Here is a 72089-nt window from a genome sequence, read left to right as displayed (position 1 = left end):
ACTGCTTTATGAATGGACTCTTTATATCTCAAGGTTTACTTTCACTGGTGAATCTAAAAATATTCTTTCAAATTTTCTTTTAAGGGCTCATCTCCTCATTATGAAAACTACAGATTTCGCAACACTCGTTGCATTTATTCTTTAGTGCACTCAAGATCATTTTCTACCGCCACGCAGCATATCTACTACTTAACGAGTACGCATTTAACGCTGAACCCTTTCTTTTGTGCTTTCCTTTGTGCTTGCCAATATTTTTTTTATATTTGAGTGCAGACTGGATAACAATAGGTCTCCCTCTTCGCTTCATGTACTCAGCAATCGTTCTCTGTTAAAAAAATAGGGTAACGTGTGTCTACTATTTTTCGCATGAATGGAATTACCCACATGTCACTGGGTTTACGCAATCTGTCCATAACAAACATTACCAAAGCTACCGAAGTTCATCGCGCTACGTGTCTCATTTCTCATAAGCACTGCTTTGCCTCCAAGCACACGAGCCTTTTACAAGTCGACCATTGGTCTGGGTTAATGAACCAGGATCAAAAGGAACGGGCACAAGGAAAATGGATTTCATAAGAGGAGTGTCTTAGGAGACATTTTTGCAATAAAATCTGCATGCAAATAAAATTATCATAATAAACATAGCCACATATATAAATTTTTAACCTCTTTCATTACAGCATGCTTTGCTACTTCTACGTCTTACTCTGGTTATAGTCAGTATTAAGTTTAAATATCACTGCATTGTTTGTTCTTTAGAGTAGCCTTCAATTAGGGTATTGAATGGTCGCTAAATTACACTACAAAACTTCTGAAGATCTTTACTTCTACTTATTTATGATACAGGGGACTTGCTGTGTGGTTATTTAGTACCTTGGTTCTACTGAAATCAATTCGTCAGCTAACATTCCTCATATACTCTTTACATTGGGCTCAGATCACAGGGAAATAGTTTACTTTCATAGCAATTAATGGCCTCGTGGAGTACGTACGCTACATTATTGATGCTTCATGGTTTGCCTCTATTTGTACTGTATTTCACCTAACTTAGTTTACTACAGCTTATTGTCTCCTTGCGTTAACACATGTGGGTTACTACTTCTTTTCTCAGTTAACAGTACGCTTTAACTGAACTTTAAGCTAAGATATTTCCTCCACTCCTGTTCACTGTCTGGACGTTTTGAATATGTATTTTTTTAGCAGGTAATTTGGGCTTTTACAACAGAACTTCAAGTACTTACATTACTAAAAATAAATCTATAAATCTTCTTGTACCTTGAGAGAAGTGCTTATTTACGCATCCTCCTCCATTTCTCACCTTTACATTTTATATAGCTCCGGCCAATCACCTCGCAAGCACTTCTTTTTTTTTTAACTTAAAGTTAAATTGAAATTCTTGGTGCAACCTCAATTTCCTGCTACAGCTTGTTGAAGAAATATCAGTTCAATGTCCATCACTATGAACAATTTTTCCATACTTAACATTTAATACTTAAAGTTTACATGTAGTAGCCGTTACCATGTAGTCAGTGCGCTGTTCAACACAATACTTATCATTAACAGTTCACACAAGGAAATTTCCAGTACGCAAGAGTTAAGAAACCAAAACAGATTCTATCTGCAGTTGAGGCTGTGTCTGTAAACTAACTCTCTGTTTCAATGGACCAATCGCTCCCGATATGCAGCAACCCTAAATCGGCAATGATAAAACTTTTGAAACAGAAGACACCTGTCTGAAGAGTCATGACATGACATTGATGTTTGCTTCTGTATCAACAATGGCTATGACAGGAATGTTGGCAATAGAAATCTTAATCGAAGCTTGGACCTGTTCATCATAAATGTCATTAATGTCTTGAGCTTCTTTGTTAAGTGCAAGATCATCTCGTAAATCGGTCTCATGGGCGTACCGTATCGCATTAACATACTCAGAATCAGAGTATTCGTTAGTACCCTCACTCGAACCAGCAGCGACCTCTAGAAGGCTGAAAGGCGCTGCCTCTAATTTTCCGCGGGATGTTTTGTCTGTTTGTCATTCATGGCCGTAAGTGTTTGTTCCGTTTCATATTGGTGCTGGTTATGTGGTACAAATGCCGGTGTAAAGGGGTAAAATCCACTGGGTGTATCCACTTTTGAATAGAATACTTGAGACGGATGCTGTCGCCCTATCTTTTGGTAGCCGGCAAAACCATTTCCTTGTGAAGGAAAGTTCGCATTTGATGTCGCTTGAAAATTGTTCCGCGGTCCTCTATCCTGTGAAAAGTTGTTCTGATGTTGTGCTGGGTGGCCTCCGCCTTGCCCATGCCACTTGCTATTTTTCCACCAATAACTTTGATTGTACACTGGCCCATTTGAAAAATTGCCACTCGTTTGTGGAGAATTTCCATACTGCTCAGGCGCAGAATTAAAGGATGGGTTTCCGTACTGATGTTGTACCTGGTGGTTGTAAATTGGGTGGTATCTCTGCTGATTACTGTAATTGGTTTTCTGCTTCCGTTTAAAGTTATTGCCGTTTGCGTTTTCATAAGGGCTGGCAGGTTGCCAACAGCGGTCGCAGTAGCTCGCTCTCTCCTTCGGCGCATTGTTGTCCGCGTGCGATGCATTCTGCTGGCTGCCAGGGAAGAATTTGCCGCTGCCAACCTTGGAGCGCACATCCTTGCTAATTAAATCTAAGGAATCCAGCACAGAAAGGAATACATCCGTGTCTTCTTCGGACACATTTACTAGTTTCTCTCTAATAGACACAGGGAGTTTGCTTATGAGAATCATAATTACGTCCTTGGAAGTAATCGGAGAATCCCAGAATTTAATTTTTGCTACATACTTCTCGAAATATCGCCGGAGACTTCCATACTTCTCATTGAAAATTTCCCCACCATACACCTCCTTCCTTAATCTTTGCTGTACCCCATTACTCCAAAATTTTGCCAAGAACATCCGCTGCTCGTGGTCGTGCTGTAGCGTTCTCGCTTCCCGCGCCCGGGTTCCCGGGTTCTATTCCCGCCGAGGTCAGGGATTTTCTTTGCCTCGTGATGACTGGGTGTTGTGTGATGTCCTTAGGTTAGTTAGGTTTAAGTAGTTCTAAGTTCTAGGGGACTGATGACCATAGATGTTAAGTCCCATAGTGCTCAGAGCCATTTGAACCATTTTTTGCCAAGAACATTTTCTCAGACTCCTTATAATTCCTACACGTGTCTACCATTTCCGTTCCCCATCATGCTGCATCTCCGGAAATAAAGCCAGTGACGAACTGATTACGCTGTCTGTCTGTCCAGCTCCTGGGAAATATGCCGGAAAAATTCATTAGGAATACGATGGGGTGTATATCTCGCTTCTGATGAAGCGGATGAAAAACAGGAAAAGTGCGATGCTTAATCACACTTTCCTCTTGCATTAAACTCACAATTGTGGGCGGATCATTTAGTTTCCCCACTCGAGGCTCAACAGAACTGTTGTTTTGCATGTAATCAGGCGGTGAACCATAAGGAGTTGACTGACGTTCGTCACCGTCTATAGAGTTGTTCCCTATAGTTGACTGACGTTCGTCACCGTCTATAGAGTTGTTCCCTATAGTTTGCGTATGCGTGTGCGGATTTTCTACCCAGTTCCTCAGCATTCTGACCTCGTCCACTACTTGCTGCTTCCACTCAGGAAGATCCCGTGTAAGTGCCCTCCGAATCTGTCCCAATTCAGAAACCACTGTGTCACCCGACATACCAGGAGCAGCTAAGATTTCATATGTTACATCCTTGACAGTCTCCATGAACTCCTCCCTGACCTTCTTTTCGATAAAAATATCTTTACCCTTTATCCATGCACCGTAGTGTTCCGACAATGCCTCCGCGTGTGTTTTCACGGTGCTTTGAACCTGTTCTTCGATATTGATTGAGTCTATCTGCCTCGACAGATCCTCTACTACACCTTCAATGTCAGATACTGTTTTTTTAACTGAGTTTATTTCTTTGGTAGCTGCCTGAATTTTTGTGTTTAATGTTCCAGATACTTCAGCTATTTCACTTTTCACCTGTTTCTGCATTTTCTGAATTTGATCACTGATCTTAGTTTGCACCTCACCCAAATGGGTATTTAATTCAGCCGTAATTTCTTTATGCAGATCTGTTTTGGTTGTGCCTAGCTGTGTTTTTACTGATTCGCTTACAGCATCTAATCGGGCGTTAACAGTCTCATTTTGTGTTTTTATAGTTTCATTTACTGCGTCAAACTGTTGTTTCAGCATTTCCATTAACGCACCGAGGTCATTTGTAGCTGCAGCGGGAAGAGTTTGGACTTTAGGGTCACTTTCCCCAGTTACAGACATAGTTAGTGCAGTTTCCACACGGGAACCTACCGTTCGCGATCGTAAAGGGTATGGAATACTGTTAACGTCTTCACTCCCGTCTCCTGTTATCACCTGTCTCTGTTTACTATCTGCCATTTTCGTCAATAAACAACGTGCTGCCCAAGGCTTTCGTCGTTTGCCAGTGACGTGGTGAGTCCGCTAAGAGCACCGCTCTAGTGTGAGCAACAAATGAAATTCTATCTGCCGAGAAGACAAGATGGAACCTAAACGTTTCAGACAAATGAATGAAAATGCTCTTCACTGCAAATTGCACAAAATATCCACCATGTTGAAAATGTAGTATAGCTATACTAACAATGGAGAGAAATAATTTCTATTATCAGACTACGAAGAATTTTACTTTCAAAGACAAAATAAAGCAGACTTTCTATAGCGGGAAGGAGATAGAAAGGATGTGGATCGACTTGGAAAAGCAACGTCGCTACTGAAGCACTACACTGCGTATGCAAAATTCTGACTTACTTTTTGATGGCTTGGTTACCGCTATGTTGTCTCAGCAAATTCGCGTCTCTTTTCTTTTCTTTTCTCTCGGTAATTAAACTGCGTTATCGACCAGCGAATTTTTCGTCTTTCTCTCAGAGAGATGATGTGTACATGAAACAACAGAACATTTATTAACACAAGCACATAGAAAATTTTCCAAGTATCTGTACTAATATTTGGTCATGTCCCTGTTCGGGCGCCAGTGTGATGTTACAAAATAAAAGTGAGGTTGTTATTCAATGGAAAGTTGGAAATTGAGATTTCGCTTACTGTTTTATCAATCACAATTGGCGTAAGAATCATGGATTGACCATTGTCATAAAATATTGCATTATGAGATGTGAATAGTTTTTACTTGCAGTTTCGCGTGGCTTGAGGCAGTCACAACTAGCGTGCTATTGATTAAGAAATTGCGTTATCGTCTTTCTAATTACTTCATGATCGTAGATACGATCATACCTATTCGCGAAGTTATTGTTATGACAAAACAATTTCCTAAGGGACCAGAAAGTTCTTAAGGGCATAAAAACAACTGTAACATCACACAAAAGGGAAATTCAATATTAAAGCTGATGCAAGATGACGATAAAACTGTTTTCTTTTTGTCAATGTAACACGCACATTGGATTGCTGATCTTGGTGTCTGTAATCTTAGCAAAATGCACAATTACAATGAAAATAATACTGAGGAGATAGGAATGGGCACTGCTAACCGATTCAATATTCCCAGAACAAATATTTATTATAACTAAAGTATATATCGTACCTTAAGCTTAGTACTACAATGACGGTAGATTTTTATGTCCGTATCATGTCCATTGAGCGCTCTTTTATATAGCCATTGTCCTTTTGAGTCACCCGTGCGTCGTCACTATAAGTTATAAATGTTCTTCTTACACTTCACTCAAACTTAGACGGAACACGTTTTTATTTACTCGTATTTAGTAAAAAGATTAGATCAGACCGCCACAAATCTGCGTCCGTCTTACTTGAGAAAAACAGTACAAGTCTTTAGCGCTCAAGGCTTCATTTGTTCTCCAGCGAACAAAATAGTGAAGGGTCGCATATCTATCCGTATTTTTCTGTTTATATTGCTGCCCAAAGACGACGAATTACAGTATTTAGAAAATTCCACCGTCGCTATGCGACGCCTTATTATACATTAATCATTATTTATAAACAAGTATTTGCCTTCTGGCTGAAAGTATTAACTACTCGTATTTGCTGTTTTAATGAAGTCAAAAATAGCAAATATCACAAACACTGCACTAAAAGGTTAGCAAATGTGACATACCACAGCCGAGAGCAGGTGGGGCAAACGAGACAGATGATGGGAAAATAAAAAAAAAGAGGGAAGGAGAGGAAAAGAGAAGGGGGGAGGCGGGAAAGGAGCCGATGGACGATAGGGACCCATAAGACGGGTGGGGGGTGCTGGGCAGACGCGACAGGGAATGGGGAAGGCAGAGGTGGGGAATACAAAAGCACTCTGGTGGGGGGCGGGGGGGGGGGGGCGCTACAATCAAGTGCGAGAGCTGCATGCCTCTGTCCGTTGGCGCCCGGTCATTGGCCGATTGTACTCAGCCGGCAATTGGCCTAGTTGAAATCGATGGCTTTATCCCAAGCGCCGCTCGAGGCGCTGGTGGACCTCGCGCAAGTCGCGAGGTTGCATGGCGCTGACACCATCTCGCATCTTTGCGCGTGTGGTGCTTTTGTCCACGCTCTTTCGTGTTCAGAAGATACATCACAGATAACGTGTGAAGTGTACAACTTTTCAACGACTTTTCGCACTCATCAATAGTGATACCTCATGTACTACAATGCTAAAGCCAAACACTGCAGTTTCAATTTGTATCATTCCATTCAAACAGATGAGTGAAAAATATGAACCACTCACACTTCAAGTCTTTTCGGTTAAGGCGACCAAACAAAACTCACCTCAAAAATGAAACAACCACTGATACTTGAGAGATGTTATGTAGTTATTTTGGGATAATATCTGGAGGAGGTAGGCCACCAACATGATACAACAGGAAAACTGAAAAATGCCACCCTTTTTGCAAAAACATCTCGAAAATGCCTATCACAAAAACAAAAGAAAAAAGAAAAACAGTGAGAGATGATTTAGTGTTGGACCTTGATAGTACCACACACAGTTGGAAACACATTGCTGGCATTAAAATTGCAACACGAGGAACAATAGCTAATAACGAAATGTTACTTCTTGTACGTATATATAGTATAATGGTATTACGCATCAAGACTGTAATGGAAAAATGGTTCAAATGGCTCTGAGCACTATGGGACTTAACTTCTGAGGTCATCAGTCTCCTACAACTTACAACTACTTAAACCTAACTAACCTAAGGACATAAAACACATCCATGCCCGAGGCAGGATTCGAACCTGCGACCGTAGCGGTCTCGCAGTTCCATACTGTAGCACCTAGAACCGCTCGGCCACTCCGTCCGGCGATTGTAACGGAATGGGAGAGAGAAAATTTTTGTAAGAATCAACACAAGCCAACCACTAGATATAAACATTTCTACACGGTTAGGCAGTCACCAAGATTGTAAAACCAACACCTTTGCATGTGAATGTAAGCTCAAAGGAAAAGTGTAAGACAAGTGCATACCATTCTGCCTCCATCACTCCCGTAACATTAAGCAATAACCACTAGGTAGGACGCAACAACACTTGAGAGGAGTCTGATGAAGCACTTAAGATACTGAAACAAACTGATGAGTCAATGCAGCAAAACTGAAGACATCTGATGACTTGTAATGAGGATAACTATTAGGTCATTATAAATGACTTGGTACTGCAAAGCCACTCTTCAGCGCCAGAAATACTCCACTACACTAGCCAAGAGGCAGTCAACCTTAGAATGGATGGTGTTCATGCCATTTGCACTTAATTCTCCGTTTATTATATTGTAACTGCTACTGGAACGGTCGTGGGGTTCACATGACGGAAAGCGCGGTGGGACCCATGGAGCAACCCGTGAACAACAACATAAACGTGAGAAGATGGACATGACCAACAACAACAAGATCGAAACAACAGAGTCACAAGAAAACCTAACTAGACAACCACATCCACTCGTACACAGAACAAGAAAGTAAATACCTAATCGATGGCGAGGCGATATGTCCAGAGACGTACGCAAGATTAGACTTGCTGACTGAGCAAGAGGCAGGTGCTTAAATACATGCTCGGGGGCGCTGCTGTTGGTCGCTGGGACCACGTGTTCCACTGTGGCGCCCTCACTTTAAATGTGGGCCAGGAGGTGCACGCCACCACAGCTTATGGCGCGATGGTGCAGAGGCTTCTACGAGTCTTCAACATCCATGCCGTCTGGCGCGGATTCAAATTCCGTGGCATGGGGTACCAGATCCCTCTGCCCTGAATCTTGCACGTAGTGGAGGAAATGCCCCGGACGGTGCCGAGATGGGCGGCAGTGGGAAGAAGAGCTGGGCTCATCAACCACCGTTGGTGGGGAGGAAGGGACGCCTGAGGTATCCATGATGGCTGACCCAGAGTCCAGGATCGGTGGGGGGGGGGGAGTTGCTGATCCACCTGGGGGTAGGTAGGGGTGGGGGCAGGCCAGAGGGAGATGATAACTGGGGGCAGGGGCGGCGACTCGAGGACCACGTGCTACCCAAAGGAGGTAGGGAAGGAGGCAGTGGGGCGAGTCCCATGGGGGCATACAGGCAGAGCTGACTATGATGGAGGTGCTCCAACTCTTTTGATGTCTGCACCGACGTCACACGCCGCCCATACGACCGTGGCAGGCTTCCAAACCGCCTTGTAGCCGTATTTGCGGGCCCACATGGCCGTGCTGGGGGTATAATGCTGCGAAGACGGGGAGTGGAGGCAGGAGGGGTTTGGCATCAGCAAATGGAGCAGGGTCCGCGGCTGTCGCCCATGAAGGAGCTCCGGCGGACTGCGTCTGTCAATTGGCATAGTGCAATAGGTGCTCAAAAATAGCATGAGGGCTGATGTGGTTGGAGATGAGTCGACCACCTTTGCCAATTGTTATTTAAACAAGTGGACAAGCCTCTCCATCGCGCCATTGGACAAAGGGTGGAAATGGGGGCTACAGATACGTTAGATACCGTTGGCCTGACAGAAGTTGTGGAAGGAGGATGCTGTGAATTGGGGGCCACTCTCAGAGACCAACGTGTGTGGCAGGCCTTCAATGGTGGGAACCTGGGCCAGGGCCGTGAGTGTAGCCTCCATGGTGGTGGATGCCATGTGGACGACATAAGGGTATTTGGAGTAAGTAACAACAAGGGTCTGTAATCGGACTGCATCCAACGAGTAACATAGAAGGGCCACCAATGGACCATGTAGTGGAGAACCTGCCGCAAGATAGGGTCACGGTGGGGAGCTGCTTCAATGTGAGCAGCCATGAGAGGCAGACCGTCCAGTGCATCCTGTAGGGCAGAATCAATGTGAAAGCAGAGGACCTCCCCTTGGTCAAAGGGAGGATCAGGGCCTGCTGGGAGACACGACAAAGCGTCCGTGTTAGCATGGTGGTTGGTGGGCTTATACCAGAAGGTGTAAGTGTAATTTCGTAAAAACAACGTCCAGCGCTGGAGACGTTGAGCCGTATGCTCTGGAAGGTGAGAGTGGGGTCCGAGAAGCGTAACCAAGGGTTTATGGTCCGTCAGGAGGGCTAACTGTGCCCCAAAAATGTAGGTGTGAAATGTTTTGATGGCGAACTCGCCAGGGCCTCCTTTTCAATCTGGGAGTAGATCCATTGTGCTGGGGTCAACGTCTTAGAGGCATAAGCTATGGGCTGTTGGAGCCATCAGCATCCCAGTGGGCGAGGATGGCCCCAATGCCGTACGCCAACGCATCAGCCGCCACAACCAAGGGGCGGTCCAGAGAGAAGGGAGTAAGGCAAGGGGCGGACTTCAGCATCACCTTTAAATGGAGAAAAGCCTGGTCACAGGCAGGAGTCCAATCAAAAGGTATCCCTTTGCAGTGCAAGTGATTCTGGGGTTGAGCAACGGAGGCAGCCTGGGGCAAGAACTTTAAATAATAAGTAACCAAGCCCAAAAACACCTGGAGTTCAGATAAGTCATTGGGACACGAAGGGTCTCAACGGCCGCGACATTACGACCTGAAGGTCTAATGCCATCTTTACTAAGCCAGTGGCCTAAGTATTCCACTTCCGGTTGAAAAAAAACAACACTTCTCCAGCTGACAGTATAAACCCACGCCGGCAGGGGTGACCGAGCGGTTCTAGGCGCTACAGTCTGGAACCGCGCGACTGCTACGGTTGCAGGTTCGAATCCTGCCTCAGGCATGGATGGGTGTGATGTCCTTGGATTAATTAGGTTTAAGTAGTTCTAAGTTCTGTCCGCAGCTCGTGGTCGTGCGGTAGCATTCTCGCTTCCCGCACCCGGGTTCCCAGGTTCGATTCCCGGCGGGGTCAGGGATTTTCTCTGTCTCGTGATGACTGGGTGTTGTGTGATGTCTTTAGGTTAGTTAGGTTTAAGTAGTTCTATGTTCTAGGGGACTGATGACCATAGATGTTAAGTCCCATAGTGCTCAGAGCCATTTGAACCATTTTTCTTAGTTCTACAGGACTGATGACCTCAGCAGTTAAGTCCCATAGTGCTCAGAGCCATCTGAACTATTTTTTCGTAAACCCACTGATTGAAGAGCGTGAAATAAGGCGCTGAAATTTTTCAAATGTTCCTGGCGGGAATTCCCTGTGACCAAGATGTCATCCAGATAATTCACGCAGGTGGGGACAGGCTGTGTAAGCTGTTCCAGGAACTGCTGGAAAATGGCTGGTGCCGAAGTGCCACCAAAGGGAAGGCGCTTGTACTTGTACAATCCAAAAGGTGTGTTATTAACCATGATTTTCTGAAATTCGGCATCCAAGGGTAACTGGTGGTATGCCTCAGCCACGTCGATGTTCGAAAAATACTCTCCCTCGGCAAGCTTGGCGAGAAGGTCTTCCTGTCGGGGAGTGGGGTAAGTGTCGATGAGGGACTGGGCATTGACAGTAGCGCCGAAGTGCCCACACAGCAGAAGGGTCCCATTGAGTTTCCGTATGACCACCAATGGTATCGCCCAGGCACTGTAAGTCACAGGCTCCAGAATGCCAGCAGATTGGAGCCGATCAGGTTCCAACTTCACTGCCGTCCATAAGGCCACCGGAAGGGGCTAGGCCCGGAAAAAGTAAGACTGCACATCTGGCCAAAAGGTGATGCGCACCTGAAAATCGTAAGCACATCCGAGATCTGTTGCAAACAACGACGCAAAAGCGGAGCACAGATCGTCCATGTCCTGAAAAGGAACAGCCGTGAAAATGATCTTAACTTCGTCGGAAATTGAAAAGCCAAACAGTTGAAACGCATCCAGGCCAAAAATATTCGAAGCCGACGGCTGGTCGACGAAAAAGCGGGTAAGGAGCCAGGGAACACCCTTGTACATCGCCTGGGCGATGAACTGCCCATGTAGGGGAATGGAACCGTCTCCATAGGCGACCAAACAGCGGGAGGGAGATTACAACTCAGGAGAGCCAAGGCGGGTAATGGCGACATATTAATCAGGGAGACGGTGGCCCCAGTGTCGATCTGAAAACTGACATGCTCAGTGAAAATGCGAAGCGTGAGGAAAAGCTTCTGCGCCGACGGGTCGTCCTGGGGGACGACCGATTGCAGGGCATGGATGGTATCTTGAGGCCAAGGAGGGGCAGGACTGGAGCGAGTCGAGCGACTACGACAAACCAATTGAATGTGGCCCTCCTTGTTACACAGCGTGCAGGTTTTCCAGCAGTGGGGAAAATCACCTTGGGATCGTGCAGTAAAGCACTGTGGACAAGATGGAAGTGGGTCGCGCGACCGGCGTCGAGGGGCGACCGGAGGCAGTGATGCCATAGAGACGTCGGACAACGAGGAGTCCTGACGGCGCTGGCCTCTGTCGGCCGGGCCATGTCGACGTCGCAAGGGCGGAACCCGCCGTGACCCCCTTTATCACCGCCACCTGCGGTCGTGTCATAAGATGCTTGTAAGCCGCCTGAGCAATTTCATAGGAGTGGGCAATGGGGAGGATCTCTTCCAAGGAGGCGTTATCGAGTTTCATCGCCGCAGTGCGGTCCTCAGGATCGGGAACCAGCTGAGCCACCACATCCTGGATCAGGGGGTCTGCATACGAAGCCTTAAACTGCTGATTGGTGCACGTAAAATCGCGTCGACGGCTGATACCCTGCAAGTCGGTGACCCAGGAACAATACGATTGACCAGGCTGTTTATGGTATTGGTGGAACTCCAGCCAAGAGGTGACCGCATGGTAGTGTTGGGAATAATAGTTTGTAAGCAAAAGGCATATCTTCTGGAAAGCGAAGGCCAAAGGATCGGACAACGGTGCCAACTTGCGGAGAAGAAAGAACGTGTCTGGGGAGGCCCAAGAAAAAAAACGACTGCTGCAAGAAGTCGTCTGGGTCTTGAAAAGCCGTGAAATGTGGTTTCAGTCTTTCTAAGTCCATCTTCCAGTCTTCTGTAGCGTCATTAAATGGTGGGAACGACAGTGGACGTGGGAACGCATCGGACACTCGGAAGATGTTGTGGTAATGAGCCCCAGGCATCAACGTTGTCCGTTAGCAATTGTAGTGACTGCTGTAAGATGTCTAACTGGAGCTGCTGCTGCTATATGAGCTGCTGCTGTTGCTCCAGCAGACAGACCAACTTCGCCTCCATGCCAACAACGACCAACATTTACCTCATCACCAAAATGTTGTAACTGTGACCGGAACGGTCGCGGGGTTGACGTGGCCGAAAGCGCGGCAGGACCTATGGAACGCCTGTGAACAACAACACAAACGGGAGAGGACGAACATGACCAACAAAGGACCTTATGAACAACAACAAGATCGAAACAACAGAGTCACGAGAAAACCTAACTAGACAACCACATCCACTTGTACACAGACCAAGAAAGTAAATACGCTGTCTAAGGCGAGGCGATATGTCCAGAGACGTGAGCAAGATTAGACTCTCTAGCTGAGCTTCTTCTTTATTGAGTTTTGACTCCCGCCGAAGGGGGCGGGCTGGCAGCAGCTTAGTATGCTGCTCTTCAGCCTACAGAATGTGTTGTAAAAAGATAGAAATAATAAATAATAAAAACAGGCGATAAAATCGGAGACTTAAATGGTACCATGGCGGAAGATTGTGGAACATAGAACATAGAACAAAGGGTTGGTAATGCTAATAAATTACATACGAAGGAGACAGAGAAAATAATAGACCAAGCCACAGGAAAAAAACACAGCGACAGTCTGGTTACTGTTCGCAGGAGATATAAAATTTACACCCAGCGACAGCATGGTTTCTGTTCGCAACAGTTTGGGAAGACGAACTACACTGAACAGTCACTTGAATACTGTGCTCAAAAATTGGTACAAATATGATATACCACAGCCTAGGGCGGATGGGGGGGGGGAGGGAACCTGGACAGATGACAGGAATGTGAAGCGGGTGGGGAAGGAGAGGAAAAACTGAAGTGGTGGGAGGGGCGAAATGAGCCAATGGAGGACAAGGACCCATAAGACGGGGGGCGGGTGCTGGCAAACACGACAGGGAGTGGGGAAATGTAGAGAATGGGTATACAAAAGGACTCGAGGTGGGGAGGGGAGGCAGAGAGAGGTGAGGTGGGGAGAAAACGGGAAGGAAGGAGGGGAAGACGGAGCCCAGGGAAAGGACAGGAAAGCAGAGGGGTTGAGGATCAGGGTTGACAGGAGGGATACATGGAGGGAGAGAGGGCACCATCCAGGAGGGGGAGTTGACGGAAGCCACCTTGGGAAGGGAGATGAAGGGTGTAGAGATGGAGGTAGGAGGGACAAGACAGTAAGGGCATGGCAGAGGGTGGGGATTGGAGAGGAGAGGAGCAACCAGGGGGTGAGGGAGTCAAGGCGGCAGGAGGTGTAGTGTATGCAGATATGTTTGAGGAATAGGAGCAGATGGGGGAAAGGAATGAGGTCACAGAGGATCCGCGTGGAGGACGGGATGCATATACGGAAGGCGAGGTGGAGTGCACGGCGCTCGAGGATCTGGAGGGACTTATAGAATTTGGGGGGGGGGCGGATATCCAGGCGGGACTGGCATAACAGAGGATGGGACCGATTAAGTATGTGTAGGTGTGGACGATGGTAGAGGGGTGAGAGGGGTGCAACCCCCATGTCCGGCCAGAGAGGAGATTGAGGAGTTGGAGGTGGTTGTGGGCTTTGGATTGGATGGAACGGAGATGAGGGATCCAGGTGAGGTGACGGTCAATGTTGAGGCCAAGGTAGGTGAAGGTGAGGGAGAGGCGGACAGAACGGGCGCAGATGGTAAGGGAGAAATCCAGGAGCCAGAAGGAGCGAGTGGTATGACCTATGATGATTGACTGGGTCTTGGAAGGATTGATTTTCAGGAGCCACTGGGTAAACCATGTGGAAAAAAGGTCAAGGTGATTCTGAAGGAGAGTTAGGACCGTTGGAGGGTAGGAGCGAGGGCAACAAATGCGGTGTCATTGGCATACTGCAGGAGGTATGCTGGAGGGGGGGGGGTTGGTTGAGCGAGAGGCAGGCGCTTAAATACATAATCGGGGGCGCCGCTATTGGCCGCTGGGACTACGTGTTCCACTGTGGCGCCCTCACACAAAATGTGGGCCAGGAGGCACAAACAGCCTGGGCTTACAGCGCGATGTTGCAGTGACCTCTAGGGGTCTTCGACGTTCAGGCCATCTGGCGCGGTTTCAAATTCTGCGGCGCGTGGTACCAGATATATTGTAACATCTTCTATAAGATTCTCCCAGTATTTGTCATATTCTTGGTGCCTGATGTGATGACCACCAATCTGTAATCATGGATGAACATGAACCAGCATCCAGTACTGACGCCACTAATGGGTAGTCCACACGTATATGAACACTGTACCTGTTTAGGGCACCAATTTCTCTTAATCTTGAGCATCGTTTGGGTCAGACTGCCTACCAGCCGGCAGGCCAGGTCAGCATTCGATACAACATCATAGCATCTTACATCATGGTCCATCTAATAGGACAAAATGGCCGGTGACCCAAGGGGACAAACTATTCTTCACAGAATGTGAGCCAAACACACATGTGTCACAGTGATGGCTTCATCTGTAGCAGACCAGTCCACATGAAGCGCCTTGCAAACCAGTGGGTGGGTAACCCACCATACTCCTAGTCACTGCCTGAGCTCAGGACCTCTGGATATGGCAGAGTCCACTCCAGCTTACGAAGTCACTAGGCACTGCAGAAGACATGAGGACAAGATGTATTTGGGAAATAAAACGAGTCAACAACAAAACACAGTTTTCTCAGCTTCCATCCTCACAAAAATTTAGGGGTTTACAGCTTGGGAATGGGTGATCTCTACATTCAGATGAACATATGATAAAATTTGTAGATGACTAGCGAAGTGTGCACGGCGTGAAATTTATTTCAAAGAGCTGCCGCCTCTGGCTGCAAGAAAGGTGCAGAATCTGTTGGGCAAGAAGTCAAACTCAGTCTTTATGCGCTTGAGGACTGGGTGTTGTATAGTCTACATCACAGTTCTATCATCACTGACATATAATTCACCGAAATGGTGTCAAATAACAATAAATAAACTTGGTGACCAAACAACCTCAGATGAAGTTTCCCAGTTAATAATGCCATACGGTCATTTAATTCTCATTTCAAAGGCAGATGCAGGTACGTTGCTCCATGCTGCTTCAAATCTGGGCCAAGAAGTTCATCAAACGAAGTGACCGGCGTGCAGTGGTCTGCCAGTCTTGCGAGAACCAATGAGCAGATGTTTTCAGTGGCTGAGGTATTCGAAGAACATGCTGGCAATAGTTACATATGAAGTCTGTACGTATCGAGAGAGGCCAGGACAGCACAGGCAACATGCTATCTGGCGTTATCTTGTTGAAAGGTAACATCATGGAGATCTTGAAGATAGCTGCTGTTCGTATTACAGCCTATGTGAACCAGAAAAAATAGGAATGTCTACCAAGTGACAACCTATACCATCGTGCTATGTGCAGGACCGGTATGACGACGACAAATGCGCTCACACAGAGACACGTCCATTTTGAATCTGTACACAGAAGCAGCAGTCATCTGAAAAGAAGACTTACCGCCTCTCCTGTGTCAAGTGTCGAGTACAGCACTGTCAGTGCACCTCCACCAGCTGTGGGTTCAAGGGTCGCTGCAGTACTGGTCACCATGCTTGGTATGTCTGACACGGCAGCACCCACACAGTAACTGATTGGCCAAGGTCATAGTTAACTAGCATTTATTTCCATTAGACACTAAAGCACAAAACACAAGGAAACCTGTTCAGCAGTGATTTAGTACGTCAACTACACTTCACCACAATTATTGATTGTCCATGAAATTGTTTGAAAGTATGTAAGTTCCACATGTGGAATCACGACGATGGTAGTCACTGAACTAGTTTATGAGGGGGATAATGAGTGTTACGCCCAATTAGCAAGGGGCCACTATCAGGAAGTGCGACGAAGTCAAAGTCTATTCGGTAATTTAGTGACGCCAGCTACTGAGCACAGTTGTGAGTCTAAGCTCCACACGAGAATACCAATCTCAGAGCAAGTCAGAGGAGACTAAGATTCCTGGGCGACAGTTGGCTGCCCGTGGTGGCTGTGGTGCAGCATATTTCAAATAACACTCTTCCCAGAGCCTCGTGGTGTATATCCTGGTGGCCGCTATGCTTCGAAATTGCTTGCAGTGGCTCAGCCAACTAAACTGGCAGGGAGGTGGCGCGATATCTATTCGATGCTTGGATGGCACATGACTAGCAGAAACAAAGTAGTGCCTCCGATTTTGACTCTGTTGTAAGTGATGTGTACGCTGCTGGACTCGAGGCTGGCGCCTCTTATTGTAGAGCTAGCGTCACGTGTTCCTGTGGTGTCGGTTTCAGTCCCACTTTAAAACAGACAAGCGTGTTTTGGACACACTCCAACTTTTTATGGTACCTACCGTACTGTTGCCACCTCGTTCCAGCAAGAGAATGTCTCACCCAGAGCGGGAACGTCGGCAACTTGCAAGCTGCGTCTGTAAGGCAGGTAACGGTGGTCGCAGGCGAAGGCTGCTTGTTGCTCCAGGCATCGTTCCTCTGTCCTTATCCATAGCTGTCTTGCTGCAAACGAGGTATGTTACGTGACTGAACTACACTGCTGTACAGCCGAGCGCGGCGCTGTGGCTGTCCTCGACTGAGTGATTCTACATTGGTTTGTCACTCGTGGGATACCACCCAACGGGAGGAACAGTATATCGTGCAACGATAATCTCCAGCATCGGCAGGGCACCGTCCTGGCAGTGTCGGGGTCCAGCACGTGCCGGCAGACGTTTCTCCTTCTTACACCACGTCTCACGTTCGCCTCCGTAGCTGCGAGGCAGTGTGGTTGGATGCCAAAGAAAGACACCCATATTCGATTACTTGCCAGATCGGGGAATTTCTCCGCTCGGGGAATGGGTGTTCTGTTGTCTCATCATCATTTCATCATCACTGACGCGCAGTTCGCCTAAATGTCTTCACCTAAAAGGAATTTCACGCAATGGCGAGCTGCCAAGCGACTTAGAGAGAGAGAGAGAGAGAGAGAGAGAGCAGGTACATCATATTCTGACGAATAAACAACATACAATTTTACCGACAAATACGAGGGGTAGCTTTCTCAGTCCACCCGTTGCCAATTTAGTTATAGAGTTCTTCGAACAGCAGTCGTTGCAGACGGCCAGTAAAAGAATGGTACTGCTATGTGGGCGATACCCTTCTAGTATTGACTCTCAGTGAAGAAGAGCTACGTGTCTTACTGAAGCATGTCAGTTGTATTTGCCCAAAGATACAGTTTACGATGCAGAACGAGAGCAATAATAAACTTATTTTTGTGGATGTATCTGTATTCAAATGGGTGGACGGGACTCTGGGCCATGAGGTATGCTGAAAGAACACACACACTGAACGATACCTCCACAAGAAATCAAACCATAACGCTAAACGAAAAAAGGGTGTCATTAAAACATAGATGGACAGAGCGAAAAATTTGGGAGCCGCTTTGTTTGCAGGTTGAATTAACTCAATTACCATCAGCCTTAAAGAAAAATGAATGTGATAGTAAGGAGACTGATCCAGCACTCCGTCAAAGAAGAGAGGACGCCGGAAGTACTGAGCAATAACGGCCACCGTCTGCAAAGGTTTTCACCCGTTCATTAAAAAAAATTGCGTATCGCATTGTGGAAGGTTTAGTCAGATATGAGGTTGAAACGATCTTTAGACACACCAAAGAATTAATGAATGTTTAAGAGCGACAAAAGGCGAGTGGCTCCCTCCAGCGACATCCAGGCTACGTGAAATTCTGTGCAGTTGCAGACATGTGTAGATTGGTACAATGAAAAGAAATGTCAACGTCCGATAGCCGAACAAAAAAGGAACTGTCGTCTGGGAAATACCGAAGAATCGTGCGGTAGCAGAACATGTTTCGAGATAAGAACCACGAAATAAAATTCAGCGAGACCTGAGTTTTTGGAGGCACACTGCATTATCTTTCATGGTTTTTTTCTTTTTTTTTGAGTCTTCATTCCTCTGACTCGTTTGACGCGGCCTGCCACATATTCCTTTGAGTATTGCTACCTACTCAATTTTTTGCTAAATGTATTCCAATATCTGTCTTCCGCTACAGATTTTATCCTCTACAACAACCTCCAGTATCGTGGAAGTTAATGACTGATGCCCTAACAGATTTGCTATCATCCTGTTCATTCCTCTTGTCACTGTTTTTCATATGTATTCCTTCCCCCTCATATCCTGTGCAGAATCTCCTCATTCCTTACCCTATCAGTCCGCTGGATTTTTAACATTCGCCAGTAGCTCCACCTGTCAAACGCTTCGATTCTTTCTGTTCCGGCTTTTCCACAGTTCACGTTTCACTACAATACAACACATTCTCAGAAATTTCTTCCTCAAATTGATGCCTATGATTGATACTAGATACTTGATACTTGGCCAGGAATGCGCGTTTTTCCACTTCGCGTCTGCTTTTGATGCTCTCCTTACTCGATCCTTCATGCATTATTTTGCTGCCTAGGAGCAGAATCCCGTAACTTCATCTACTTCGTGACCATCAATCCTGGCGTTTCCTCGCTGACGCCATTTCAGCTAATTCTCGCTACTTTCGTCTTTGTTCCATTTATCCTCAGTCCATAATCTGTAATCATTGCCCTGTTATTCTACTTGAGCAAACTCCGTGACTCAGTCAGGTAGAGCATCTGAAATGCAAGCGAGAGGTTCCGGGTTCGAGGCCCAGTCGGAGCACACATTTTCATCTGTCCCCGTTGATACTTATCAACGCCTGTAAGCAGTGAAATGTCTATATTTCATTATAACTTCATTCTTCGAGAGCTGCTAGATTGCCAGTGATATCTGTACAGATACCACCTCTGTAAATCTTCTTCACTCTGACTGAGGGCAACAATGTCATCAGAGAATCTTATCGTTGAGATCCTTTCACCTTGAATTTCGATTACACTCTTGAATCTTTCTTTTATTTCCATCATTGCTTCTTCGACGTGTAGATGGAACAGTAGAAGTGAAAGCCCACACTCCCGCCTTACATCTTTTTAATCCGAGCACTTCGTTCTTGGCCTTCTACTGTTATTATTCTTTCTTGGATCTTGTACATGCTGTATATTAGCTGTCTTTCCCTACAGTTTACCCAATTTTTCCTCAGAATTTTCAATATTTTGCACCTTTTGACGTTGTAGAACTCTTTTACCGGGTCGATAAATTTATGGATGTGTCTTGATTTTTCTTTAGTCTTGCTTCCATTATTAACGGCACCGTCAGAAGTGTGTCTCTCTTGCCTTTACCTTTACTAAATCCACACTGACCGTCATCTGACAGATCCCCAATTTTCTTTTCTACTCTGGTGTGTATTATTGTTTTCAGCAACTTGTATGCATGACGTCTTAAGCTGACTGCGATAATTCTCGCATCTGTCAGCTCTTACCGTCTTTGGCATTGCGTGGATAACGTTTTTCTGAATGTAAGATAGTGTTCAAATGTTCAAATGTGTGTGAATTCCTAAGGGACCAAACGGCTTACGTCATCGGTCAATAGACGTACACACTACTTAGACTAACATAAACTAACTTTCGTTAAAAACAACGCACACCCATGCCCGAGGGAGGACTCGAACCTCCTGCGGGAGTGGCCGCGCAGTCCGTGACATGACGCCCCAAACCGCGCGGCCACTCCGAGCGGCTCAGATAGTGTATCGCCACTCTCAAACATTTTGCATTCGAACGTAAACAACTTTTTTCTTTTTTTGCCACTTCCCATAATGATTCAAGAAATTCTGATGGAATATTATCTGTCTTTCAGCCTTATTTGATCTTAAGTCTTCCAAAGTACTTTTAAATTATGAGTGTAATACTAAGACCCCTATCTCTTCCATGACGACTTCTCTTTCCTCTTCTACCACGTCATCATATAAGATCAAATAAATGGTTCAAATGGCTCTTAGCACTATGGGACTTAACATCTGAAGTCATCAGTCCCCTGGAACGTAGAACTACTGAAACCTAACTAACCTAAGGACATCACACACATCCATGCCCGAGGCAGGATTCGAACCTGCGACCGTAGCGGTCGCGCGGTTCCAGACTGAAGCGTCCAGATCCACTCGGTCACACCGGCCGGCATCATATAAGTCCTCCCCCTTACAGAGGCTCTCAATGCACTCTTTCCACCTATCCGCTCTCACTACTGTATTTATAACAGAGGAATTCCCATTGCACTCTTAATGTTAACGCCCATGCCTTACGGTATATCATTTCTTGTATGTATTTGTGTACGCTGATTTATGTATGTGCGGATATGTAGTAATACTTGATATGTAGTAATACTTGAAGTAATTATAACTTGAAGCTAATATATTTCCAGCAATGTCTCGATCTGTGTCTAGTGCTCTACGCTGAGAATATTTGTATCGCGAATAAGCATAAACTCTCTTAACTAATGCTTAAAGTTACTAGAGCACGTATTACTGTTCGTATTGTACCTCTACAGTCTTACAGAACATGAGCGTATATCATTTAGCATTCGTCAAAAAATGTCCGGCGATATGATTTTAACCTAGAAAGAATATTAAATGTGTAGTGGAGGAAACCGCGTTCATCTCGTAATGAGGAAGCAGCTGCCCATACCCTTCGGTCGCTTACAAGACTTTTACTGTTTATGAGTAGGAACTTGTATACGATCCTCGGATACTGATTCTGTACGACTCAGTCCACATTTGGTTATATGATGCGCAGCCGTTCGCGGATATCTATTAATAACAGTAAGCACTTCTACATTCGCTTGACCATGCTTGCAGATCTGCCAACAAACATCGTCAGTCAAATGTCCCAAGTTCCTATAGAAGCTTAGCACAATTTACTTCCTCAAAATTCACTTCAGAAATTAACTGTGACGGACTGAATTACTGTTATAGAATTTCCATATATTCTCGCATGGGTTAATAATGCTAAAATCACAGATCTCTGTCTCTCTCTCTCTCTTTATACCACTCTGTAACAGTTTATTTTTTACAACATGGTGCTCTAGAATCGACAGTTACGCACATCTCAGTCCAATAGGCCCATAAATAAATGCTTCCCTGTGGCCTGTCTTTTTCCCGATCGCAAAAATGTTTTGCTCTATCTGACCGCGCGCCACGAAGCGACACAATTTCCCGGAGTAAACCCATCCTTCCCGCAGGCGAAACGCGCTAACTCGACGTATTTTGTCAGTTCTAGTTTTAGCAATGGAAGGATATCTACTATACTTCAGTACTGAAAATTTTTCGATCAGCGTAGATGTGGTCGGTAAATTGTAGCCGTAAATGTCATCGGAAGTTGCTACGACTTCTCTATGTATTGAGTCAGGCCTTTCGGCAATCATATTGTTATCGATTCTTTCACATTTGACGTGCAGCCACTTCACCCTTGCGTCCAGTGACGTGCATTCCTCCATTCCCGAATCTCTTAGAACATCGTTTTTCTTCAGTCTTTTACCCGTCAGCTGAACTATTTTTTCTGTTACCCGTGGTTTCTTCGCAGTTAACTCTCTTGTACCTATGTTTTTTTTCCAACTTCTGTGACTGCCCATTGGTTTTCAATTGAACTGCCTACTTAGCTATTAATTATTGCAGTCTATAGCCTCCGCAAACTTGAAGCGTATTTCTTCGTTCCACAGCTTCCGCATCCCACTTCTTAGCGGAATGATTCTTCCAGAAGAGTCACTTGAACTTCAGCCTGCCCTACATAATTACTAAATTGTGATCTGAGTCTATATATACTCCTAGATGCGTCTTACAATCCAATGTCTGATTCTGAAATCTCGTTCTGACCTTGATGAAATCTAACTGATATATTTTCGTATCTCCCGGCCTTTTCGAAGTATACCTCCTCCTTCTGTGATTCTTAAACAGAGCATTCACTGTTAATAGCCTAAATGTATTGCAGGACTCAATTAGACTTTCTCCTCTCTCATTCCTATTGCCAATCCCATCTTCTCCCATAACCCTTTCTTCTACGCCTTCCCTTCCAACAGCGTTCCATTCCTCCATGACTATTAGATTTTTATCTCCCTTGACGTAATAAATTACCCGTTCAGTATCCTCGTATACTTTGTCTCCCCATCTTCTGATTCCAAAGTCGCGATGTACACCTGAATTATCGTTGTCGGTGTTCGTTTGATGTCGATCCTGCTGAGAACAGCCCTATCACGCAACAGTTCACATTAACACACTCTCTGTCCTACCTTCCTATTCTTAACGAATCCTGCTCCCGTTATATCATTTATACGACTTTCTGCTCCTGTTGCTATTACGCTGTGCACATCTCACCAGAAATCCTTGTTTTCTTTCCATGTCACTTCACTGACCCCCACTATATCAAGATTGAGCCTTTTCGTTTCCCTTTTCATGATTTTCTAGCTTTCCTACCACATTCATGCTTCCGACATACCACGCCCCGACTCATAAAACGTCATTCAATATTTTTCTCATGGTCACCACCCTCTTGACAGTCCCCTTCCTGAAATCCGAATGGAGGACTATTCCAGAATCTTTTTCGAATGCAGAGATCGTTACACTTTTTCAATTACAGCCCACAAGTCGTATGGACAGACATTATTCGTCATTAATGCATTGGTTTCCTTTGATTTCAGCAACTACTGATCGTTGCTGTTTCTTCTGACTTTAGTGGCACTTTCCCACCCCAAGGACGAGAGAGTACCCTGTACCTCTGCCAGCTCCTCTGCCCTCTGACAAAGCCTCTGCCAGAATGAGGGCAACTTACGCCGGACGTCCTCAGCCGACACTGGTAATTAGTCTTATTCAAAATTTGAAGGGTGATGGGGTTCGAACCTGAGACCGAGGCCGATTTGATTAGTAATCAAAGACGTTACCCCTAGACCACGAGTACTGTAGAACTGAGACTCACAAACGCCATAATAATGTTCGTAGCAAAGACGGTCTGTTGTTAGACAAAATACGGATGTCGACTTTGCACCATCAGAGTGGCAATCGATTATTTTTAAACAAGAAGTGATGCCATCCAGAAACAGTAACACATGGCATATGGTGGCGCTCTCTATGCGCTCTATAAATGCGAGAGCCCCTCAAGCCCTAGTCGCAGTAGCCGTTTTACCTCGGAAGATGTCTCCCAAAGTTGGAGACGAAACGTCAAGAAGCAGTTTTGTTTATCGACCACGGCCTCTCTTGCTGCAAGTTTTAACAACATAAAAATGCATTTGCGAATGAGGAACCACCCGCGTGATCTTTCCCCACATATGCAGGATATAGCTGGCCCTACTGCCACCTAATTTGTACAGGTGCACTGCAGTGCCAGTCATTTGCATATCGAAGCATGCAGTACACTTCATGCCAGTTTGACGTTTGTTACATGTCACCGTCACGTCGTCGCAGTTTTAACAATCACCACTGTACTGACAAGGCGCACCTTAGAGTATATTACAACGAAGGTTTCTGTGGAAGACGAGATACTAACGATGTAGCTAGTATACTTTGGCCACATAATGAGAATTTTCCAAGAAGAGAACGCCACTCGAATTTAGAAGGGGAAGACCAGTAGGTACGAAAGATCACTTTGAATAGACAGTAGTTAAATAGATATTTACATGGAATTGAAATGGAAGTGAAATAAATCAGTATGTTGATTCGGAAGCTACAGAATGACTGTAAACTGTTTTCTACTGTTCTTTTTATATTTATACGTCCGACGGTTCGTGATATTCTTCTATGAACTGCAAAGCCTGAGACGGTTTAGAAGACCATTACGAAATTGATTTACAGTTGTATTTAAGTAATGCCTAATCTGTTGTTCAACTGCACACTGGAAACAGTGCGTATCGCGTCCGTCCCCGTTAGCTGAGTGATCAGCGCGGCGGAATGTCACGCCAAGGGGACCGGGTTTGATTCCTGGCTGGGGCAGGAGTTTTTCTCCGCTCGGGGACTGGGTTTTGTCTAGTCCTCATTATCATTTCATCCCCATTTCCGATGCGCAAGTCACACAATGTGGCGTCGAATGCAATAAATACTTGTCTTTGGCGGCCGAACTTCCCCGAGTGGGGGACTCCCGGCCCACAGTGCCGTACGCTCCTTTCCATTTCCAGTGCGTATAGCATTACCAGAACGACGGAAAGGTATGAGAGAAATCGGAATACCTTCAAATAATTTGTGGGCTCAGGGAAAGCCTTTGACAACGAGAACTGGAGCACTGAGCAGGGAATTTCAAGAAGAGTTGCGATCAAGGGTGAAGACAAGGAGTACATTAGAATATCAGCGAAAGAAGACAAGGTTACAGGAGCTGAACGCAAAGACAGAATGTTTCCATTGTGTGAGACATTACTACAGTTACTCAAAACTTGTGCACGGAGTGTATCTTAATTAATGTCGTCAACACAAACAGTCGAAAGTACACGATTCTAATAACAAAAAATGTGTCACCAAACATGTGGTGTAAAACAAATACCTTAAGAACTATGAAAACTTGTTCATCTTCGATACTGTGAAACAGACTTCTTCTACGGCAAAAATCCCTTATTTCCACAATTTTATTGGTGGTAGTATGGACCAAAAGAAGAACAAAAGTCCAGCAAACATTGGCTCTAAAGTGAATACCTTAACGGTCATGAGCACTTCATCTTTGCTCTTTGACCCACGTCTCTTCTCCCACGCAAGTGCTCACAGCTCTTAAGCTGTGCACACTAGAGCCCATGTTCATTGGAAATATTTTTCTTGTTTTGATCCACTGTACTTCCTTCCCACTAATGGGGAGCAAAGATATTACAGTTAAAGAGACTTTTTGTTTTACAGTAGAGGAGATGAACAAGTGCTATATCTGCATCTACATCTACATGATTACTCTGCATTTCACATTTAAGTGCTTGGCAGAGGGTTCATCGAACCACAAACGAACACCTAAACCTTTCTGTTCGAGCTCTGATTTCTCTTATTTTATTTTGATGATCATTCCTACCTATGTAGGTTGGGCCTAACAAAATATTTTCGCATTCGGAAGAGAAAGTTGGTGACTTGAAATTTCGTAAATAGATCTCGCCGCGACGAAAAACGTCTTTGCTTAAATGACTTCCATCCCAACTCGCGTATCATATCTGCCACACTCTCTCACCTATTGCGTGATAATACAAAACGAGCTGCCCTTTTTTGCACCCTTTCGATGTCCTCTGTCAATCGCCGGCCGCGGTGGTCTAGCGGTTCTAGGCGCGCAGTCCGGAACCGCGCGACTGCTACGGTCGCAGGTTCGAATCCTGCCTCGGGCATGGATGTGTGTGATGTCCGTAGGTTAGTTAGGTTTAAGTAGTCCTAAGTTCTAGGGGACTGATGACCACAGATGTTAAGTCCCATAGTGCTCAGAGCCATTTGAACCATTTTTTTCCTCTGTCAATCCCACCTGGTAAGGATCCCACACCGCGCAGCAACATTCTAACAGAGGACGAACGAGTGTAGTGTAAGCTGTCTCTTTAGTGGACTTGTTGCATCTTCTAAGTGTCCTGCCAATGAAACGCAACCTTTGGCTCGCCTTCCTCACAATATTATCTATGTGGACTTTCCAAATTTTAACACCCAGGTACTTAGTTGAATTGACAGCCTTGAAAATTGTACTATTTATCGAGTAATCTAATTCCAACTGATTCCTTTTGTAACCCATGTGGATCACCTCACACTTTTCGTTATTTAGCGTCAACTGCCACTTGCCACACCATACAGGAATCTTTTCTAAATTCGCTTTGCAACTGATACTGGTCTTCGGATGAGCTTACTAGACGGGAAATTACAACATCAACTGGGAACAACCTAAGAGAACTGCTCAGATTGTCTCCCAGGTCATTTATATAGATCAGGAACAGCAGAGGTCCCAGGACGCTTCCCTGTGGAACACCTGATATCACTTCAATTTTACTCCATGATTTGCCGTCTATTACTACGAATTGTGACCTTCCTGACAGGAAATCACGAATCCAGTCGCACAACTGAGACGATACCCCATAGGCCCGCAGCTTGATTAGAAGTCGCCTGTGAGGAACGGTGTCAAAAGCTTTCCGGAAATCTAGAAATACGGAATCAACTTGAAATCCCCTGTCGATAGCGGCCATTACTTCGTGCGAATAAAGAGCTAGCTGCGTTGCACAAGAGCAATGTTCTCTGAAACCATGCTGATTACGTATCAATCGATCGTTCCCTTCGATGCGTTTTAGATTCAATCTTTACTGAAACTTTTTTGCTGCTGGGACCATGTACTTTCTACTTAAGGCGTTTACTATCCATTCCTTTTAAACTTAACCTTGGCGTGAAAACAGTATGGAAGAAATCAATAACGCACTAAGATGTACACTGAGGTGAAAAATGTCATGGGACACCCCCTAACACAGTGTCTGACCTCCTTCTGTCCGGCGAAGGGCAGTAACACAGTGTGGCATGGGCTCAACACGTCGTTGGAGGTCCGCTGCAGAAATACTGCCTCTGCAGCCGTCCATAACTGCGAAAGTGTTGTCAGTGCAGAATTTTGTGCACGAGCTGATCTCTCGACTATGTCACATCAATGTTGGATGGCATTCATGTCTCGCGTCGTGGGTGGCCGAATCATTCGCTAGAATTGTCCATAATGTTTCTCAAACCAAGCGCGAACAATTGTGGCCCAGTGAAATGGCGCATTGTCATCCATTAAAATTCCATCGTTGTTTGGAAATATGAAGTCCATGAATGCTTGCAAATTATCTTCATGTTAGCAGAACATGGAATCAGCATGGGTTTCGAAAAAGACGATCGTGTGAAACCCAGCTCGCGCTAATAGTCCACGAGACTCAGAGGGCCATCGACATGGGTTGACAGGTAGATGCCCTGTTTCTCGACTTCCGCAAGGCGTTCGATACAGTTCCCCACAGTCGTTTAATGAACAAAGTAAGAGCATATGGACTATAAGACCAATTGTGTGATTGGATTAAAGAGTTCCTAGACAACAGAACGCAGCATGTCATTCTCAATGGAGAGAAGTCTTCCGAAGTGAGAGTGATTTCAGGTGTGCCGCAGGGGAGTGTCGCGGGACCGTTGCTATTCACAACATACGTAAATGACCTTGTGGATGACATCGGAAGTTCACTGGGGCTTTTTGTAGATGACGCTGTGGTATATCGAGAGGTTGTAACAATGGAAAATTGTACTGAAATGCAGGAGGATCTGCAACGAATTGAAGCCTGGTGCAGGGAATGGCAATTGATTCTCTATGTAGACAAGTGTAATGTGTTGCGAATACATAGAAAGAAAGATCCCTTATCATTTAGCTACAATATAGCAGGTCAGCAACTGGAAGCAGTTAATTCCATAAATTATCTGGGAGTACGCATTAGGAGTGATTTAAAATGGAATGATCATATAAAGTTGATCGTCGGTAAAGCAGATTCCAGATTGAGATTCAATGGAAGAATCCTAATGAAATGCAATCCGAAAACAAAGGAAGTAGGTTACAATACGTTCGTTCGCCCACTGCTTGAATACTGCTCAGCAGTGTGGGATCCGCACCAGATTGGGTTGATAGAAGAGATAGAGAAGATCCAACGGAGAGCAGCACGCTTCGTTACAGGATCATTTAGTAATCGCGAAAGCGTTACGGAGATGATAGATAAACTCCAGTGGAAGACTCTGCAGGAGAGACGCTCAGTAGCTCGGTACGGGCTTTTGTTGAAGTTTCGAGAACATACCTTCACCGAGGAGTCAAGCAGTATATTGCTCCCTCCTACGTATATTTCGCGAAGAGACCATGAGGATAAAATCAGAGAGATTAGAACTCACACAGAGGCATACCGACAATCCTTCTTTCCACGAACAACACGAGACTGGAATACAAGGCAGAACCGATAGAGGTACTCAAGGTACCGTCCGCCACACACCGTCAGGTGGCTTGCGGAGTATGGATGTAGACGTAGATGTAGATGTAGACATAAATACTTCCAGTCAATGATTATTTCAGATGGACCAGAAGACCCAGTTCATTCCACGTAAACATGGAGGCACCACCAGTTTGCACACTGCCTTGTTGACAACTTGGATCCGTGGGGTGTGCGCCACACTCTGACCCTACCATCAGCTCTAACCAACTGAAATCGGGACTCGTTTGACCAGACCACAGTTTGCCAGTCGTCTAGGGTCCAACCGACATGGTGGCGTGTGGCTCGGAGGGGCGCAGAAGGCGAAGTCGTGCTGTTAGCACAGGCACTAGCGTCGGTCGTCTCCTGCCCAAACCTATTAACGCCAAATTTCGCCGCACTGTGCTGACACATAGGTCTGGCCCACGCCCCACGTTGGTTTCTGCGGTTATTTCACGCTGTGTTGCTAATCTGTTAGCTCTGACAACTGTACACAAACGTCGCTGCTCTCGGTGGTTAAGTGAAGTCCGTCGACCACTGCGTTGTCCGGGTCGAGAGGCAATGCATGAGATCTGGTATTCTCGACACACTCTTGACACTGCGGATCCCGGAATACCGAATTCCCTGACGATTTATAAGTTGAAAGTCGTGTGTGTTTAGTTCAGACTACCATTTCGAATTCAGAGTCGCTTAATTCTTGTCGTGCAGCCACATCCACGCCGGAAACCTTTTCACATGAATCGCCTGAGTACAAATGACAGCGCGCGCGGCCTCATATCTTCTGGACTGCAGCCCAAGTCTGTCTGGAACGTAGGGTTTACCCAGAAGGGCATTTCCTACCACTGCTGTGGATTGTAGGTGGTGGTGGCGTTTAGTCTCGGAGAGGAGTAGGTGGTGGTGAAGTTTCTATGTTGACCTGTCTATTCGATCAGGGTAACGGGCCGCCTATAGTGGTCGTCATTGTCATTTGGTCGTCCTTGCTGCTGGACGAGTGGGTTGTGAAACCGACGCGCCGTTTCTTGAAATAGCTCCTTCACTAGCGGTTCTTCTGCAGCTTCGTGAAGGAGACGGTGAGCAACGTCGTTTGGTACATGGTAGACGCGTCGCCAAATCTTGTTTTGTAGTTGTTGGAGCTTCTGCATGTCCGAGGGAGCAGCGTTGTCCCAGACTCCACACGCATAGTCCATGACTGGACGGATGCAGGTGCGGTATAGGCGCAGACCATTGTCGATTTGGAGCGAGGAGGTTGCGTTGAGCATGGGCTGTAATGCCCCGGCCCTCTGAGACGTCTTCTGGCGGACAGCGGTGATGTGACCCTTCCAGGTTAGCTGGCGATCGAGGAGGACTCCAAGGTAGGTGGCAGTAGTAGTCCAGGTGATGGGCTGGTTACAAAGAACCATTGGTTGCGCATCAGGTGGGCGACGGCGGGTAAGTATTATCCACTGCATCTTGGTGGCGTTGAAGCCGATCCTCCAGTCGGCAGCCCAACGCTCGAGGTCTTGCAGTGCGGTTCGTAAACGACGGAGGACGGCATCAACGTTCCGATGTCGCGAGAAGAGTGTCGTGTCATCTGCGTAGATGGCGCGACCGACTGTCGGGGAAACTGGGAGGTCAGAGGTGTAGACGTTGTACAGGATCGGGCCAAGAACAAGGTGGAACAGCTTATAGAGAAGGCCTTGGTGCCATACGGTGTCAAAAGCCTTTGACACATCAAGCAGGACAAGGCCGCAAAACTCCCGGTTGTTGAAGGCCAGTGTTGCCTCCTCGACGACGCGGACTAACTTCTGAGTAGTAGAGTGATGATGACGAAATCCGAACGGCTCCCGTGGAATGATGTTGTCGTGGTGAATCAGCCGGCCGAATCTGGAGAGTAGGATTCTCTCAAACACTTTGCTCAACGTCGGGAGGAGACTGATGGGCCGATAATTCGCCGGGAATGTCCTGGTTTTGCCTGGCTACGGGACCGCCACAACGACAGCCTTCTTCCAAGCTTCAGAAAACCGCATTTGCTCAAATATGGCGTTGATGAGACCTACTGCATACAATATGGCTAGCCTGGGCAGCAAGCGGAGGACTCTCCCATCAACAATTTCATGCCCTGCGGCTTTCTTCTGGGGCAACCGTCCAATGTGTTCAGTGACCTCCCGTTCAATCGTCGGTACAATCATGACGTCACCATGGTCTCCATCGAGGAAGGCAGCAAGTCTGGTCTCGATAGTTTGGACGTTCTCCAGGTTAATTGGTTCCACAAGTGGCCGGAAGTTTACCTCGGAAGTCGTTGCCGCCAAAGCACTGCCCTTTTATATCTTGTGTACACCACACTACCGCCTTCAGTACGCAAGCATATCGCCATCCAATGACTTACGTCACGTCAGTGTAAACGGAAGAGAAACGTATAGCAATTATAATGTTTTGAAATGAAATTGCTGCTGAAAGATAGCTGCATCACGAGAACCATTAAAATCACGAACTTGTCATTTATAATCAAAATCAATTAAAACACAGAAGCGTAGCACTCTAAAACAGTGTCTATCATATCAGCACTAGAAATTGAAAGTGAAAGAATTCAGATGTGTAGACAGCAGGCTTGTTACGTGTCACACGTTGAGAAGTAGTGTGTACACGATTACTGCAGGTGAACTTAGGTTTTTAAAGGATAACGAAAAGAGACAGAGAGGCATTTACGAAACTGGACGCCGGGAACGAAGTAGATAATTTGTGGTAAGGTTCTATTGGACCAAACTGCTGAGGTCATCGATCCTGGGCTAACACACAAATTAAACAAACTTAAACTAACTTAACGCTAAGGACAACACACACACCTATGCCCGAGGGTCGACTCGAACCTCCGACGGGGGGAGCTGAGCTGACCGTGACGAGGCGGCCTAGACCGCACGGCTACCCCGCGCGGCAGGAGCAAATTAGACAGTGGGTACTTCCGCAACAGGTAACTAAATATATCAGAAGTGTACAACAAAATGAACCCAAAATTTAGATAAAAACGGAATGTAGCGATATTAGAATAAATGTGGTGGGGGAGAACCACACAGAAAAACTTTATCAAATGATCGTATAAAAAGAAATGTTCATTAGTGTATAACGTTCCATTGTAGAGAAGATCGTTACAGATGGATCCCAGTCTTGGATTGGGGTAAGTTGTTGTTGCTGTTATTGTTGTAGTGGTCTTCCATCCAGAGACTGGTTCAATGCAGCTCTCCATACTACTCTATCCTGTGCAAGCTTCTTCATCTCCCAGAACCTACTGCAACCTACATCGTTCTGAATCTGCTTACTGTATTCATCTCTTGGTCTCCCTCTACGATTTTTACCCTCCATGCTGCCCTCCAGTACTAAATTAGTAATCCCTTGATGCCTCAGAACATGTCCTGCCAACCGATCCCTTCTTATAGTCAAGTTGTACCATAAATTTCTCTTCTCCCCAATTCTATTCAGTACATTTTATATCTCTCTATTTCGACCATCATCTTGCTCCCCAAATAGCAAAACTCATTTACTACTTTAAGTATCTCATTTTCTAATCTAATTCCCTCAGCATCACCCGACTTAATTCGACTACATTCCATTATCATCGTTTTGCTTTTGTTGATGTTCATCTTATATCCTACTTTCAAGACACTGTACATTCCTTCTAACTGCTCTTCCAGGTCCTTTGCTGTCTCTGACAGAATTACAATGTCATCGGCGAACCTCAATGTTTTTATTTCTTCTCCATGGATTTTAATTCCTGTCCAAGTTTTTATTTTGCTTCCTTTACTGCTTGCTCAATATACAGATTGAATAACATCGGGGATACGCTACAACCCTGTCTCACTCCCTTCTTAACTACTGCTTCCCTTTTATGCCCCTCGACTCTTATAACCGCCATCTGATTTCTTTACAAATTATAAATAGCCTTTCGCTCGTTGTATTTCACCCCTGCCACCTTCAGAATTTGAAAGAGAATATTCCAGTCAACATTGTCAAAAGCTTTCTCTAAGTCTACAAATGCTAGAAACGTAGGTTTGCCTTTCCGTAAGCTATCTTCTAAGATAAGTCGTAGTGTCAATGTTGCCTCACGCGTTCCAACATTTCTACGTAATCCAAACTGATCTTCCCCGAGGTCGGCTTCTACGAGTTTTTGGGGTAGGATAATATAGAAAATAAGTGGCATGCTTTTCAAGGTAAGCATTCCTGCATTTGGCTGAAGAGATGTAAGGAAATCAGATCACGGTTGGACGGCTAGACGAATATCGGAACCGCCGTCCTGCCAAGTCCGAGTCCAACGCTATACCTTTGCGTCAACTTCCTCGGAATGAGAGTACAGCTTTGTGGGATAGGGGCATGTAGACAATCGATATGTTGTATACCCACACTATTAACGAAAGCCTTTATTCATCGCAATTATTATTTAACGATTCGTGTGCAATGAAATACACTATAAGACAAAAAAACAATGATGCATCACGAAAGAATTATTCGAAAAGGGTGGAAATCAGTAGATGCTATTTACATGAGCAGACAAACAGATGATTACGGTTGCAGAAAATTTGGACGATGTATTCAAAGAAAAGAGTTTCACCAATTGAGCTAGTCAACAACGCGTTGTTCCACCTCTGGCCCTTGAGCAAGCAGTTATTTGGCATGGCATTGATTGATGTAATTCGATGTCTCCCTCAGGGACATTGTGCCAGACTATGTCCAGTTGGCGAGTTAGATCATCAAAATTCCCAACTGATTGGAAGGCTCTACCCGTGGCGCTGCAAACATTCTCAGTTGAGGAGAGACCTGTCGACTTTGCTGGCCAATGTAATGTTTGCCAAGCGCGAAGACAAGCGGTAGAAATTCTCGCAGTGTGTGAGAGGACCTCACCTTTCACAAACGTAACCCCTCGTGGGCTCTACATGAAGAACAAAAAAAGGGCGTAGAATATCGTCGACGTAGCTCTTTGCTTTACGGGTGCTGCGGAAGACAACCAGAGCTGTCCTGCAATGAAATGAAATGACACCCCAGACAATCACTTCTGGTTCTCGGGCCGTATGGCGGCAGAAAATCACGTTGGTATCCCAAAGTTGTCCGGGGAATCTCCAAACACGTTTTGCGTCATCGGGGCTCTTTTCGGAGGGTGATTCATCACTGAAGACAATTCTACACGAGTCAATGAGATTCCAGGCCAAATGGGCCTGACAACACTGCAAACGGCCTCGTTGGTGTACAGAGCTCAATGGTAGTCAGGGCGACAGGCGCCATCAACTCGGCCCCCTTTCTGTGAGCCACCTGTTTGTTAATGGTGCTGGTAGTAGTGAAGCATCAGCTGCACGTCGGATCGATGACAATGATGAATCCGAGGTTCTTAGTGCCTCTCTGACGACTGCCCGGTCCTCACGACCGGCTGTCTTTCTAACTCGACTTTGCGTTCCGCCACGTTTCACCCATTCCTGCCAACATCGCCGAATAGTGGCATAGCTTCTATTTAAATGTTGAGCGATTCGCCGATTACTTCAATGACCTTCTTTTAGCTCAACTACATGTCCTCTCTCAAATTCTGAGATCTGCATATTTCATTCACGCGTCTGTCTGCGAGGCATGGCCACTGTCCAGCTGAGTACACAGAATGGAATTCGAGAAGACTTTATACCCTGGTATCAACATGTCCCCTGCTTTCTATCCTGGCCAGCTGCGTTTGGGTTCCTTATGAAGATATGTTTGTTACAATTCGTGGTGTCGTGATTTGTGTGGTGTTGTACCAATCTCCAATAGTTATCCTGGATGACGTTTTGCAAATAGAGCTAATCTCGCAATGGACTCCATTTTTGTTGATTCTAGTGAAAGGATATAATAAAATCGTACTTGGAAATGACGATGGATTTCCGAAGTCGGTATGTGACTGCAGATGAATCATGAGTCTCCTATCAAAAATCAAAGATTAAAAATTTGCAGTTAGAACTGCGTCTTAGTCAATTACATTTGGAAATAAGGATAGAATGCTGAACGTCTGAAGCTACTATGACGTAACACTATGCGGCCACTCTTGCATTCCAGAGTATGAAGCTCATTTCATGCGCTGTTTCTTTCGATGTAATGCAACGGAAGTGGTGTCTTCCTGCCTGTAAAGGCAATTACTGGTCAGGAACTAAGTTCAGCTTGCTCTTCTGCAGCTGACAAAAAGTTAGGTAAGAAGTAGACACGTCGGACTTACAGCGGTGGCTTCATCCCGAGGAAACACTCCATTGTATGATTTAAATCTGTTCTTACTTTGGCTTTACATTTGCTTGTAATGGACCTTGTGTGAAAGTAATATTTATAATGTCATCTCCAGTATGAATTTGTGTTTCCAATACAAATTCTAATCTCTTTCTCGTTATTTATAGAGATGTATGAATTAAATTCTCAGACACGTGTTATAGAGAGTGTTCAAATCATCACCTGCATCAAATGGTGAAATTTAAACTACTGTCTTAGACCAGCCTCGTCGAGAAATGATTACTTCCTCAGTTTGCGATTTTGTGTATGTTAATTGTAAATTACATGTGTTATGATCCCCCTCACCCTACAATCGCTTTCATCATCGGAAACAATCGGAGTTTTTCTCAGTGAATAACGTTGGTTCAAATGGTTCAAATGGCTCTGAGCACCATGGGACTTAACAGCTGAGGTTATCAGTCCCCTAGAACTTAGAACTACTTAAACCTAAATAACCTAAGGACATTACACACATCCAGTATTTGTCGCTGGGAAAAATCATGTACAGCTTATATCATGTGCTGTGCTATAAAACTGTTAGTGACTGGGTGAAGTAGTCATGCATCAGTTGTCTGTAGCATGCGGCTCACATTTTTCGTTTTAAATTTTTAGAGGTATTGTCATAGCTATTAAAAAAGTACAAGCACAAATTTTCAGGACAACAGATAATGCGATTAGGAATCAGAATAGGAATAGGAGAATTTATTTTATACTTTATAGTAAGTTTTAAACACATGTTTTGTTAAGAAGTTCATTTTTTTAAGAAGTATTTTCTGCTTTTTGGCCTTGTGTGTGCGAAAATCTTCAATCGACTTCAAACATTGCAGCATTGCAACAGAGACATGTAGTACAAATTTCACGTCCATTTCAGTTTCTTCTCACTTGAGTCAACCAGTCAACCAATACATAGCCCCGTCATGCATATACCTCGAGAAAAGACAGAGAAAGTAAAAATTAGAGAGAATCTACCACACGCAGAGGCTTGCCGATGCACATTGACGATGAAACACAGATATTGCATCGAGATTGATTACAACATGCACCATGCCGACTTATGTCGTTAGGAGTAACGCTTCAAACGGTCTGTGCTTGTAACTTTTCTGGGATCCAGTAGATATTTCCGATGCACCACTGCAGGTTTACTATAACCCGTGTATTCACATTGACTATGAAACAAATATATTGCATCGGGAATGAATACAACAGGCACCATTTCGACTACAGTCCAGGAGAGTAACACTTCAAACGTTCTGTGCTTGGACCCTTCCTGGGAGTCCAGTAGTTGTTTCCGATGCACAACTGCAGGTTTACTGTAACCCTTGGACCTTCACATTGCCGATGAAACAAAGATATTGCATCAGGGTTGAATACAACAGGCACCATGCCGATTTCTGACCAGGGGAGTAACACATCAAACGGTATCTGCTTGGAACCTTTTCTGGGAGTGCAGTAGTTGTTTTCTATGTACCACTGCAGTTTTACTGTAACCCTTGAACCTTCACATTGACGACGAAGAATAGAAATAGCATCGGAATTCAATTCAACAGGCACCATGCCGACTGCTGTCCAAGGTGTAACGCATCAAACGGTATCTGCTTGAAACATTTTCTGGTAGTCCAGAAGTGGTTCCCGAAGAACCACTGATGGTTTACTGTAACCCTTGGTCCTTCACATTGAAGACGAAACACGGAAATTGAATCGCGATTGAATACAACAGGCACCATTTCGTCTTGAGACCAGGGGAGTTACTTTTCTCACGGTATCTGCATGGATCATTTTTTGGGAGACTACTAGTAGTTTCCGTGCACCACTGCAGATTTACTGTAATCCTACAGATCTTCAAGTTGTCGACGAAACATTGAAATTGCATCGGGATTGAATACAACAGGCGCCATACACACTTCTGTACATGGGAGTAACACTTCAAACGGTGTCTGTTTGGCACCTTTTCTGGGAATACAGTAGTTGTTTCCGATGTACCAGTGCAAATTTACTGTAACCCTTGGACCTTCACACTGACGACGAAACACAAAAATTGCAACGCGATTGAGTATAACATGCACCATGCCGACTTCTGTCCAGGATAGGAACACTTCAAACGGCCTATGCTTTGAACCTCTCTTGGCAGTCCAGTGGCTGTTTCCGATGCACAACTGCAGGTTTATTCTAAACTTTGGACCATCACATTGACGACTAAGCACAGAAATGACATCGTGTTTGAATATAATAGGCACCATGTCGACTACAGTCCAGACGAGTAACGCTTCAAATGGTCTGTGCTTGGAACATTTTCTGGTGCCCATTCGTTGTTTCCGATGGATCACTGGATTTTTACTGCAATCCTTGGATACCAGATTGATGGCGAAACACAGAAATTGCATAGGGATAGAGTACATCACTGACCATGCCGACTACTGTCCAGGCGAGAAACGCTTCGAACGGTCAAACGCTCAAACACGGAAACTGCATCGAGATTGAATTCAAGAGCCACTATGCGAACTTCTATAAAGGTGAATACCGCTTCAAACGGTATCTGGTTGGAAACTTTTCTGAGAGACCAGTAGTAGTTTGCGATTAACCACTGCAGATTTACTGTAACCCTAGGGAACTTCACATTGTCGACGGAACATAGAAAATGCATCGGGATTGAATACAACAGGCACCATACATACTCCTGTCCATGGGAGTAACCCTTCAAACGGTATCTACTTTGAACCTTTTCTGAGAGACCAGTAGTTGTTTCGGATGCACCACTGCAGGTTTTCTGTAACCCATGGACCTTACATTGAAGACAAACGAGAAATTGCATCGGGATCGAATACAACAGGCTCCATGTCGACTACTGAGCAGCGGAATTACGCCTTACACGGTATCTGTTTTGAACCTTTTATGAGAGTCCAGTAGTTTCTTCCGAAGCATCACTGCAGATTTTCTGTAACCCCTGGACCATCACATTCACGGGAAAACACAGAAATTACATCGGGATTGAATGCAACAAGCACCATGAAAACTACTCTCTAGGCGAGTAACACTTCAAATGGTCTGAGATAGGAACCTTTCCTGGGAGTCCAGTAGTTGTTTTCCATGCACCACTGCAGGTTTACTGCCACTCTTGGACCTTCTCATTGACGAAGAAACATAGAAATTGCATCGGAATCGAATACAACAGGCTAAATGTCGACTACTGTCCAGGCAAATAAGGTCTCGAACCGTCTGTGCTTGGAACTTTCATGGGAGTCCAGTTGATGTTTCCGATGCTCCACGGCAGGTTTACTGTAACCCTTGGACGTTCACATTGACGACGAAACACTGATGTTGCATCGGCAATAAATACAAAAAGCACCTTGCGAACTTTGTTCCAGGGGAGTAACGCTTCACACGGTATCTGCTTTGTACATGTCTGGGAGTTTAGTAGTTGCTTCCGATGCACCACTGCAGTTTTACTGTAACGTTTGGATCTTCACATTGATTACGAAACATGAAAATTGTATCGGGAATGACGACAACATTCACCATGCCAACTACTGTCCAGGTGAGTACGGCTTCAAACGGTTGTGATTGCCATCTTTACTGGGAGTCCAGTAGTTGTTTCTGATGCACCAACACAGGTTTACTGTAACACTTGGAGCTTCACATTTACGACGAAACACATAAATTGCATTGCGATTGAATACAATGCTCACAATGCCGACTTCTGTCCAGGGGAGCAACGCTTCAAACGGTCTGTGCTTGGCAACTTTCCTGGGTGTCCACTAGTTGTTTCCGATGCACCTCTGCAGGTTGACTGTAACCCGTTGGCCTTCTCATTGACGATGAAACACAGATATTGCTTCGGGATTGAATACAACAGGCACCATGCCGCATATTATCCAGGCGAGTAAGGTCTCGAACGGACTGTGGTGATGATGATGACGATGATGATGTTTGGTTTGTGGGGCGCTCAACTGCGCGGTTATCAGCGCCCGTACAATTTCCCAACCTTTGCTCAGTCCAATTTCGCCACTTTCCTGGATGATGATGAAATGATGAGGACAACACAAACACCCAGTCATCTCGAGGCAGGTGAAAATCCCTGACCCCGCCGGGATTCGAACCCGGGACCCCGTGCTCGGGAAGCGAGAACGCTACCGCGAGACCACGAGCGGCGGACAACGGACTGTGCTTGGAATTTTTTCTGGGAGTCAAGTAAATGTTTCCGATGCACCGCTGCAGGTGTACTGTAACCCTTGAACCTTCACATTAACGACGAAACACGGAAATTGCATCGCGATTGAATACAACAGGCACCATGCCGACTTCTGTTCAGGAGAGTAACGCTTCAAACGGTCTATTCTTTGAACCTCTCTTGGGATTCCAGTAGTTGTTTCCGATGCACCACTGCAGGTTTACTGTAGCCCTAGGGAACTTCATATTGTCGAGGAAATATAGAAATTGCATCGGGATTGAATACAAGAGCCAACATACACAATTCTGTCCATAGCAATAACACTTCAGACAGTATCTCCTTGGAAATATTTCTGGGAGTTCAGTAGGTGTTTCCAAAGCATCACTGCAGGCTTACTATAACCCTTGGACCTTCACATTGATGAATAAATACAGAAATTGCATCATGATTGAATACAACACACACCATGTCGACTATTGTCCAGGCGTGTAACGTTTCAAACTGTCTGAATTTGGAACCTTTCCTGGGAGTCCAGTAGCTGTTTTCGATGCACCATTGCTGGTGTACTGCCACCCTTTGACCTTCAGTTTGACGATGAAACACAGAAATTGCATCTGGGTTGAATATAACCGGCATCATGCCGATTTCTGTCCAGGGGAGTAACGCTTAAATCGCTATCTGTTTGGAACCTTTTCTGGAAGTCCAGTACTTGTTTCCGATGCACCACTGCAGGTTTACTGTAACCTTTGAAACAACATTCGCTACGAAACATAGAAATGGCATCGGGATTGACTATTACAGGCACCATGACGTCTTATATCCAGGGGAGTAACGCTTCAAATGGTATCTGCTTGTAACCTTTTCCGGGAGTCCAGTTGTTGTTTCCGATGCACTAATCCAGTTTTACTGTAACGCTTGGATCTTCACATTGAAGACAAATCACAGCAACTGCATCGGGGTTGAAAACAACATGCACCATGCCGACTTCTGTCCAGGGGAGTAGCATTCAAACCGTTTCTACTTTGAACCTTTTCTGGTGGTCCAGTAGTTTTTTTCCGATACACCACTGGAGGTTTACTGTAATTCTTGGTCCTTCATATTGACGACGAAACACAGAAATGGCACCGGGATTGAATTTCACAGTCACCATACCGACGTTTGTCCAGGGGAGTAGCGCTTCACACGGTATCTGCTTGGTGCCTTATCTGGGAGTCCAGTAGTTGTTTTCAATGCACCACTGCAGTTTTACTGTACCGCTTGTATCCTCACAATGAAGGCGAAATACAGAAAATGCATCGGGTTTGTCTACAATAGGCACAATGCCGACTTCTGTCCAGGGGAGTAACGCTTCAAACGGTATCTGGAATGATATTTTCTTAGACTCCTGTAGTTGTTTCCGATACATCACTGCAGGTTTACAGTAAGCCTTGGACCTTCACATTGCCGACCAAAGATAGAAATTTCATCGGGATTGAATACAACAGGCCCCATTCCGACTTCTGTCCAGTGGAGTAATGCTCCAAACGGTCTATGCTTGGAACCTCTCTTTGGAGTCCAGTACTTATTACCGATGCACAATTCCAGGTTTACTGTAACTCTTGGACGTTCACATCGACGGCGACACACAGAAATTGCGTATGGATTGAATACAACACGTGCCATGCCGACTATGATCCTGTGGAGTAAGGTCTTGAACGTTCTGTCCTCGGAACATTTCTGGGAGTCCAGTACATGTTTCCAATGCACCACTGCAGGTTTACTGTAACCCTTGGACCTTCCCATTGACGAGGAAACACAGAAATTGCACGGGATTGAATACAACAGCCACCATGCAAACTACTGTCCAGGCGAGTAACGCTTCAAACGATCTGTGCTGGAACCTTTCCTGGGAGTGCAGCAGTTGTTTTCCAAGCACCACTGCAGGTTTACTGTACCCCTTGGACCTCCACACTGACAAAGAAACACAGAAATTGCATCGGTATTTTTCACAACGGGCACCATGCCGACTACTGTCCAGACGAATAACGCTTCAAACGGTGTGCTCGGAACCTTATCTGGGAGTCCAGTAGGTGTTTCTGATGCACCTACGCAGGTTTATCGTAACCCTTGAACCTATACATTGACGACGAAACACATAAATGGCACCGGGATTGAATACAACAGACACCATGACGACTTTTGTCAAGGGGAGAAACGCTTCACAAGATATCTGCTTGGAATATTTTCTGGTAGTCCAGTAGTAGTTTCTATTGCAGCGCTGCTTGTTTACTGTACCCCTTGGATCTTCACATTGAAGACGTTACACAGAAATTTCAGCGGGATTGATTATAGCAGGCACCATGCCGACTACTATCCGGGTGAGTAACGCTTCAAACGGTATGTGCTTGGAACCTTTCCTGGGAGTCCAGTAGTTGTTTCCAATGCACTGCTACAGGTCTACTGTTACCTTTGGACCTTCACATTGGCGATAATACAGATAAATTGAATCGGGATTGAACACAACAAGCACCATGCCGACTGCTGTCCAGGGTGTAACGCTTCAAACCGTATCTGCTTGAAACCTTTTCTGGGAGTTCAGTAGTTGTTTCCGATGCAGCACTGAAGGGTTACTGTAACCTTTCAACCCTTGGATGTTCACATTGACGACGAAACACAGAAATGGCATCGGGGATGAATACAACACGCACCATGCCAACTTCCGTTCTGGCGAGTAACGCTTGAAATGGTGTGTACCTGGAACCTATTCTGGGAGTCCAGTAGTTGTTTCCGATCCACTACCGCAGGTTTACTGTAACCCTTCCACCTTCACATTGACGACGAAACACAAAAATTGCATCGCGATTAAATACAACATTCACCATGCCAACTTCTGTCCAGAGGAGTGACGCTTCAATCGGTATCTACTTGGAATCTTTTCTGGGATTCCAGTACTTGTGTCCGATGCACAGCTGCAGGTTTACTGTAACCCTTGGACCTTCACATTGAAGACGAGAAACAAACGTTTCATCGGGATTGAATACAACAGGCACCATGCCGATTTCTGTCCAGGACAGTACCGCTTCAAACGGTTTCTACTTTGAACGTTTCCTGGAAGTCCAGTAGTTGTTTCCAATGAACCACTGTAGGTTTACTGTAACAGTTGGACGTTCACATTGAAGACGAAACACAAAAGATGCATCTAGATTGAATACAAAAGCCACCAAAACCACTTCTATCAAGGCGAGTAACGCTTCAAACGATATGTGCTTGGAACCTTTCCTGCGAGTCCAGTGGTTGTATCCAATAAACCAGTGCAGCTTTACTGTAACCTTTGGACATGGCGATGATAGAGAATATTGCATCAGAATTGTACACAAGGAGCACCATGTTGAATGCTGTCCAGGGTGTAACGCTTCAAACCGTATCTGCTTGAAACCTTTTCTGGGAGTCCAGTAGTTGTTTCCGATGCACCACTGCAGGTTTACTGTAAGCTTTGGACCTTCACATTGACGACGAAATACGGAAATGGTATCGGGATTGAGTACAACAGGAACCAAGCTGACTACTGTCAATTCGAGTAACGCTTAAAACGGTCTGTGCCTGCAATCTTTCCTGGGAATCCTGTAGTTGTTTCCGATGCATTAACACCGGTTTACTGTAAGACGTGGACCTTTACATTTACAACGAAACACAGAGATTGCACTGGGATAGTATACAACACTCACCATGCCAACTTCGGTCCAGGGGAGAAACACTTCGAACGGTCTCTAATATGGAACCTTGCCTGGGAGTCCAGTAGTTGTTTCCGATGCGCAACTGCAGGGTCACTGTAACCGCTGGACATTCACATCGCGGACGAGACACAGAAATGGCATCGGGGATGAATACAACAGCAACCATGCGAACTTCCGTCCAGGTGAGTAACGCTTGAAACATTCTGTGCCTGGAACCTATTCTGGGAGTCCAGTAGTTGTTTCCGATCCACTACCGCAGGTTTACTGTAACCCTTACACCTTCACATTGACGACGAAACACAAAAATTGCATCGCGATTAAATACAACAGGCACCATGCCGACTTCTGTCCAGAGGAGTAACGCTTCAAACGGTATCTACTTGGAACCTTTTCTGGGAGTCCAGTAGTTGTTTCCGATGGACCGCTGCAGGTTAACAGTAACGCTTGGACGTTCACATTGACGACATAACATAGAAATTGCATCGGGATTGAGTACAACTGGCACCATGCCGTCTTTAGGCCAGGGGAGCAATGCATCTCCCGGTATCTGCTTGGTACCTTTTCTGGGAGTCCTGTAGTTGTTTCCGATGCTCCACTGCAAATTTTACTGTACCGCTTGTATCCTCACAATGAAGGCCAATCACAGAAATTGCGTCGGGTGTGACTACAACAGGCGCCATGCCCACTACCGTCCAGGTGAGTAACGCTTCAAACGGTCGATGCTTGGAACCTTTCCTGGAAGTCCAGTAGCTGTTTCCGATACACAACTACAGGTTTACGGTATCCCTTGGACCTTTAAATTGACGATGAATCACAGAAATTGCATCGGAATTCAATACAACAGGCACCATCCCGACTTATGTCCACGGGAGTAGCTCTACTAATAGTATCTGCTTGGAAAATTTTCTGGGATACCAGTAGTTATTTCCAATGAACCACTGCAGGTTTTCTGTAACAGTTTTACGTTCACATTGAAGACGACACACAGAAGATGCATCTAGATTGAATACAACGGGCACAATGCCGACTTCTGTCCAGGGGAGTAACGCTTCAAACGGTATCTGATTTATTTCCTAGAGTCCAGTAGTTGTTTCCGATGCACCGCTACAGGTTTACTGTAACCTTTGGACCTCCACATTGACGAGGAAACACTGAAATTGCACGGGATTGAATATAACAGCCACCAACCTGACTTCTATCCAGGGGAGTAACGCTTAAACGATCTCTACCTGAACTCTTCCCCAGGAGTCCAGTAGTTGCGTCTGATGCACAAGTCCAGCTTTACTGTAACCTTTGGACCTTCATATTGGCGATGATAGACATAAAATTGCATCGGGATTGAACATAACCAGCACCGTGTCGACTGCTGTCCAGGGTGTAACACTTCACACCGTATCTGCTTGAAACCTTTTCTGGGAGTTCAGTAGTTGTTTCCGATGCACCACTGCAGGTTTACTGTAACCTTTGGATCTTCCCATTGACGAAAAAACACTGAAATTGTATCGGGATTTAGTACAACAGGCATCATATTGACTATTTTCTATTCGAGTAACGCTAAAAACGGTCTGTGCCTGCAATCTTACCTGGGAATCCTGTAGTTGTTTCCGGAGCATTAACACTAGTTTACTTTAACACGTGGAGCTTCACTTTAACCACGAAAAACAGAGATTACATTGGGATAGAATACAACACTCACCATGCCGACTTCAGTCCAGGGGAGCAACGCTTCAAACGGTCTCTAATATGGAACCTTGCCTCGGAGTCCAGTAGTTGTTTCCGATGCGCAACTGGAGGGTCACTGTTACCTTTGGACATTCACATCGAAGACGATACACAGAAATTGCATCGGGGATGAATACAACAGGCACCATGCCAACTTCCGTCCAGGGGAGAAACGTTTCAAAAGGTATCTGCGTGGAACATTTTCTGGGAGACAAGTAATTATTTCCGATGCCCCACTCAGATTTACTGTAACCCCTGGAACTACACATGTCAATGAAACATAGAAATTGCATCGGCATTGAATATAACAGGCTCCATGCCGGCTTTTATCCAGTGGAGTAAGGCTACAAACGGTATTTGTTGGCGACCCTTTCTGGGAGTTTTTTCCGATGGACCTCTGCTGCTTTACCGTAACCCTTGGATCTTCACATTGAAGATGAAACACAGAAATTGAATCGGGACTGAATACAACAGGAACCATGCCGACTTCCGTCCAGGGCAATTACGCTTCACACTGTATCTGCTCGGAACCTTTTCTCAGAGAACACTAGTATTTTCCGATGCACCACTGCAGATTTATTGTAACCCTCGGACCATCCCATTGACGACGAAACACAGAAATTGGATCGGGATTGAACACAACAAGCACCTTGCCGACTTCTGTCCAGAGGAGTAACGCTTCAAACGGTATCTACTTGGAACCTTTACTGGGAGTCCAGTAGTTGTTTCCGATGCACAGCTCCAGGTTAACTGTAACTCTCGGACCTTCACAGTGACGATGAAACACTGCAATTGCATGCCGATTAAATACAAGAGGCACCATGCCAATTTCTGTCCAGGAGAGTAATGCTCCAAACTGAACTTGCGTTGAACATTTTCTGCGATTCCCGGAGTTATTTCCGATGTACCTGTGCAGGTTTACTGCAACACTTTGACCACAACGTTGACGACGAAACACAGAAACTGCATCGGGATGGAGTACGTCAGGGACCAAGGCGACTATTGTCTGGGGGAGAACGTTTCAAACGGCCTGTGCTTGGAACTTATCCTGGGAATCCTGTAGTTGTTTCCGATGCACAGATTTAGGTTTGCTGTACCCCTTGGATGTTCACATTGAAGACGAAGTACAGAAATATCATCGGGATTGAATACAACAAGCACCATGCCAACTACTGCCCAGGAGATTCACGCTTTAAATGGTATGTGCTTGGAACCTATCCTTGGAGTCTAGTAATCGTTTCCAATGTACCACTGCTGGTTGCCTGTAACCCTTGGACCATCACAATGACGACCAAACATATAAATTGCATCGGGTTTGAATACAACAGCCACTACGACGACTTCTGTCCAGGGGAGTAACGCTTCAAACTGTATCTGCTTGGAAACTTTACCGGGAATCCAGTCGTTGTTTCCGATGCACCACTGAAGTTTTACTGTATCGCTTGGATCCTCAAAATGAAGGCGAAACACAGAAAATGCATCGGGATTGACTACAACTTGCACCATGCCGACTACCGTCCAGGTGAGTAAAGCTTCAAACGGTCGGTGCTTGGATCCTTTCCTGGGAGTCCAGTAGTTGTTTCCGATGGACAACTTCAGGTTTACTGAATTCCTTGGACCTTCACATTGACGATGAAACACAGAAATTACGTCGCAATTTTATACTACAGGTACCATGCTGACTTCTGTCCAGGGGAATAACGCTTCACACGGTATTCGCTTGGTTCCTTTTCTAGGAGTCCAATAGTTGTGTCCGATGCACAGCTGCTGGTTTACTTTAACCTATGCACCTTGACATTGACGAGAAACACAGAAATGGCAACGTGATTGAGTACGAGCACCATGCTGACTACTGTCGATTCGAGTAATGCTTAAAACGGTCTGTGCTTGCAATCATTCCTGGGAGACCAGTAATTGTTTCCCATGGACCAACACAGGTTTACTGTAACACTTGGACCTTCACATTTACGACGAAACACAGAGATTCCATTGGGATTGAATACAACATTCACCATGCAGACTTCTGTCCAGGTGAGTAACGCTTCAAACAGTATCTGCTATGAACCTTTTCTGGGAGACCAGTAGCTGTTTCCGATGCACGTCGGCAGTTTTCCTGTGACACTTAGTCCTTCACATTGACCACGAAACACAGATATAGCATCGGGATTAAATGCAACATGCACACTGCCGACTTCTGTCCAGGAGAGTATCGCTTCACACGGTATCTGCTTCGAACCTCCTCTGGGATTCCAGTGGTTTTTTCCGATGCACCGCTGCAGGTTTATTGGAAACCCTTGGACGTTCACATTGACGACGAAACACACAAATTGCATCGGGATTGAAAACAACAAGCATCATGCCAGCTTCTGTCCAGAGGAGAAACGTTTCAAACGGTATCTGTTTTTGACAATTTCTGGGAGTCCAGTAGTTGTTTCTGATGCACCACTGGAGGTTAACTGCAACCCATGGACGTTCACATTGACGACGAAACACTGAAATTGCATCGGGATGAAAAACAGTAGGCACCATGTCGACTACAGTCCACGCGACTAACGCACCAATCAGTCTGTGTTTGGAACCAATCCTGGGAGTCCAGAAGTTGTTTGCAATGCACAGCTGCTGGTATACTGTGACCCTTGTACCTTCACATTGACGATGAATCTCAGAAGTTCCATCGGGATTGAATACAACAGGCATCATGCCGATTTTTATCCAGGGGAGTAACGCTTCACATGATATCTGCTAGGAAACGTATCTGGTAGACCAGTAATCGTTTCCGTTGCACCACTTCAGGACTACTATAACGTTTGGATCTTCACGTTCGAGACGAAAAACAGAAATTGCAACTGGATTGTATACAAGAGGCACCATGCCCATTACGGTCCAGGGGAGAAACGCTTCAAACTGTCTGTGCGTGGATCCTTTCCTGGGTGTCGAATAGTTGTTTCCGATGCACCACTGCACGTTGACCGTAACCTTTGGACCATTACATTGACGCTGCAACACAGAAATTGCATCGGGATTGAATACAACACGCACCATGCCGACTATTGTACAGGCGAGTAACGCCTCGAACGGTCTGTGCTTGGAACCTTTCTGTTAGTCCTGTAGATGTTTCCGATGCACTACTGCAGGATTACTGTAACGCTTGGACCATCACACTGGCGAGGATTCAGAGATATTGTATCGGGATTGAATACAACAGGAACCATGCCGACTTGTGTCCAGGGGAGTACGGTCTATCCTTGGAACCTCTCTTGGGATCCAGTAGTGATTGCTGATACACAACTGCAGGTTTATTGTAACCTTTGGACCTTCACATTGACGACGAAACACAGAAATGGCATCGGGATCGAGTACAACAGGCACCATGCTGACTACTGTCAATTCGAGTAACGCTTAATACGGTTTGTGCTTGCAATCATTCCTGGGAGTCCAGTAGTTATTGCCGATGCACCAACACAGGTTTAGTCTAACACTTGGATCTTCACATTGAAGACGAACACAGAAATTGCATTGGGATTGATACAACACTCACCATGACGACTTCCGCCTAGGTGGAGCACCGCTTCAAACGGTCTGTGATATGGAAAGTTTTATGGGAGTCAAGTAGTTGTTTCCGATGCACCACGGCAGGTTGACTGAAACCCTTGAACCATCGCATTGACGATGGAACACAGAAATTGCATCGGTTTAATAGAAAAGGTACCATGCCGATTTGTGTCCAGGGTTTTAACATTTCAAACGCCCCCCCCCCTCCCCCATGAACCATGGACCTTGCCGTTGGTGGGGAGGCTTGCATGCCTCAACGATACAGATAGCCGTACCGTAGGTGCAACCACAACGGAGGGGTATCAGTTGAGAGGCCAGACAAACGTGTGGTTCCTGAAGAGGGGCAGCACCATTTTCAGTAGTTGCAGGGGCAGTAGTCTAGATGATTGACTGATCTGGCCTTGTAACACTAACCAAAATGGCCTTGCTGTTCTGGTACTGCGAACGGCTGAAAGCAAGGGGAAACTACAACCGTAATTTTTCCCGAGGGCATGCAGCTTTACTGTACGACTAAATAATGATGGCGTCCTCTTGGGTAAAATATTCCGGAGGTAAAATAGTCCCCCATTCGGATCTCCGGGCGGGTACTACTCAAGAGGACGTCAATATCAGGAGAAAGAAAACTGGCGTTCTACGGATGGGAGCGTGGAATGTCAGATCCCTTAATCGGGCAGGTAGTTTAGAAAATTTAAAAAGGGAAATAGATAGGTTAAAGTTAGATATGGTGGGAATTAATAAAGTTCGGTGGAAGGAGGAACAAGACTTTTGGTCAGGTGAATACAGGGTTATAAATACAAAATCAATTAGGGGTAATGCAGGGGTAGGTTTAATAATGAACAAAAAATAGGAGTACGGGTAAGCTATTACGAACAGCATAGTGAACGCATTATAGTGGCCAAGATAGACACGGAGCCCACGCCTACTACTGTAGTACAAGTTTATATGCCAACTAGCTCCGCAGATGACGAAGAAATTGATGAAATGTATGAGGAGATAAAAGAAATTATTCAGGTATTGAAGGGAGACGAAAATTTAATAGTCATGGGTGACTGGAATTCGGGTGCAGGAAAAGGGAGATAAGGATACATAGTAGGTGAATATGGATGGGGGCTAAGAAATGAAAGAAGAAGCCGCCTGGTAGAATTTTGCGCAGAGCATAACTTAGTCATAGCTAACACTTGGTTAGAGAATCATGAAAGAAGGTTGTATACATGGAAGAACCCTGGAGATACATTTCCAGGGGCGGGTGTAGACTCTGACCACAATCTATTGGTTAAGAGCTGTAGATTAAAACTGAAGAAACTGCAAAAAGGTAGGAATTTAAGGAGATGGGACCAGGATAAACTGACTAAACCAGAGGTTGTACAGAGTTTCAGGGAGAGCATAAGGGAACAATTGACAGGAATGGGTGAACGAATACAGTAGAAGAAGAATGGGTAGCTTTGAGGGATGCAATAGTGAAGGCAGCAGAGGATCAAATAGGTAAAAAGACGAGGGCTAGTAGAAACCCTTGGGTAACAGAAGAAATATTGAATTTAACTGATGAAAGAAGAAAAGATAAAAATGCAGTAAATGAAGCAGGCAAAAAGGAATACAAACGTCTCAAAAATGAGATCAACAGGAAGTGCAAAATGGCTAAGCAGGCATGGCTAGATGACAAATGTAAGGATGTAGAGGCTTATCTCACTAGGGGTAAGATAGATACTGCCTACAGGAAAATTAAAGAGACCTTCGGAGAAAGGAGAATCACTTGCATGAATATCAAGAGCTTTGATGGATTGTAGAATGAAGGCTTTCACGACCGGTTGACATGGCTGTTGATATACTTTCCGGGATGTGAGGTCGTGGTCTAAGAACTTTTCTGCTCCTTACGTTTCGTCCAGGACTGCGCTGGACTTCCTCAGAGACTAAGCGGAGAAGCGCCTCTGAGGAAGTCCAGCGCAGTACTGGACGAAACGTAAGGAGCAGAAAAGTTCTTGGACCACGACCTCACATCCCGGAAAGTATATCAACAGCCAGCTTTGATGGAAACCCAGTTCTAAGCAAAGAAAGGAAAGCAGAAAGGTGGAACGAGTATATAGAGGGTCTATACAAGGGCAATGTACTTGAGGACAATATTATGGAAATGGAAGAGGATGTAGATGAAGATGAAATGGGAGATATGATACTGCGTGAAGAGTTTGACAAAGCACTGAAAGACCAGAGTCGAAACAAGGCCCCCGGAGTAGACAACATTTCATTAGAACTACTGACAGCCTTGGGAGAGCCAGTCCTGACAAATATCTACCATCCGGTGAGCAAGATGCATGAGACAGGCGAAATACCCTCAGACTTAAAGAAGAATATAATAATTCCAATCCCATAGAAAGCAGGTGCTGGCAGATGTGAAAATTACCGAACTATCAGTTTAATAAGTCGCAGCTGCAAAATACTAATGCGAATTCTTTACAGACGAATGGAAAAACTGGTAGAAGCCGACCTCGGGGAAGATCAGTTTGGATTCCGTAGGAATGTTGGAACACGTGAGGCAATACTGATCCTACTACTTATCATAGAAGAAAGATTAAGGAAACGCAAACCCACGTTTCTAGCATTTGTAGACTTAGAGAAAGCTTATGACAATGTTGATTGGAATACTCTCTTTCAAATTCTGAAGGTGGCAGGGGTAAAATACAGGGAGCGAAAGGGTATTTACAATTTGTACAGAAAGCAGATGGCAGTCATACGAGTCGAGGGCTATGAAAGGGAAGCAGTGGTTGGGAAGGGAGTGAGACAGGGTTGTAGCCTATCCCCGATGTTATTCAATCTGTATATTGAGCAAGAAATAAAGGAAACAAAGGAAAAGTTCGGAGTAGGTATTAAAATCCATGGAGAAGAAACTTTGAGGTTCGCCGATGACATTGTAATTCTGTCAGAGACAGCAAAGGACTTGGAAGAGCCGTTGAACGGAATGGACAGTGTCTTGAAAGGAGGGTCTAAGATGAACATCAACAAAAGCAAAACGAGAATAATGGAGTGTAGTCGAATTAAGTCGGGTGATGCAGAGGGAATTACATTGGGAAATCAGACACTTAAAGTGATAAAGGAGATTTGCTATTTGGTGAGCAAAATAACTGATGATGGTCGAAGTAGAGAGGATATAAAATGTAGATGGCAATGACAAGGAAAGCGTTTCTGAAGAAGAAAAGTTTGTTAACATCGAGTATAGATTTAAATGTCAGGAAATTGTGTCTGAAAGTATTTGTATGGAGTGTAGCCATGTATGGAAATGAAACGTGGACGATAAAAAATTTAGACAAGAAGAGAATAGAAGCTTTCGAAATGTGGTGCTACAGAAGAATGCTGAAGATTAGTTGGGTAGATCACATAATTAATGAGGAGGTATTGAATAGAATTGGGGAAAAGAGGAGCTTGTAGCACAACTTGATTAGAAGGTGGGATAGGTTAGTAGGACATGTTCTGAGACATCAAAGGATCACCAATTTAGTATTGGAGGGCAACGTGGAGGGTAAAAACCGTAGAGGCATCCAAGAGATGAATACACTAAGCAGATTCAGAAGGATGTAGGCTGCAGTAGGTACTGGGAGATGAAGAAGCTTGCACAGGATATAGTAGCATGGAGAGATGCATCAAACCAGTCTTAGGACTGAAGACCACAACAACAACGGTATCTGCTTGGAATTTTTTCTGATAGTCCAGTAGTTATTTCCGATGCACCAATGGAGATTTACTGTAACCCTTGGTCCTTCACAATGACGACGAAGCACAGAAATAGCATCGGGATTCAATACCACAGGCAGCATGATCACTTCTGTCCAGGGGAGTAAGCATCGGGATTGAATACAACAGGCAACATACCGACTTCTGTACAGGGGAGTAACGCTTCTAACCGTATCTGCTGGGAACCTTTTCTGGGAGACCAGTAGATGTTTCCAATGCACCAATGCAGGTTTACAGTAAACGTTATACCATCACATTGAAGAAGAACACAGAACATGCATCTGGATTGAATACAAGTGGCACCATGCCGAGTTTTGTCAAGGGGAGTAACGCTTCAAACGTTATCTGATTGGACCGTTTTCCTAGTCTCCAGTAGTATTTTCCGATGCACCGCTGCAGGTGTACTGTAATCCTTGGACCTTCACATTGACAACTAAACACAGAAATGGCATCGGGATTGAGTCCAACAGGCACCATGCCAAATTCCGGCCAGGCGAGTAACCCTTGAAAAGGTCTGTGCCTGGAACCGATCCTGGGAGTCCAGTAGTTGTCTCCGATGCACAGATGCAGATTTACTGTAACCCTTGGACCTTCACACTGAGGACGAGAAACAAACGTTGGATCGCGATTGAATACAACAGGCACCATGCCGACTTCTGGCCAGGGGACTAACGCATCACACGGTGTTGGCTTGGTACCTTTTCTGAGAGTCCAGTAGATGTCCCGATGCACCACTGCAGTTTTACTGCAACGCTTGGATCTTCAAATTGAAGACGAAATACAGAAATTGCATCGGGATTAAATACAAGAGGCACCATGCCGAGTACTGTCCATGTGAGTAACGCTTGAAACGGCCTTTGCTTGGAACCTTTCCTGGGTGTCCAGTAGTTGTTTCCGATGCACCACAGCAGGTTGACCGTAACCGTTGGACCTTCACATTAACGATGAAACTCAGCAGTTGCATCGGGTTTGTATACAACAGGCACCATGCCGACTATTGTCCAGGCGAGAAACGCTTTAAATGTTCTGTGCTTGGAACTTTTCTGGGAGTCCAGTAGATGTTTCCGGTGCACCACAGCAGGTTTACTGGAACCCTTGGACCTTCGCGTCGATGACGAAGCACAGATATTGCATCCGAATTGAATACAACATTCACCATGCCGACTTCTGTCCAGTGGAGTAACGCTTCAAACGGTATCGGCTTGGAACCTTTCTGGGAGTCCAGTAGTTGTGTCCGTTGGACCACTTGAGGTTTACCGTAACCCTTTGTCCTTCACGTTGACGAGGAAACACAGAAATAGCATTGGGATTGAATACAACAGGCAACATGCCGACTTCCGTCCAGGGGAGTAACGCCTCACATGGTATCTGCTTTGTACCATTTCTGGAGTCCAGTAGTTGTTTCAGATGTACCACTGCATGTTTGCTGTAACTCTTGCATATTCACATTGACGACGAATCACAGAAATTGCATCGGGATATAATACAACAGGCACCATTGTTACCATGCACGGTCTTTCACATCCTCGGTGAATTTAATTTTATTGGCATTAGCACTCTGCGTGACGTTTCGTCTTCTATTGCTTGAGACATCTGATACACTGATGCCCATAAAGCAAAAATACGACTGTTGATTAGGATCAGAAAGCGCCAGTAGTGGCAATTCTCAGGTTTTAAATTAGTGCGTGCAATGACACGACATTGCTAACTTGTGATAGTGTGTTTCATGCAACCTGGCTAAAATATTTCTTTGTTTTCTTAGCAGTGCCGCGGTCGTTAAAAAAAGCTAATTTGTGAACTCTCCAAAAAGTTGCAAAATATGTCCCTTTTTTTTGCAAGAAAAGAAGTACGGTGCAATATATGTAACGGGATATTTCCCGTTGCTCACGGCGACAGTCAAGATATATATAGAGACCTTTCGATGGAATACAGTTACAAACTAATTCCAAAGTTTACGTGCAAGAAAAGTGTACGTGTGTGAAAGTTAAGTGCGTGTGTGCTGTAAAGAATATGACTTCGCCGTATTAAGCAGATCATCTTAAGATCGGACATATCTGTGTATGTACAAATGTTTCAGACCATATGGACTTGAAAGTATTCGCAAAACGCTAGTGCGGTACTTCCTTATTACAAGCAGGATTAACGGTCAAGAATAAAACCCGTTTGCCCGTACTGGTCGGTATAAATCGTAAATCGATCAACAACCTTCCCATCGCTATTTAAAGCTAATATATATCGCCAGTTGGTTGGCTTAGCGTGGTCGAGCGAAATATTTGTTCCTTGACTTAGCGTTGCTCCATGGCGAGCGAAGAAAAGTAAGAAAATAAGAATCTGACCGCGCTTCGTTACGAGACAGCGTATCGAGAGGACATGTAGGAGTGTGTGCAATGAAACAGTAATTGTTAGCCGCCATATTGTATAACTGGTGTTTTTTTGAGGTGCACAAGCAAAATGTAATGTTAATGTGGAGTTTAGTAACGGTCAGAATACAGTCTGTTGCATTTCAAAGAATTTTACAGGCAACCGTCGGAGTCGGCAGCTGCTTCTCCCCCACAAGAGTAACTTGTCTACGTGTACGAAATTACGTATGCTGTGGGAGAAGTCAACGCTGTTTGGGATATTGCCCTTCACAGAGATACAAACAGAGACACTACACACACACGTTTAATAACAAAGAGATAATATTGCCAGCTTGAAAAACATTAATTTCTTCTTTTGAGCAGTAATACTATATAAGTATTAGGTTTCCTTGATTTACCTGACGCAACTGAAAGTAATTATACACTGAATAGCCAAAGAAACTGGTACACTTGCCTAATACCGTGTAAGGCTACCCTAAGCACGCTGAAGTGCAGCAACACGATGTGACATGAATTCAACTAATGTCTAAAGTAGTGTTGGAGGGAACTGACACCGTGAATGCTGCAGGGCTGCTCATAAGTCCGTAAGAGTACGAGGGGGTGGAGATCTCTTCTAAACAGCACCTTGCAAGGCATCCCAGATATGTTCAATAATGTTCATGTCTGGGGAGTTTGTAGCTAGCGGAAGTGTTAAAACTCAGAAGAGTGTTCCTGGAGGCACTCTGTAGCAATTCTCGACTTTTGGGGTGTCACATTGTATTGCTGGACTTGAGCAGGTCCGTCAGAATGCACAATGGACATGAACGGATGCAGGTGATCAGACAGGATGCTTACTTGCGTGTCTCCTGTCAAAGTCGTATCCAGCTGTATCGGGGGTCCCATATCACTCCAACTACACACGCCCCACACCATTATAGAGCATTTACGAACTTGTACAGTCCCCTGCCGACATACAGGGCCCATGGATTCACTAGGCAACATGCTTCCAATCATCAACAGTCCAGTGTCGGTGTTGACAGACCCAGGTGAGTCTACAGCTGTGTTGAGCGGGCATGAAAGGTACGCATGTGGGCCTTCAACTCCGAAAGCCCGTATCGATGATGTTTCGTTGAATGGTTCGCTCGCTGACAGTTGTTGATGACCCAGCATTGAAAGCTGTAGTAATTTGTCGAAGTGTTGCATTTATGTCACGTTGAACGATTCTCTTCAGTCATCGTTGGTCCCGTTCTTGCAGCACCCCTTACCGGCTGCAGCGATGTCGGAGATTTAATTTTTTACCGGAATCCTGATATTCACGGTTCACTCGTGAAATGGTCGTACGGTAAAATCCCCACTTCATTGCTACCTGGGAGATGGTTTGTCCCATCGCTCGTGCACCGACTATAACATCACGTTCCAGTTCGCTTAAATCTTGATAACCTGCCATTGTAGCAGCAGTAACTGATCCAACAACAGCGCGAGACACTTGTCTTATAAAGGCGTTGTCGACCGCAGCGCCGTATTCTGCCTGTTTACTTACTGTATCTCCTGCTTCTCAGATTTCACTAAAGCTCTTACGCATACCTCACTCGACTTCCTCAAAGAAAGAATATCCCAGCGAATGCCTTTGTCTCATCCTAGGGATTGTTTCCATATTGGATCATTTACTTTGTGGCAGAGTCGGCGCTGCTATGGAATTTCCTTGCTGGTTATCGCTCCTTTCTTTCAAGAGTGCTCGTCCAGGGAGGCACGCAGGTGGGTAGTATGGAAAATAGGAGAGTCATATAGTCAAAATAGAATCTTTCGTGGGGGAGGGGTGGGGGGATGCCTGTTCGTAAGTGACACCTCGATAGCGATTTTGTGAATTTTTGTTGTATCGTCAGACATACTGAAGCGTTCCTGCGCCAAAGAATGATACAGGGAAAAAAACATCATAAAGGCGTAGGTGTTTTAAGAAGGATTCGAGAACTAAACACCGAACGAAAGTCTTTGACGAGTTTGATGGGGATATCGAAGAAAAGAATGCAAGACGGCTACTAAATCAAAATATAGATTTGGATAAACCTAGAAAAGCACAGATTTTTATTGCTTGCATTGCGCAAGATATTTTATTGATGAATCTCCACTGACTGATCATTTACGGGCAAAAATTCACAAACGTAGGCTGAAGTCTCTTGAAGTGTAAGCATACACCATATAACAATCGGGCAGAGCTGCTGGCCGATGGCAGTACGAACCTCCCAAGAGAAGGAAGTTTGAAACACGACGTACGGGAAACGACACCAGCGTTTAATATGGAGACAGAATGACTTATTAAAACAATTATTTCTTTAAGCACCACAGAAATGTAATCGAAGAGAACATTCGTCTCCCACATAGATAAAGCTGTATGTGGGCGAAGTACGTTATTACGCACGTGCAGTTGTCCGACTGTATTTGTAGCATAATACAGCACATCTTGAGTGCGAGGAAACGTTTCAAGGTGTAGAAAACCTGAAGAGAGATGTTATGTTACGCAAACTGAACTCGATATTGACAATATCTATCAGTGGCGGGAGAGAGTAAATTATTAAGAGATGATATCAAAAAGTAATTAAGAACGTTTAAGTAATGCAGGAAAAAGCGACAGGTCAGCTTTTGACGTTGCCAAATGATGGAGTCGTAGCGTTACACTTCCCTGAAATCTCTGTTGTTTTGTAAACTTGTGTTATTTGTTGCATGAGTTTTGTCAAATTGTGTGTCTCGTTAGTATTTACGCTGTTTTTACGAACTGTTTCCCGTTCTTGTGTTCACGGTGTCGTGAGCAAGTAATCAAATGAATTTTCGCTGTCGCGCCCTTCAATTTCACTATTTGAAAAACCGTGTGCCGGTGAGAACTGAGAAATTGTCTCATCGAGCGTCATAAAAATGACATCATAATTAGTTATATTACTAGTGTCATCATTTATTAATAGTGGGGCGGCAATCTCGTTATTTTGGTTGCCATCAGCCAGTTCACAATTTGGCGCGTTACCTGCAACCGTTGCCAAGCTTGGATTTCCGATGTCTTGGCATACTGCATTTTGTAATGAATTTTCAACAATGACCATTTCCTTTGACGCCATTGTGAATAGTTTTTCACAAATTTATGAACAAAACTTTTCAAACTTGAAATTTTGTCTCTATCGCTACTTTTCAGAAGGTTCAAATGGCTCTGAGCCCTATGGGACTTAATATCTAAGGTCATCAGTCCCCTAGAACTTAGAACTACTTAAACCTAACTAACCTAAGAACATCACACACCCATACCCGGGGCAGGATTCGAACCTGCGACCAGAGCCGTGCACCGCGCCACATTTACCCGCCCGAGCTCACCTGCTGTTGCCCGCACCGCTCTAGTCGAGCTCTACTGCACCGGGGTACCCGGCGAGCCCGGAGAGTCAACAGGGCCCGCAGCAACAGCGGCACGGACGGCGCCGGGAATAGGGGGATGCACGCAGTTCGGCGCAAGACACTGAAGTGATCAGGGCGCAAGAACATCGTAATTGTCGTGGTCATCTTGATAGAGCTTATTGGTTTTTTAAAAACATTATCATTATTATGTCAGAAAAACATACCGAACAGGAAATATCCTCCCAAAGTCCAAAAATTAGAAAACGTGAGAAAGAGAAGAAACAAGTTTTCTTGAAACTGGTGGAGGGAGCCTACACTCGTTTGAAGAAATTAGGAGATAGCGTGGTATGGCAAAACGTTACACAGATTGAAGATTGTGAAAATAAATCAGTAGGCTACGCAGAGTGTAGTGCCTCCCGTAAGTTATTAGCTTTCTGCCGAGCGGGATTAGCCGAGTGGTCTAAGGCGCTGCAGTAATACACTGTTTGGCTGGTTACGGCGGAGGTTCGAGTCCTCCCTCGGGCATGGGTGTGTGTTTTTGTCTTTAGGATAATTTAGGTTAAGTAGTGTGTAAGTTTAGGGACTGATGACCTTAGCAGTTAAGTCCCATAGGATTTCACACACATTGGAACATTTATTAGCTTTCTGTGGTGGCAGTACCAGTACCCTGTTGCTTCATCTGAATACCTGCAACTCTTCTCTGAATACTCATGTCAACAGGACTAGCAACCTTCCAGCGTCAGCAAAATCTGTTGTTCTGGAAAAGTGTGTAAGAATGTGCAGCACAGTTGCAGAAGAGTGATTTAAAGACCTTGCACAGACGCTGTTAGAAATAGGAGCACAGTACCCCACTGCAAGTGCAACCGATGTGCTTCCTCAACCTTCAACAGTTTCTAGAAATGTAAAAAAAGTAGCAGACGAATACTGTGTGGGTATGTTCCCTCATGTATTGCAGGACATGGAGGAAGTGCATGTTCACGTACGACTGATATGTGGACAGATGCGTATACTAAAACCCATTATTTGACCGTTACCGCACATTCAATCTTGGGAGAGTTGCAGTGGAAAAATCTGGTTCTGTTCGTTGCAGAGTTCCCGTCTGACGTGGAGAAAAGTGCTATAAATATACGGGAGGAATTCGAAACTTACATGAGCAACTTAGGGATATTTGAAAGTTATTTGTCGAAAGTTACGTTTGTTATTGATCAGGGGCAAATATGAAAAAGGCACTTCAGGAGTATTGTCGTTTTCCATGCAACATTCACTGCCTTAGCACTGTTCTGCGCCACACTTTTGAAGACAAATGGTTGAAGGAACATTGTCCCGATGTTTGCGCATCGCTGGAAGCAACAAAAAATGTTGTAACTTATTTAAAAAGGAGGGGCCACATGAAAGACTCGAGGCTTTAGTTTACCGTAAAGCAACAAGTTGATACTCGCTGGAATACTTTGTGTGTCATGGTCAAGTCTGTATTTACGCAGAATGAACAAATTGCTGAAGTTTTATTTGAATTCGGGAAAATACATTTATTTGAGAACTGGAATTACCTGATAGTTGACAAATTAATTCAGTTTCTCGAGGTATTCCAAGAAGCTACAAAGGCTATGGAAGCTGACAGTGGTCCGACATTGCAGCTGCTTGTGCCATGGGTGTACCAGCTACAAGAACACTGCTGAGAATGCGGCAGACTGTGAGGTAAGCACCCTCATACTCGTAAAACGACTTTGTTGTAAACAGATAAAATTTAAATTCTTGGTTATAAATCATAAACATCCAGAGATGAATAAGAGATCATATTTAAAGAAGACGGTGTGGTTCAATATTATGAATCATTTGCAGGAAGTAGCAATGCTGAAAGCACGCGCACAGAAAGTCTTGAGAGAAAAAATGGAAATAAAGCCAGTGCATTTGATTGCAGCATTTCTAGTACCACAGGCGCGACATCTGAAACAACTTTCACCAACTGAGAGAGAGGAAGTTTATACCGCAGTACGTTCCAGATGTGCTGCACTTGAAGGTAAATGTGGTGTTATGTAGTTCCGCTAAATAAATACTTTATCATGCCCTGAAGAAAAGTCGTGAAAAATGTGTGACACCCCGTCACAGAAATCTGATATCTGTGAACTCACATCTTATAAAAAAAAAGTACTTAGTGTGACATACAGGTAACGGAATTCGAAGCAAATGTTTAAAATACGTAGTGGTTTTTTATGGTTTCCATTTCAGTTGTGTCGCATCGAGAGGGGTACGTCTAGTATGCAATATTAAAATATTTTACGCTTTTCTCCTGGCCTATAAGATATTATAATGGAATTAACTGGCTAAACCCTTTCTTGGAATTAATTGAGAAGCATCCGCCTGCTTTGAATGGCACATAAGTTTCAAGACAGGAATCACAGAAGTTCAAGACTGTTTCCGGTTACTTTCGCCGAAAAGGTTGCTTCTCTACTTATTTTTTATATAAGTGTAAGTTGGAAAAGCGTTTACAGACAAATGTTTGGATGAGGCAGGTATCTCGTCACTGCTTTATTTGGTACAGTTGGGATTTTCGCCTTTCAGTTTCACTAGGTAGTTATTTGTGAAAGAGACTTATAACATTTCTGTCAGTTACACTCACTGAAAGTTTCCGGGAGCTGCTCATTTTAATTTTCAGTTGATGTGAATTCGAAAATTATTGTCTTTTTTACGAGATTTCGAATCCAGCTCTTGTTACTATACACAACAGAAAAATAATCTTTGAAAGTTTTTCCATTCTGTTCATCCAAAGAGAGATGAATTTTTTGTAGGAAATCGTGTAGGATTTAAAAAGATTTCCCAAACTGTAACCTTTTTAATGAACTGTTCGACACAGTGTTTGTGTTTATTACCTGAAATAATACATTTAAACCGCAGATTTTTAAGAAAATATGTGCCAAATTAGCCAAGTCTGAAACCAGATTCTGTCGTGAGAAAGCTGTAGCTGGCGAGAAAAAGATGAACTTATTTCAAAAAAAGATCAGTTCTTCCGCGAGATATACAGATATATTCCATGACTGTCAATAAAAAGTTTTAAATACAGAGGTGAAGTTTTGTGTCGGTAAATACTGGGTAGAAGAAAAAAATTACTTGCTGACTCTCACAAAGATGCCAGTCGCGTCCGCAGCAGTGTTGCGAATGGCGGGCGCGAAGCTAGACGGGCAGCCGAGCTTCGCGGGCGCCCGTGCGGGCTCGGGTACGGGCTGCCCGGACAGTCCGGCGGACATTAAACTGTATGTCCTGAGTCTACTGAACTACAATAATTTCGAAACTTCCTGGCAGATTAAAACTGTGTGCTGCACCGAGACTCGAACTCTGGACCTTTGCCTTTCGCGGGCAAGTGCCCTACCAACTTAGCTACCCAAGCACGACTCACGCCCCGTCCTCACAGCTTTACTTCTGCCAGTACCTCGCCTCTTACATTCCAAACTTTAATCTGCCAGGAAGTTCCATATCAGCGCACACTCCGCTGCAGAGTGAAAATCTCATTCTGGAAACATCCCTCAGCGATGTCTCCGCAATATCCTTTCTTTCTGGAGTGCTAGTTCTGCAAGGTTCGCAGGAGAGATTCTGAAGTAAGGCTGTGAGGACCGGGCGTGAGTCGTGCTTCGGTGTCTCAAATGGTCCAGTCGTGTTCCGGCACTCGGCCAGTGCACATCGCGCGGTGACGGGCGGTAGCGCGGACCAGTGTTTACGTCGCGAGCAGTGCTGAGGTCGAGAACTGAGCAGCGTGTGCGAGCGCTGTTAACGTTTGTTTCTGTATAACTGTTGTAAGTAAGATGTCGACAATTAACAGAGCGAACAGCGTTCAGTGTGTTTTCGATCGCGCTGCCTTGCGACCCACGGCGTTTGAAATTCATGAGTGGATCTTTGAGGATTTGAAATTGCCTGAAGATATAGTCGACACGTTCAAGTTGGACTTTGTGCAGTACTCGTTATTTATCAAATTTATTTCGAGTGACACTTATGAGAAATTCGTTGAGGAGCATGCTGGTGTGAGACCATTTCGTCATAATGATGGCAGTATTAGTAATGTCCAAATCGTGCCTTCGGGATACGGAGTGAGAACCGTCAGGGTATTTAATGTGCCACCTGCGTGCCCTAATGATCTGATTGCACGTTCTCTGTCACTGTACGGCGCTGTTTTGTCAGTTACAAATGAAAAATGGTCGAGTGCATATCGCTACCAAGTTAACTGCGGGGTGCGAAGTGTACGTGTAGAGTTGAAAAAGTATATACCTTCGTATGTTGCCATTGGCGGCTGTCGTGCACAGGTAACTTACATTGGACAACCTGTTCGATCTGCCATTCAACAAACATCTGCGGATGAACTTACACGTGGACGTCCATTTCAACTTCCACGGGAACGTCCTGCAGACGGTAGTGAAAAGCTTGTTCCGCAATTGAGTGAGGTAGTCGCGGGGACTGTACCAGCACCCCGGCAGCCGGAACATGTTAGCGAGGCGGAGATGCTAGTTCAGGTGGAATGCAGCGCCAAAGACATTCACGGTTGGACGGACGTCGATTCGGCCCCGTCACCATCACCAGGGCAGTTACCGCCGGATACCAACGATGCGCCAGCCACCTCTGAAACTAAGCCGTGTGAGATACAAGAGCGGGTGCAGATCAGTTTGCCTGAACCACCCCTATCGATAGAGACTGCAGCAGAAACGAAGAAAGGCAGCCGAAAGAGAAGCAAAGGGAATAGTAGAAAAGAGGAAAAGTCGGATGATTTGAGACCCGTACACATGTCAGAAAGTGGAAGCGAGACTGAACCTCAATCTTCTTGCTCCGTGCGCTGCGAGGACACCGCGAGGCAAGAACGCATTCGTGAACATACCAAACACCTGAAGGCACTACTGAGCGCTGAGAGGGAACAGAGCACCGTAACGGCTAAGAGGAAGAGCGAGCAGAGCAGCGAGCAGCTGCAGCAGCGCTCCCGCAGGAACTCGCTGACGTCAGTCGCAGCCCCGCGTAGTGGCCAGGCGGATGCGGCCACGGTGACAGCCGGCGGTGGCGGGCAGGGCGGCGCGCGCACCGCGCAGCACCCCGACAGCAATGAGCCGTGGTGGCGGCAGGACGAGGAGATGCAACAGTAGCTGTTCTCGCGCATGACCGTCGCGCTGCGACCTTTCCACTCCCTGACCCGTTACTGGTTTTGACATTTCGTTTCGTACTCCAAACATTACCAACGAGTTTGGTTCAAAGCCGGCGAGAAGGACGATCCAAAACTCAGAGCTCATTGTCCTCTGAACCATCATGTGTGACAGCCAAACCTACAACATTACCACACTTAACATCGATAGAATTCAAAGTGCGGTGAAACTCCGTTCGCTAACTGATTTCTTGTATGGTACCAGCGTTGACATTGCTCTCTTACAGGAGGTAGTCACAGTCTCAGAAGTGCCCGGTTACGTTCTTATTGATACCATCAATCATCAGGATGCTGTATGCACTGCCATACTTCTGCGCGACGGTATACCCTTTACGGATGTGCAGCGGCTGCCTAGTGGTCGCGGCATTTCTCTTCGAGTGAATGGTGTGCAGTTGTTAACGTGTACGCTCCCTCAGGTAGCACTCATAAGAGAGATCGTTCAAAATTTTATAAAAACGAGGTTCCCATTCTTCTTAGCGCTTATCGTGCTTATCTCATCCTTGGTGGTGACTTCAATTGTGTGTTGAACGACAGAGACCAAACTCCTAACACGAACAGATGTATCGAACTTGAACATTTAATTCGTGGCATGCGTCTTCACGATACATGGGAACAACTGCACGGTGAACGAGTAGCGTACACCTTCGTAACCAGTCATTCTGCCAGTCAGCTGGATAGGATCTATGTGTCCGATACCCTCCAGTGACACACTGTGAACTGTGACATAGCTCCTGTCAACATCTCCGACCATTGTGCATATCAGTGTTACCTTAACCTACAACGCCAGGGCTACTGGAAATTGAATGTGAGCCTTCTGCAGGATGCCCAACTTGAGGTGAACACAACGTGGCAACAACTCCAGCGGCACCGACGTTGTTACGCTAGCGTTCTACAGTGGTGGATTCAGTGTGCTAAGCCTAAATTACGCCACACCCTCATGAACTACGCCCGACAAAATAGCTTTTGGCAGAAACAGACTATTGAGTTTTATTATCGCTGTTTGGGAGCACTGTACAGTCGCACTAACAATCATTCTCGCGATATCGACGTAAAGATCAAACGATATAAAGCGAAAATCACGGCGATACAACGCCAACGAATGCAACGCATCATCGTGCGAGCCCACCCCAAGGACGTTGCCGCCGAAGAACGGGCCTCTCTGTACCACATCCTGAGAACGACGAAACGGTGTAAAGCCATGTTGATTGAAGCCGTCGTTGATGACGCTGAGAATGCCATCACGAAGCAACGTGACATCATCTCGCACGTCTACGACTATTATAGTCAACTTTACAAGAAGCAATCCGTTGATGAACACTCGTGCGACGATTTTCTTAGGACCTTGAGCTGTCGCTTGTCACAACAGGATAATGCAAATCTGGTATCTGTTTTCACAGAGGACGAAATCCGACTGGCGGTCCACAATGCAAAGAAAGGGAAGTCACCAGGACCCGGCGGTCTCAGCGCTCAGTTTTACCGGCGATACTGGTACCTCATCGGTCCGACACTCCTCGAGATAGCGAATGAACTCTGGCACCTGGAAGTCATACCCAAGGCATTTACGGAAGGTATCATCCTGCCCTTACCGAAAAAAGGGAACAGCAGGAAGGTCGAAAACATGCGACCCATCACACTCCTGAGTGCCGATTTCAAAATCATCACCAGATAGATTAAGCTAAGGATGCAAACCGTTATGTACAAGGTTTTAGGCAGTTACCAGCACAGTGCAGTGCAACGCCGAAGTGCAATCTCAGCTGCCTGCGATTTGAGGGACATTATCTGTTCATATGCTGAAACCAGAGGACAGGGCGCTCTGATCTTTCCAGATTTTGAGAAGGCTTATGACAGTGTACGTCATGACTTCCTCTTTAAAAGCATGAAGAAACTAGGATTTGGACATCATCTCACAGAATTAATTCGCAAACTTACTACAAACGCCTCTTCACTGATTCTCATTAATGGCCATTTTACAGAAGAAGTTTCTATTGAGCAATCCATCCGCCAAGGATGTCCTCTGTCAATGATTTTGTACGCCACTGCAGCAGAGTCGCTACTGAACAACTTGGCGCATAGCGGGATCGGGCTTAGAGTCGAGTCTGTTACTGTCCCCTGCTCTGCGTATGCTGACGATATTTGCGTAACGGTGTCATCATCGCAGCAACTTCTGTCAGCAGGATATCTTTTACAAACATTCACGTTTCTTTCAGGAGCAACACTCAATAGAACTAAACCCACAGCTTTGCAGATCGATGGTGGTATCGGAGACATATCCCATGTTACCTGGTGCAAGGTCAAGGATTATCACACAACCCTCGCTGTTACCTTTGAGGCCAAACCAGACAAATTCCTGACGAAGAACTGGTCACACAGGCTTAATAAATTACGTGCTGCTTTGATGCTTCACTCCGACCGTGACTTGAACATACTACAGAAAGTTAAGACCATCGAGATCGCCATTACGAGCAAGATGAATTATTTGGCGCAAATTCTTCCAATCTCCAACCATCTAGCCAAGAGTATACAACAAGCGTTATGTTGGTTTCTTTTTAGGGGGCACATTTTCAAAGTTCAGTTCGATACCTTAACCTTACCTTCGTCCAAAGGTGGCCTTAACCTCATTAAAGTACACAAAAAATGTGTCACCATGCTCCTAAATCGCATCAGGAAGGAGTTTCATACCCGGAGGACCAGTATCATCAGAAACCTCACTCAGCGGTGGAAGCCTCATAGCCTTGACCCACCCGTTAATATCGCAGGCATTCCACTTTCTTACCGACATGTGCGACTGTACTACATGGAAATGAGCTACATTCGACACAACGTCGTCGATAACGGAAGCCTGACGAACAGGAATCTTTATGACCTTCTCATGACAACAAACTACAGGAATCGTCTCGAAGAAAAACATCCACATACACGTTGGAGTATAGTATGGCGGAACGTGAACAGCGACATGTTACCATCACGCGTCATAGCCGACTGGTATCTAACAGTCAACGATAAAGTAGCAACGAATGAAAAGCTACATAAAATAGGCCTTCATCCAACGCCCAACTGTGACGCATACGGAAGAGTCGATACGCTTATTCATAGGTTCACGTGCGGACATGCTGAAGAAATTACAACATTTCTTCGTCAACGATTGTCGCTGATAGACCGTACGACGTCCAGTGGTGTAGACCTTTTAGAGATCATTCAGCCACAAAAACTGAGATATCCACGAGCAAAAAACAACGCTGCAACGTGGATCATGGGCCACACAGCATCGTTTATTATGCAGAATAGGCATGCTACTTTCCTAGACTATTATTCTTACATAGAAATTGAACACTTTAAAATGAGCCAACATTGTGACTACAGGAGGATATTTGGAAATATGCTGAAAATCATAATTAACGGTTAAATGCTTTAAATACAATATTTCGGATAGCAGACGTTGCCAGTGACCTGTATGTTTGAATCCTATTTGCTTCCTGGCACTTTAGTTCTTGTCGGAATTTTAAGATACTATTCAGATGCTCACCAATGCAGAAGGCATTTTTCTTTCCCATTTTCGTTTTAACATTTTCCTTCTCTCGCAGAGCAGCGGAGCAACTTTCCTTCAACAATAAAGTGATAGTCTTTTGTGCACCATAAAATTTTCTGTTTACCACTTGGCCAAAAAAACACTCAAGAAGACATTTCATTTCTTATATTGCGCAACGGCAGCCTAGAAATGATATATATTGTGTTAATTCTATTCTCATTACAAATTGGATCAAATGTTTATTTTCCTTTCCTCATATCAAAAAAAGTGGCTCAGACGGTTAGAGCGTCTGCAAAAAAAATAAAAAAATGCAAAATGTTTAGGGCTCGGACTCTTGCGCGTGAGGTCTCGGGTTCTATTCCTCCTCTGGCACTTTTTTTTTCTTCTGTTCCATTTTCTTTTGTTTGTCCACCAATTATTCAGAAAGTTTCCCAAACCTACATTATCTTTAACAAATTAGTTACATTATTGAATAAAAATTATTTTCTTTTTGTCGAACAACACAATTGGTTCAAATGGTTCAAATGACTCTGAGCACTATGGGACTTAACATCTTAGGTCATAAGTCCCCTAGAACTTAGAACTACATAAACCTAACTAACCTAAGGACATCACACACACCCATGCCCGAGGCAGGATTCGAACTTGCGATCGTAGCAGTCCCGCGGTTCCGGACTGCAGCGCCAGAACCGCTAGACCACCGCGGCCGGCCAACACAATTCATGGCGGTGGGATTTCCAATTTTTCATTGTAAAAGTATATAAGGAGAATCATTGTGTTTTTAATCAGAATAACAAATATCGAATGGGAAACATTCAATTTTTATGCATATAATAATTATAAACAAAAAAAAGATTGGTAGAGCACATGCCCGCGAAAGGCAAAAAAATAAAAAAGTAAACAAATAAAATAAAATAAAAAAAAGTTGCTAGAGCACTTGCCCGTGAAAGGCAATGGTCCCGAGTTCGAGGTTCGGTCCGGCACACAGTTTTAATCTGCCAGTAAGTTTCATATCAGCGCACACTCCGCTGCAGAGTGAAAATTTCATTCTACAATAATTTCATTTCAGCCACTGCTTTCGGAAACACAACTTTTTAATCACACAGTTAAAATTTTGTGTATTTTTCTTGTACGTTGTCCTAAACAATTTCAATTGTACATAACATTATATTCTCCTTTTAGTTCAGTAGACTCAGGATATGTATGTTATTACACCCTGAAAATTTGAATACTCTAATCGAGGTGGTTTCTGAGATTTAGGGAAAAATGCAACAGAAAATGTAAATTTTCAGGAACGGCTTCTAAAGTTTCAGAAGACTGTAACTCACTTAATATATGCTTAATTTTTTTATTTTTGGTCACTCAGAAGCACCCTGCACCATATTGTACATCATCCTAATGACCTTTGTCCAAGTTGTTTTCTTCTTTTCTTCTTTCCGACTTCCTTAGTGGCCAACTGAGCTGCATACTCTGCTTTATCCATGCGATCCTTGAACATCCCTTCAAGTTCTCTGATGCAGTTTGCTCCTGGATTAATTCCCATACGCTGTAATACTTGCACCCTACCAGTGTTGCCATCCTTAAAAGCAATAAGAGCGTCGCTGACCCACACTTTAGTGTCTTCATTACAACAAACACATTATTTGTAATCGAGTCCATATGAGATTACTGAACGACTCATTGGGATTTTGAGTCTGATTATGCAGACACTTCTTCAGTGATTCAGGATTTGACAGTTATCTGTGAGTAGGTTTCATGATATCCATGTCTGCTGCTGGGATTGAATGTTTATGGCTGTATGAACTGTTTGATTACTCGGCATTGTGGTAATTGCACCATGAATCAGGTCCAGGAGGGCAAAGGTGGTGTACTGATTTTCATCACTTGACAATCTGTGCATGAAGGTAGCCCATACTGCCTGCCTCATTTTCAACAAATCCTCAGTATTATTCCTAATGGCCATACCACAATACTGCTGTAGTTCATTAGTCATTTTGTCTGTCAGCCTGATTCTTATGGTTTTACCATCAAAAAGTTTCTTGTCTCTCAAATTTTGTTTCAGCTTCCTCAACCTGGTGGCCATCCTCTTCTGGACATGACCAATACTGTTAACGTTTGTAACACAGCAAGCCACAGCCTTCTATATAAAAAAGTTACCGATTTCAATAGATCTCGAAGTAATGCACGTAAAAATTTTACCGTTTTCAACCGGTGTAGATAATGTTTAAAAAAATAAAATTAAATACTTATCATGTGAGTTTATAAGTGATATATGCATTACTTTATTGTGAAATTTGCAAATTATACAATGAGATAAAAATACGAAAGTGTAACAAAAATTTTTTTCCTTGCCTTCTTAATTTGCTCCTTCAATGGTTTTACCATTTCCAATCTCGTGGACATGTAACAAATACAATGAATGTTTCATTAGTTCCTTGTAACAAAAATATGAATTATTTAGCTCAAAAATTTTTATCTCACGAATTAAATGGTTTTTTCATATTTCGCTGGGCTTCCTCCTTAAAACGGTTGCCATTGAATAGGGATTTAAAATGGACATGGATTATTACTTATATATATTATTACTTATATAATATTTGTTATGGTAATAAAAATTAACAAACGACCAAACAACAGTGGATATCTAATAAAATTTCATGCAAGTACAAGTACCTTTTCATGATTTTACTTTTCAAATACAATGTTTATCAAATAATGTGATCAGCGTTCAAAGAAATATCAACTAGCGATCAATCTATTACGGAGCCTGAACACTAACCACATGACCGTCCCCGTTTCGTACTCATGGTCCGCTACCAACATGGTATGCATTCTGAAAATGGTCAATAACTGACCGAAACCGGTAACCACCAAAATAATGGTTCCTTGCGGTCGAGACTGTTTATGTTCATTTTAAAATAGTCAGGAAAACCGCTGTTCTCCAAGAGAAATTTTCTCAAACTGACAGATGTCAATGACTAGTTACAATAATTGTGCGCCACGTTGGCTCAGGATACTGTAGAACAGCCTTATGTCAACCTTCCCAACCGAATCAAAACACGCACCCAGGTCCAAGTGTGCGCAACTTTATAGTGCAAAGTACGCTCATACTGCCGAGTTCTTTGTAAATTTTCAATCGATTTTGTAATCACCGACATACACATATCAAAAAATGTTTTGCATCCACAAGTTCATCAAGGCACTGTTGGTCCAGATTGTCCCACACCTCAACGGCGATTAAGCGTAGATCCCTCAGAGTGGTTGGTGGGTCACGTCGTCCATAAATAGCCCTTTTCAATCAATTCCAGGCGTATTCGATAGTTTTCAGGTCTGGAGAACATGCTGGTCACTCTAGTCGACCGATATCGTTACCCTGAAGGAAGTCACTCACAAGATGCGCACGATTGGGGCGCGAATTGTCGTCCATGAAGACGAATGCCTCGCCGATATGCTGCCGATATGGTTGCACTATCTGTCGGAGGACCCTATTCATGTATCGTACAGCCGTTACGGCGCCTTCCACAATCACCAGGGGCTACGTCGGGCCCATGTAATGCCACCCCAAAACAGCAGGGTACCTCCACCTCGCTGCACTCGCTGGACAGTGTGTGCAAGGCTTTCAGCCTGACCGGGTTGCCTCCAAACACGTCTCCGACGAATGTCTGGTTGAAAGCGTATGCGACCCTCATCGATGAAGAGACCGTGAAGAAAATCCCGAGCGGTCCATTCGGGATGTTATTGGGCCCATCTGTACCGCTCTGCATGGCGTCGTGGTTGCAAAGATCGACCTCGCCATGGACGTCGGTATTGAAGCTGCACATCATGCAGCCTATTGCGCAGAGTTTGAGCTGTAGTACTGTGTCCTGTGGCTGCAACAAAAGCATTATTCAACACGTTGGCGTAGCTATCGTGGTTCCTCCGAGCCAAAATCCGTAGGTAGCGGTCATCCACTGCAGAAATGCCCTTGGGTGGCCTGAGCGAGGCATCTCATCGACAGTTCCTGTCTCTCTGTGTCTCCTCCATGTCAGAACAACATCGCTTTGGTTCACTCCGTGACGCCTGGACACTTCCCTTGTTGAGAGCCCTTCCTGCCACAAAGTAACAATGCGGACGTGATCTAACCGCGGTATTGACAGTCTAGGCGTGGTTGAAATACAGACAACACGAGCCGTGTACTTCCTTCCTGGTGGAATGACTGGAAATGATCGGCTGTCGGACCCCTTCCGTGTAATAGGCGCTGGTTATGAATGGTTGTTTACACATTTGGGCTGTTTTTGTGACATCTCTGAACAGTCAAAGGGAATATTCTGTGATACAATATCCACAGTCAACGTGTATCTTCAGGAGTTCTGGGAACAGGGATGATGCAAAACTTTTTTTGGATATGTGTAGTATAGTATCTTGTTGGATAACATGTGCTTGAACATCATTTAATGCCTTTTGGTCATTATAGAAGTATTTGCCCAAGAACAGGTTCTCTCCCTGTCTACGGAATTCTTTTCTTGTTAATATCAAATATCAGCAATTACTCGTAGTTTACATTAAAACTGAAGTAACTGATGAAGACGTCACTTGATAACAAAAACGTGCTGTCTTTCTTCATTTACTTGCGCCTAGGAATGGCTGTCGAATACTCCCAAGCCAGAAGCCAAGGTATCTTACTGCCTTCCGATATACGTCGCTGTCAGTTCTTCCATATGATTTGGTCGCCGTAACCTGTTTCAAGTTGGGTATGACAGAGAATGTTTTAGAAAATCAATTGTTTTCCTTTGCAAGAAACAGAAAGATTATCATAGTAAGCTATCCAAGTTCAAAATTTTCGCAATATTAGTTCAAATTTAATATTCGCTTCTGTATTGTGGGAAAGTATTTCACAGTTGCAAAACCCACATCCGGCTGACCATAAATTCTAGTTCAAGTGACACCAGTTTAAGTAACCTAATGTAGCGAAGACTGTTTGCCAGTGCTCTTTCTCACTGGAAAATACGCAATTAACCCATTGGGATCAATAAGTACACTGTAACAGTAATTTCTGCGTGTATGCAATGCATACGGGTTGTAGAATTTAATGGTGCTCTCTCTTCCACTTCTGTATACAATATGGCTGATCTAAACGAGCCCTTTATCATTACAGGCCCTGACAACAGTAATGTGCTTTTACTGACTACCTCACTGTTCGTTTTACCTGATTTCGTAGTCATTTAAATAAAACAACGTGACCTTCCAGTGGGAGACATTTCGTTCCCCTTTTACTTCTGTGAAATCTGTTAGTAAGCTTTTTACTTCCAACCAGAGAAATGCGGCAGAATACGGCAGGTAAACGATACACAAGCCACGATTTAGTGCCAGTAAGACGATTTCATTAAACATTGTCGTAGATGAAGGAATTTAGTTTCTTCTTAAATCGTCTGCAGCAACGTTCACAGATATCTCAAATAGGAAAAGCTCTTTATCCAGGTACTAATGTTGTAAAGCAAACTTCCCACAGTTTCTGTCAGGTTGATATTTTCCTCTGATAGCAATGCATAAGTATTTTGTCTAAGAGGTATCACAAGTAGTGTTCCTGTAGCTGTGGGAATCATTGGTTGAAAACGAGTTTAACAGCAATGGGTACAGTACTGCTATATGTTCAAAATGATTATCAATCTAAGACTGAGTTCATTCACAAACTGAGGCGTATTGGTAATATTGACGCTAGACTGTGTATCCTTATCTTCGTTGAGTGGGCATTGGAAGGCGTTTATACACACGTATACAATACTATGAATACCTTTACTGTACCGAAATATTTTCTCAAAGATTTTCACCCCTCTTGCACTGTCTTAGGGGTTGAATTTCCAGAACACTGAAACACGGATTATTTTTTAATTTCCAACCGAGAAGTCAAATGACTGTACTTATCTATTCAGCTTTAAAAACCCTTTAGTAGTTCTTTAGTAATTATTTAATTCCAAAAGTAATTTCACTCCCTATGTTAACTCCGCTGAAACAAGTATTTTTCATTTTCTGGTTGAGAAACCAAATACCCATTTTCTTAGTTCTAGATTCAAAATTCCCTTAATGGTGACGTATTCCCCCTTAGGGGCTGAATTTACAAAAACAGTGAAACATGTACATTTTTTTCTCCAGCCGAGAAGCCAGACACCAATTTTCCAACATTTAACGATAAAAATTCTTTCGCAATTAAATGAAACGGTTCAACCCATTTGTGGCTGAATTTCCAAAAACAGTGTCATCCGTATGTTTTATTT

Source organism: Schistocerca cancellata, chromosome 5, assembly GCF_023864275.1.
Source record: "Schistocerca cancellata isolate TAMUIC-IGC-003103 chromosome 5, iqSchCanc2.1, whole genome shotgun sequence".
Lineage (NCBI taxonomy): Eukaryota > Metazoa > Arthropoda > Insecta > Orthoptera > Acrididae > Schistocerca > Schistocerca cancellata.
This window is presented reverse-complemented; position numbering follows the sequence as displayed.